At 36.4% G+C, this 70938-nt stretch overlaps 7 protein-coding genes and 1 long non-coding RNA gene across 11 annotated transcripts in view; 3 read left to right on the top strand and 5 right to left on the bottom strand.

Annotated features, from left to right (window-relative positions):
- The window catches only part of LOC103934731 (fasciclin-like arabinogalactan protein 11), a 980-nt gene extending 232 nt beyond the window's left edge, over positions 1–748 (bottom strand). The window contains exon 1 of the mRNA XM_009344482.3: positions 1–748. This exon is cut by the window's left edge and continues 232 nt beyond it. Coding sequence (XP_009342757.1) covers positions 1–633 — 633 coding nt within the window. The 5' untranslated portion in view covers positions 634–748.
- A 3606-nt stretch (positions 749–4354) lies between these two features.
- Positions 4355–9315, top strand: LOC103934737 (WD repeat-containing protein 20). Of its 2 annotated transcripts, none has more exons than XR_007252069.1 (11): positions 4355–4721; positions 5107–5421; positions 5491–5599; positions 5695–5788; positions 6568–6655; positions 6759–6842; positions 7631–7727; positions 7845–7932; positions 8093–8198; positions 8288–8375; positions 8668–8810. XR_007252069.1 is itself a non-coding variant. In XM_009344490.3 (11 exons), exons 1-11 carry the CDS (start codon positions 4521–4523, stop codon positions 9061–9063), a joined length of 1671 nt encoding a protein of 556 aa, XP_009342765.1. In that variant the 5' UTR covers positions 4357–4520; the 3' UTR covers positions 9064–9315. The 2 variants fall into 2 exon arrangements, 1 of the variants encoding a protein (XP_009342765.1); XM_009344490.3 differs by having other exon boundaries at positions 4357–4721; positions 8283–8375; positions 8668–9315.
- Positions 9316–9385: 70 nt separating this feature from the next.
- On the bottom strand, positions 9386–13434 carry LOC103934748. 2 transcript variants are annotated; one of them, XM_009344498.3, is made up of 8 exons: positions 13123–13433; positions 11965–12453; positions 11079–11244; positions 10600–10897; positions 10379–10451; positions 10219–10309; positions 10014–10093; positions 9386–9820 (listed from the first exon to the last, which is right to left on the bottom strand). In XM_009344498.3, exons 1-8 carry the CDS (start codon positions 13198–13200, stop codon positions 9533–9535), a joined length of 1563 nt encoding a protein of 520 aa, XP_009342773.2. In that variant the 5' UTR covers positions 13201–13433; the 3' UTR covers positions 9386–9532. The 2 variants fall into 2 exon arrangements, with proteins under 2 accessions (XP_009342773.2, XP_048423654.1); XM_048567697.1 differs by having other exon boundaries at positions 9585–9774; positions 13123–13434.
- An 8976-nt stretch (positions 13435–22410) lies between these two features.
- Positions 22411–23853, top strand: LOC103934759. Its single transcript, XM_009344506.3, has one exon. The coding sequence runs from the start codon at positions 22411–22413 to the stop codon at positions 23851–23853; it is 1443 nt and encodes a 480-aa protein (XP_009342781.2).
- A 1590-nt stretch (positions 23854–25443) lies between these two features.
- On the bottom strand, positions 25444–28493 carry LOC103934768 (probable E3 ubiquitin-protein ligase LOG2). Its single transcript, XM_048567699.1, has 3 exons — positions 27927–28493; positions 26321–26816; positions 25444–25934 (listed from the first exon to the last, which is right to left on the bottom strand). The coding sequence occupies exons 1-3, from the start codon at positions 28427–28429 to the stop codon at positions 25818–25820; spliced, it is 1116 nt and encodes a 371-aa protein (XP_048423656.1). The 5' UTR covers positions 28430–28493; the 3' UTR covers positions 25444–25817.
- An 11250-nt stretch (positions 28494–39743) lies between these two features.
- Positions 39744–41274, bottom strand: LOC125469804. 2 transcript variants are annotated; one of them, XR_007252072.1, is made up of 2 exons: positions 40661–41274; positions 39744–40378 (listed from the first exon to the last, which is right to left on the bottom strand). It is a non-coding gene; the product is annotated as an uncharacterized LOC125469804 (long non-coding RNA). The 2 variants fall into 2 exon arrangements; XR_007252073.1 differs by having other exon boundaries at positions 39744–40374.
- Positions 41275–51399: 10125 nt separating this feature from the next.
- Positions 51400–53646, top strand: LOC103934787 (putative serine/threonine-protein kinase). Its single transcript, XM_009344541.3, has 6 exons — positions 51400–51725; positions 51813–51928; positions 52171–52387; positions 52502–52739; positions 52839–52989; positions 53186–53646. Exons 1-6 carry the CDS (start codon positions 51653–51655, stop codon positions 53525–53527), a joined length of 1137 nt encoding a protein of 378 aa, XP_009342816.1. The 5' UTR covers positions 51400–51652; the 3' UTR covers positions 53528–53646.
- LOC103934795 (serine/threonine-protein kinase-like protein CCR1) lies at positions 53608–57592 on the bottom strand. Its single transcript, XM_009344550.3, is given in 3 exon segments — positions 53608–54264; positions 54824–56759; positions 56761–57592. Coding segments are annotated over 2 exon segments (2328 nt in total). The 5' UTR covers positions 57220–57592; the 3' UTR covers positions 53608–54264; positions 54824–54890.
- Positions 57593–70938: the final 13346 nt, after the last annotated feature.

The raw sequence follows: 70938 nt of genomic DNA, 5'->3' as shown, positions 1-70938 counted from the left end.
ACCCGAGGATCCCGAAGGCGAATCAGCACCTTTAATTTTTGTTTCGGGCTTCGATGGAGCAGGAGCGGGTGCTGGAGTGCCAAAAATGCTCAAAGGAAGGAGCACCTGGTCGACCTGATACACCGCCAACTGACTGTCAGTAAAAATGGTATTAGCCACGCTTGCATTCACCACCCCTGTTGTTATGTTCACTTGGTTCCCAGATGTTGTCACATTTAACGGGAACTGCCCATCATCGGTGTTCCCGGCCTGCGTATGCAGAGGGTTGGACACGGTTTGGAATTGCGCAGCAGAATAGAAAGATGGTAGCACATGGAACTGCACAAGCTGCAGTTTTTGCTGCTCAGAAATGGAGTTTAGCGTGCCGGCTTTGAGGCTGGAGAAGGCGTTGTCAGTTGGTGCAAAGATGGTCATGCCTTGGTTTGAGGTGCTGAGCTGGGTGTTGATTTGGTCAGCCATCTTGGTGGATTTGAGGAGCTTGATCAAGGTGGTGAATTGGCCTGCCTTCTCGAGGACGGCAGTCACGTTGGTGGCTGATGGCGCGGGGGCTGCTGCCGGAGACTGAGCTGAAATAGTGGATGAGAACGAATGGAGAAACAAGACTAGCAAAATGAAGAAAGATTGGGGTGCCATCTTTTTTCCTCTTTTTTTTTTTTTCCTTGGTGATTTTTTTTTTATACGTTGTGACTTGGTTTTGGTGTATAAGTTAGGGAGAGATGAGGGTATATATTTTGAGGGTGTGATCAAATGAGAGTGGAGAATTAGGTGAAAGGAGGTGGTTTTAAGGTGGCTAGACAATGCCATCTGAACAGAATGTGCATCTTTTTCTTGGCAAATAAGAGGAATAGTGAAATATGGAGAGAGAGAGAGAGAGAGAGAGAGAGAGAGAGAGGAGATTTTGCTTGGCAGGAAAGGAAAAATAGCTGGAAATGTGAATGAAGGGAGTGGGGTATGAGGGAGAATGATGGGGTTTTTTTGCTTTTGTTTTGGTCCAACTTCAAAGAAGAAAGCTTGCAGTTAAAGTATTTTCATTACAAGCAGTTAGGATGGGACCAATTTCTGGCATTCTTTGATTCTTGGTCACCCTTGAAATTGATATGGCATTCAAAGAAGGAAGGGGAAGTGTCACTACCGCAAAACAAATCAATGCTAACACTAATAGTAACTTTCGGAAACTATTATTAACGCTTTAAAATAGTCAACGGTCATTTTCTTTTTTTACTTTTTTTTTTTATTAAAAAAAAATGTATATGATGATTATTTTAAAGTGTCAATAACAGCCCTTGAAATCTAGCATTTGATTATGAATTTTTCATGGGAGCATTACATGTGAAACTTTAATTAACAAACTAAAAAAGTGCAAATCTAGAATTTGGAACTACAACTATGCCTTTTTGAGATTAGTCTTAGCACATCATTATAATAACTACTTCTCATGTTTAACATGGCCCTTGGAAAATTTAGTGTTCTTCATTAAGCAAACAAATGAAAAACAGTTGAGCAGGCAATTTCAACCATTTAAAATGATTTACATCTTTTTAATTCCAAATTACAGATCCAATAACCACCAGTGGGTCTATTAACTTTATAAATAAAAAAACATAAAAAAAAACAGAGAGAAGACATTTCTCAAATCCAAATGCAATGTTGTGTCAACTGGGCTAGAAATCCAACCTTCTTCAAGTTTGAGAACAAATTGGGCCAACCCTATTAATCTTCCATGTGAGCTTGATATATCAAGGCAATGCCCAATATTTTCAATCCAAAAAGCCTATCAATCTTTTCTCTTTGTTGTTCTCTCTCTCTCTCTCTCTCTCTCTCTCTCTCGTTAAGTTTCTTGTTTCTTTTGGAAATTGGCCCAGATGGATCACAAGATCCATGTGAAGTATTTTGTTAAAAAGTAGACCAATTCTATTTGGAGGAAAAAATCTTGTGTGCAACATTCGGATCGCATAGGCTGTTTAACTTATCACAAAGTCACAAAGTGCCAAGTCCTTGTATTTATATACCACTTTAGTCTCATACAAGTACTCTTACTTTTGTGAGTGAATTAGACAATCCACTTGATCTGACAATTGTACACTAAAATCTCTCTGTTTGTAGATGGTAGCAGATCTGACGTCTCCGTATTTGTCTCTTTTCTAGTTATTGACATGTGTCTCTCAACTTAACTTTATATCTAACAGTGTTAAACATTATATAAAATTAGTAAAAAGAATTAAAGTTAAAGGAAAACAAGCATCAAACAGCCATCCAATAGTTGAATATCAGATAATTGAACATACGAAGAATAATAAACTAATAAATCATTAACTGAAAGAAGATTGTCATGACGGCTACATAACTTAAGAGACTACATTGTGAATGACTTGTTCTTCATACTAAACTATAAGCTATATTTATAGAGAGAAAAATCTAGAAACTCTAACTCGGATGGAAAGCAGTTGAGCTTTTGCATAACGGTATGAGTTTGAACCGCACCGATTACTAATCTAACAAAATCTATCGTTTAACCAAAAAAAAACCAAAAACTAAGAGACGCATGTCAAAAAATTACAAAAACATAAAGAAGACATGAAAATGACATCAGATCCACACATGTGAACCTCAACTTTGATCTTTATTTATTTCCAAAACCCAAGAGAAACATACCATCCAAGCATGATGCAGGTGCACTTGCATCCACTTCTACAGTGGTCCTAATACATCCATTTCTTCTGACAATAATTCTAGACTTAATATTTTCCAATTTTAATCATACAATAATACTAGAATTATCGGGAAAAAAAAAATCATCCATAGTTTCCAAAAAATAGAGGCAAGTGACGTAAACCTAAAAGAAATTTCAATGACAAATATTACACTCTCTTCAAATAATGTGACACTTGCATTTCATGTTTGATATCCTTACTTATTAAAAAGGAATTGTTTTTTTTTTACTTCTTTTCATTTTTTGTCAATAATTCCCTCTTCTCATTGAATTCTTTATTAAGAAGTCGGAAATCCGAAGTTGTGACTTCTTTCAAGATTGAGAAGAGAACTAGTTGGCTTTTTCATTGTATTGATTAAATTACAGATAAATTTAGAACTAATTACAAACTTTTAATAACGTATGACGCTCGAATACTAAGATGTCAATAAAAAACGTTAAGTTGCTGTTTATATACAACTTAATGTTGGTATAGTATTATAACCAAATTTAATCGGTGTATTTCTATACAAAAAAAAAAAAAAAAAAAAACGACATTTTTTTTTTGTATGAATGCCATAAAAAAATTTACAAACCTCACAATGTGAACGATAAATTTTTTTTTTTTTAATAAAATATGAAACTCGAATAATATGATGTCAATAAATATCTCAAAATTATAATTTTAGTATGTATGGTATGAGTTGAATTAATTGTTTTCATACAAGCGATATGAGAACGATGATTTGAACTTTGGGGTCCCATGTGAAAAAGGAAATTGCCCTTAGGTGACCCAGAAATCTGTTCGATAGATTGTTTGAAGTCCCAATTTTGTTTTTTTGTTTTTTTTTTTGTTTTCACCAAGGAAAGCCCCAAAGTGAACAAAGCCAACCTCTTTCCCCAGTTGAATCATCAAATCCAATCTCCTGTTATTTCCTGCTTTTTCATCAAACTCTCACTGTCTAACCACTTAGTACTACAGTCTTAGTGGTATTTCTCTTCATTTATAAGTGAAAGGTCTAGATTTGAATCTCGCCACAGGAGAATTTGAATCATATTATTGCTAGTCCATTGTGAGATTAAATCCACCCCCTCCCTCCCCGTTTAGACAATCTCCAACCGAAATGGTTAATTTACAATCTCGTCCAAAATTATAACAGTACAAAAAAATATTTTTAAATGAACAGTGTTAGACCATACTCATATACCATCTCCAACCGAAAGGCTAAACATAGCGCCTTCAATAATTTATTATTTTTAGGTTTGTACTTTAAACTAATGTGGATATTTTCAAATCTAGTTATTGAATTTGAATCAATTACTTAAATTGAGGGGGCTACACTTGGCTAGCGTGATGCCCTTTTGGCCAGATAATGGCTTGGTTGGCTCAATAAAATTATAGTCAAGCCATCAATTAAAAATGAGTTTTAGAACAAATCAGGCTATTTTTTTTTATTTTTGAACATTTAACCCTTCTCATTGGAGAGGCCGAGTAGATAATACGGGTAAAAATAAAAATAAAAAATAAAAAAAACACTCTCACTATCAAAAGTTACATGCCCTCCAAAATAAAGGTACCAGGATCCTAGCCGTTCACTGCATTGACTGGTAGCACAAATCAAATCTTCACCCTCAAAAATTTACCAACAAACAATTCTCCCATAAGCCACAAACCAGACAGTCCAAGCCATTTGATCCGGAAGCCATAGAAGCCCCCGCGAGAGCACGATAACGCAAAAACAGAGCAAAACCCACGTTTCTCCTATCAATTTCGAACCAAGAACAACCAAAAAGTTAAAGCATTTCAAACCCTAGGAGGGGTCATGATCGTATGCTCCCAGGGCTAATCGCGGACGACGACACCATGATCAACACGGCCAACGGTATGATGCAAACGACTTCGTCTAGCAATGCTCAGTCGCCGGGCCTCAAGACCTATTTCAAAACCCCTGAGGGGAAGTACAAGCTTCACTACGAGAAGACGTATCCTTCGGGGCTCCTTCACTTCGCCAATGGCAAAACCGTCACTCAGGTGCACTTGATTTTCCGCCATTAATTTCCTTCGTTCCCCTTTTTGGGAATCTTGCTTTTTTGGGTAGCCATTTTTTGGGGTTTTCTTGGAAAGCTGTGAGCTTTTCTGCTTTTGGTAATGGAGATTGTTTAGGGTTTTTGCCAGTGGTTAAAGAAGCACGTGGCAGAACATTGAAGATTGGAATTTAATTTTCTGGGTTTTGTTTGTAGTGTGTAATTTTTGAAGTTAATTGTTTAAAGAAATGTTGAATGCTGGATATGTGAGGTGATTCAAGAGCCAGTATTCGAAATCATTTATCCTACTTCAACATTTAATCTTCAAATGTTTTCGTCATTTCCATATTACGGTATATAAATTAAAAGCCTTCTGGGTTGTTGATTGTCAGGCAATACTAGCACAACTTAAGGACAAGCCTGCTCCATCAACCCCGACTGCACCATCTTCGAGCTTCAGCACTGGCAGTGGCGTACGTTCGGCTGCGGCACGGTTTTTGGGTGGTGCTAATGGGAGCCGGGCGCTTAGTTTTGTTGGAGGGAATGGAGGGAGTAAGAGTGTCAGTGCAAATAGTAGAGTTGGGTCTTTGGTGGCTTCCAGTTCGAATACTTCAACATCTACTTCGAATTTTGATGGGAAAGGGACTTACTTAATCTTCAATGTGGGGGAAGCGATCTTCATCAGTGATTTAAATTCTCAAGACAAGGTATTTTAGGAGTGATTTTGTAGGTTTAGGCGCTGGGATTGGTTTATGATAGGTTTCTTGTGCATGTAGGATCCAATAAAGTCTATACATTTCAGTAATTCAAACCCTGTCTGCCACGCATTTGATCAAGACGCAAAGGATGGTCATGATTTGATTATTGGGTTGAGTTCTGGTGATGGTACAAATGTTTGCTTGCACTTGAAATCACAATCTTTTTATTTTATTTGGTATGAAGTTCAAATATTTTGAATGGTTGTATGTTTATCTTTGTAGTCTACTCAGTGTCACTGAGACAGCAATTGCAGGATGTTGGAAAGAAGCTTGTAGGTGCTCAGCATTATAATAAAGATGGCTCTGTCAGTAACAGGTAAGATTAACTCTCTCATATTTTAATGATTTGATGAATATTAATACAACTGGAAAAGTTTTACTCATTTTTAGCTTATCTACCGTAAAAGGATTATATATTTCAAAAAACTGCATGAAACTAGAAGTAGATTAAATACATTCTTTATAGAAGGTTTGAACGTAATGGTTGTTTCTGTGATGTCGAATTGTTTAGAATAAGCTGCAGAGCTACCTACAATTTGTTCATTGATACAGTGTGGGTTGATATATTTGAATTTTTAAATTGGCTTCTGTAGAGATTAGAAAGTTGCTTAACTGTCCTAAAAGGAAAATAGAGCATATAAGTGGCTGTGGATCTTAGTCTATTTCTGGTTTGGTAGACTTCACATTGACCAGTATAATTTTCTCTCTACATGCAAGTTGGTGGTACTCTCTTGTTTCATCACTCTTGCAAGGACTGATTTCTTACTCTCACTTCGGCCAATTTAAGAAGTCCAATGTGGATTCTGGATCTTTTGGTTTCAAGAATGTTCTAGTAGATGCTTGGCTGAGGCCCTTTTGATGCCTTATTGTACATTTTCGATCTTTTGTTTATAAAACAGTAGCTTACATCCCTGTGTCCTATGATCTGGGGTCTAACTGAACTGATGAGTCCATGTAACTTAGAGTATTGTGCATTTGTACTGATTTCTAGCTTGTGTGTCATTTCCTCAATGGGCATCATTTGAGAGCATTGTGACTCTTTGACTTTCGTGGGTACTTTCGTGGAGTAGCTTGATTAATACCTGTTTTCAACAGCCGTTGTACTAGTATTGCATGGGTTCCTGGTGGTGACGGTGCTTTTGTTGTCGCTCATGCCGATGGGAATCTTTATGTATATGAAAAGGCAAGCCTCTATTATTGGAACATACTTTTCCCTAACTTTGCTTTTATGTTCCATGTGTTTAGGTAATTTGAGTGTATTTTTATTTATCTTTATTTCTTTCTAGAGCAAAGATGGGGCTGGTGATTCTTCATTCCCTATTATCAAAGATCCAGCTCAATTTTCAGTTTCCCATGCACGTTACAATAAGGTATTGAGTTATGTTCCCCATGTTATTTCTTCTGAACATGGCTCTGCAAGTTTTTCTGTAATTTAAATAAGGCATGACATGCAGCTGTTCTGTCACCATGGTGATTTAAGACTTCTGACAGTTAATAGACTCTGTTTATCTTTCGATATCACAGCTTGTATCATATTCTAGGTGTAAATGTTTTTGGGTGCTTGTGAAACTCAGTCTTCAATCTGCTAGGCTGTTTTAACCTACAATGTTCTCAAATGTAAAGTTGTTCGTGCGCAACCTATCAGATTATTTAAGTTCTGTTTGGCGTCTATACAATTGTATGTGTATTTACGTAACAACTCTAGTATGTTCAGATGGGGTATTTGTACCATATAGTAGCAGTAGCTACTGAAGTTCATACATCAGGTGGGTTGACAGGAGTTTGCCTGCACATGCAAGTTCTATTCATGCATCGGGTCATTGGCTGAAAATATGCTTATGTTCTCATCATGTCTGTTGAAGAGACCTATTTCCCTTGTGCAACACCAAGCAGGATAAAATTGGTGGTCCATCGTGTATTATTTATTTCTTCAAAGCATATTTGGGGGTCTAGCCTCTAGTAAATCTCCATATGTTCGCCGGTTGAGATCTTACAGGCTTATGTGCAGTATACTGGAATATCACTATGGTTACTGAATACTGCATTTGCATCAACATATGTCAGATAGTTACAAGGAAGAAATGTATATCTGAATTTCTTTTTCTGTTTCCGTCTTCAACTACCATTTTTTCATTAACTTCCTGTTATGCGTATGCAGAGTAACCCATTTGTCAGATGGCATATCGGCCAAGGTTCAGTTAATAGTATTGCTTTCTCGACTGATGGGGCCTATTTAGCAACTGTTGGAAGAGATGGTATAATGTCAATACAATATTGTTTGCGTTGTGCAATTGGTCTTTGCTTTCCTGGTTCTTCAAGGATCCTTCTATTCCTTAGGTTAGATACAAGCTAAATTTAATTACTGAATGCAGGTTATCTACGTGTTTTTGACTACTCAAAGGAGCAACTTATATGCGGTGGAAAAAGTTACTATGGTGCTCTCTTATGTTGCGCTTGGAGGTGTGCACCATTACTGGTTTTCTATTGAAGCTCTTGCTGGTTTTTTAATCTGATCTTGTAAATTACCTATAAATTTTAAACTTCTTTGTATTTGGCTCTTTCTGCATCAATATATTATTATACTTTTAAGATGATAGTATGACTGACTACAATGCAACAGCATGGATGGAAAATACATCCTCACAGGAGGCGAAGATGATTTAGTTCAAGTTTGGAGCATGGAAGATCGGAAAGTTGTAGCTTGGGGAGAGGGTCACAACTCTTGGGTTAGTTTCTTAAATAGCATTGTGCGTGTTATAATTACCTGATTGTGGCTGGTTTACTTAGTTCTTACCAGATGACGTTGGCAGGTCAGTGGAGTGGCTTTTGATTCATATTGTTCATCACCAAATTCAGATGGCATGGGGGGAACTGTCATGTACCGGTTTGGTTCCGTCGGTCAGGTATCAGAAACTATTATGTCAGATGGTATAGTGGTATCCAAGCATGCGAGATGTTCCAAAAAATTCTCAAATTTAAGGATTAAAAGGATTAAAAAAAAAAAAATCTCAAATTTAAGGATCAAAATCAGAAACTATTATGTCAAAAATTATGTATTTACATTCATAATCAGATAATCTCATGTATAAGAATGCCGTAATGCAATTGGTTGTAAATGAATATGTAAGATTGACGATGATCTTTTCTCTATAATTCTTGTTAGTGTTTCTGTTTATACTTTCCGTTTGACTGCAGGACACACAGTTGCTTCTGTGGGACCTGGAGATGGATGAGATTGTGGTGCCATTGCGACGATGCCCTCCTGGTGGCTCCCCCACATATAGTGCTGGAAGCCAGTCGTCTCACTGGGACAATGCACTTCCAGTGGGTAACCTGCAGCCTGCTCCAAGCATGCGAGATGTTCCAAAAATCTCACCGCTGGTTGCTCACCGGGTACACACTGAACCCCTCTCTGGCGTAATGTTTACCCAAGAATCCATTCTCACTGTCTGCAGAGAGGGGCATATAAAAGTTTGGGTGAGACCGGGCGTTTCAGAAACCCAATCAAACAACTCAGCTGAATTAAGTACCAGCTCAAAGGAGAAGCCTTTGTCCTTTGTTAAGGTTGGCAGTTCGAGTTACAAGCAATGACCAGACTGTCATCAGACGAAGCTAAACGATCATCTCTTTTTTATCTTTCGATTTTTTCTCCATCGGGTTACAGTTCTAGCTATTTGCCTGTGTGGCATTTTTCTCTTGTTGTCCAGTTGGTTTTTCCAGAAAAAAGCACTTTTGTGAGCGTAATCTGATTGGCATTGCCATGCAACCAACTGATTCTATTGTATAGACAAAAATGTCATTGAAGGCAGTAAGAGGTTGGGAGGGAGATGCCCCCATTTGTAATTACGAAACGGCTTTTTGCTAGAATATATTTACTGACCTACAGCAATAATATGATGTTTGATACGAAGAACAGAGGAAGACGTTGTGGTATTTTTTCACGAAAATTTTGATCACGAAACCATAAACGAAGGACGAGCCAAACTATGTATACAAAACAGTTCATGTACAACGCTTAACATGTGCTATATTTTGGGGCAGTTTACAGCCAGACTTTCCTTTAGCATGCAGCGGTGGTATTCATGCATACAGAAGTAGAGCCATGAGTAAGTTCTGCACCTTCAGGTTCATTTTCCCGCTGTTGGGGATTCGTTTGTGTTTGTTGTGTATTCTGTGGTGATTGATTCGGTCGTGTCACCTCCTGAGAACCATGCTGTTGATTTGACTGCCGAGATTGCCATCTTCCCCTCCATCTCAAAGCCTCAACAATGATAGAGCTTCCACACATTGTAATTCCGAACCCTGAAAAGGTGGCGAGGAGAAGAGCCAGAACTGCCTGCATGTGAATCTGTGGACCGGACAAGAACATACAAACACCAATATTCAACAAGTGCATTCACACGACCATCGGTGTTTTGATCAGTGGTTCTAAGCATTTGTAACCAAAATTTCGAAAACTTTCTCAAATTAAGTAGGGTCATCACATTATCAGGTTTACTTGCCAAATCCTACCACTGCTTGATTACTAGAGCAACTCTTACCAATGAATAAAGTAGATGTGCTGCAATAACGACCAGTGCAAACTGTGTAGTTGCATAAATCCAGACATATCTTCTTCTCACTGTGCACGAATTTCTACGTCAGTATAACAGAAAGATCGTTCTCTTGGTTCTACTGAACGGAAAATCGCTGAATTCATGCTACGCAAAATATTTGCATGAACAAAGAATTTCAAAGTTATCTTACCCATTGTGGTCGATGTCATGGATGCCAGAAGACCCAAAATGCAGGAAAAAGGAAGAGAGAGAGTGATTGCGTGTGATCCCATTTTCCCCACCTGTCCATGTGATTTGATTAGAATTTGAAAGGCTAAGAAAGAAAAGCATAACGAAGTTGCATGACGTACCAGAAGCTGCTCCAGAAGACAGAAGTAAGCAAGCATGCTGACTATGGCAAGGATGGGAACATCCTGCCAAGCCCTGACAAAATTTGTGTAAACTATTAGTTATGCCATACTATGAGGTGGTACCGAACACAATAAGAAAATAAACCCGCACAATAAAGACACAGCAAGTGCAGAAATTTCCGCTTCCTAAGCATTATATCAGTTGAAAATTTTCAACTTGCCTATATTGAGTAACCTCAGCCTGCTGTGCTCTACTTGCTCGAAAATTAACAGCCTGAGAATTTTGAATTCGTAGAAGTGTGACCGGTAGGTTCTGAACATCTTCTCCGCACACATCGCATGTTTTATTACCCTTAATGCTGAACCATTTTACAGCACATTTTTGGTGGGCAAGAGCAAGGTCGCCTTTACAGCTGCATTCCATCTTGAGGGTGTTGGCATCTTCACCCAGCTCAACGAAGCAAATTCGACAAACAGCTTCTTCTTCAGCAATATCTTCACCACCATCATCACTTCCATCTGAACCACGAAACTAAGATAAGGCATAGGTTGGTTATCACAAGTTACAAAACTAGGGTCAAAGGTAGCTAGAATCTGAAAATACAGACAATTAGCATAACATGGTACTTAGGTGCATTCGCAAACGAATAGAAGAGGGTTTTTGTTGATATGGACAAAGACAATTAGAAGCAGAACTTACTAGTGACATTTATTGGGGATGTGCTTGATGTAGTTGTGACAGTCCTCTCAGCCACTCGTGGCGTGGTTGGAATTACACGAATGACACTGCCTGCATATATACTTCCATCTTTCTTAATTGCAGGAACTGAACGTGAGCGACGAATAGGTTGTTGGGCCTCTGCTTTCTACAAAGTCAAGAATCAGGTGGAACAGCAGACAAAGATATCTGTGAGGGTTACTTGAGACAAAAATAAAAAACTATGCTAGAAACTCATTCCTGACAAAATACGTTCAACAAGTAGACGCACTCCACTGCCATCTCTGGATGCAGAGCTCAAGGCTTAAAGTGATAGTTCTAAGAGAAGTACCTCATGGAAGTAATTTTAAAAGCAACAAACGTCTCAAACATCATAAAATGAAAGGGCAGTAGACCCACTGTAGGATTCAAACAGATAGAGGAGAGAATAGGAGGAAATGTTTAGCCTCCGCTTAAAATTGTGTTGCACCGAAGGACAACTTACGCTGCTAATCAGTCTATAAAACTAAATATTATATCGTATCAACTGTTATTAACACCCGCTTCATTTATTCTCTAGGTCATCAAGAACCAAGGCGAAAAGGTTGTCTTTCTGGTCTAATTGATATTTTCAGTAGAAGCAGTACAAGAAGTTAAGGGGGAAGTCAGGGAACCCATCATAAGGACGGTGCACTGCCACCAGACCATGCAACATTGAGGAAACCAAATGACTGTAAACATATACAACAAACTTACACACATTAAAAGCACAAGACTTCAAATTGTATCTAAAAAATTTTGTTATTATAAGATTTCTGTAAACTATGCTCAACTTGAATTCTTCTCAACAAAACAGTTATTGTGAAACTAACAAGTGATAGATACTCACCAGATCAATTGTGTTCCTGCCATGCATAGACTCTAGATTTGAGTGAGCAATTGGAGTTGCAGGCAAGGATGATCCGGTTTTCGTCCTGGGAGTTAAAAGCATTGCAAAGGACCAGGCCCTTGGAGTTGAAGGCTTCTCACGTGTCCCCGCAGGCAAGCCTCCTAGTGCTCGAGCGGCAGCCTTCTCAATATCCAAAGTAGTGTTCCAATTTTTGAAACTTAGTCTTGGAAGGAGGCTTCTTTTTGTGGTTGATTTAGTTTTTGATGACGAGGGACCTGGGGACTCATTGATTTTAGCTAAACTAGGGCTGGGTAATGGGGAGAAATTTACTCTTTTGGGAGTGGGGCTCGGCGTTGGGGGCATGTTTATTCTCACAAAATTCTCTTTGGCATCCTCAAGAGTTCTTGAAGGTATCTGTAAGACGAGGTTCTGTCGTCTCCACAGATGGCCAGGAGGTGCTTCTTCAATTATCTCAGTGGAAACTCCATCCTGTGGAAAAAGAAAGATCATCCAGGATCAGCAAAACACAAGAAAGCATTCTACAAACATGATCAACTACTACTTATACACCAATATCAGACAAGCACATGGATCATGCACAACAACATAAGATGTGAAAATTGAAGAACTAGAACGAGTCGGTTTCATTTCACTTGCATAAATATGCGACATTGAGGACAAAACCGGCATAAGGAACCAAACGAGACATAATATCGAACCAAATTTACAAAAGAGCAAATGATATGAATTGTCCCATGTTAAGAACATCACGAAAACACAGAATTTCGAAAACAACCTGAAAGGTAAGTTCTTTTTTACCAAAAAATTAAGGAAAAAAGATGGAAATATAACACGAAAACAATAACAGCATAAACCCTGACTAGTTCTAAACTTGAGTTTCATAGTTATACAGATACCAACTTAGTATTGAAAATATGATTAATGGCAGTTTAAGCATGCATTAACCCAATTTATGTAAAAAAGAACAAGAAATTAAAGGAAAAAAAACCTAATACGAAGTCAAAATTTCATAATTCACAAACAAACATCTGACAAAATCATCAAATGAAGTGAATCAACAAGTAAGGAAAATGGAAAGCAGGAAAACGAATATATAAGAACAACGCATGAACGAATTTTCAAAAAAAAATGGGACACCATGTAGGTTGAAGGCTCAGCTTCGTTGGTGAAAATGCCGCCACCGATTTTAGCAAAGGTTCCATCGTCAGTCGCCATAGCTCAAAGGCCACTGCTACAGGTTCTGCAAAACCACTAAAACCCAGTAGAGAGAAAAGGTAGAGGAGCTGGAAAAACAGAGAGGTGTGTTTACGTTAACTCTTGAAGTGGCAGCTGAGACAGAGAAAGAGAAGGCAGCTGAGAGTCTCTCTCCTCAGACTGAGTCTCGAGCAATTCAAGGGCCCCCAGTTACTGCAATGGAGCAGGGGAGGGAAGAAATTGTTTAGCATGCCGGTAACATGCCTAGGTAAAGTATTCAATTTTTTAGAATAAAAATATCCGAGGTAAAGTAGGAGTGACTGCAATTGAAGAAAAGATGAGAGAAAGTCGGTTAAGATAGTTTGGACACATGAACTGAAGACTGACAGATTCTTAGGTTAGCAGATGCAACTATGAGACGAAAGTTCAGAGCAAAAGGGGTAGAGTAAAACTTAGGAAGACTTGAAAAGAGGCTTTAAAGAGATATGTAGTACCTGGAGCTAACGGAAGATAGTCGCAAAAACCGAACACAGTAGTCTTCTAGGATTCATACAGCCGATCCCACTCAGTGGGATAAGGCTTGATTGTTGTCATTATATCCAACCACTTGTTGCCGAAACAAAGATCTCTTAGAGAAGGGAGGGAAGGGAATAGGAAAGATGGTTCGACATCGGCAACAAAGAGTAATGCTAGGTAGATTAACTTTTTTAAACCAAATTTATAAATCATATGATTTGTTACAAATAAAAAATAAAAACGTTAATCAACATAACTTACTATCTGTATCCATTTACGATTAATTAAACAATCAATATCTCTTTAAACCAAAATTTACTACCTAAACTTTGATGTTTTTGTCTTTGTTAGCTATCTGAACGAATAAAATTTACAGCCTTCAAGTTCGTTAAGGCCTTGTGAACTGAAAATATTTTATTCAAATGTCAAGCAAAAAGAGGGTACACAAATATAAGAAACTCCACAATCATCGAATTCTTGTTCCTAAATCCTAAAAAATTGAAATCAAACGGAAAACCTTACATGAATCGATTCATACCTTAGTTAGAGGATTCAAAACTTCAAAATCACAATCCATCGGTCAAAGAGAGTTTGTTTTTCTTTTTGGAAGCTTCTTAAAGTTTTAGTCAGAATGAATGTAGGACAAATATTGCGTGATAGTAGAGTTTGATTATTGGTGTAGGTTTATTGATAAATTTTAATTTTACTATTAATTTTATCTTGTACTTGATAGTAATTGTTCAATAAAATAAAAAAAGATAATTCACATTTAAAATTGAAATTAAGTGTAGAACGAGGTTATATAAGTTCAAAATTTCACGAAAATGCTGTCACATATTGTTCCACTTAATTATATGGTAGTGCATGCACAATCAAGAAGCTGGCCCTTCATCTTTATGCCGGTATATTTTAACCCCCTTACATCGTACAAATTGGGATTTAACTACTATTAAGTATCAAACCCGCACGCACATATATTTGAAAACTCAGCTGCAATTTGCCATAGGATTAGATACTCTTTTTATTTTATGTCTTTGCTAAAGTCAAAGTACAAAATGATTCTTTCAAGTACTGGTTCAGGTTTATCCTCCAATTTTTTAATGTGGCACTTTGGCCAGTATCAACCTCGTTGTATACATACATTATAATATATATAAGGGGATAGAGGATTATGACTAGTTTTTCACATATTTTTTAATACATTTTTTGTGATTTTAATTTTTGAAGAATCTGAATCCTCTACAATTATATGGTTTCGAATTTCGGTAATTTTTTGTAGAGATAAACTTTGGAAAAACTGTAATATTGTTGGAATACATTATCGAGTTAAGCACTAACAAATTGTGTGTTAAAAATGTGGCCCCCATCCTTACGCATATATCCTGCCAGAATATAATGAAAGCTTAGTCTCCACCTCTCTTTTAGTCAAAGAAAATATTAGAGCTTGTTGCTTCTGGTAGAAGTGTTCGATCTGGCTTGAAAAGAACTTGGAAATCTTAATGCATGTGACCACACACCACCCAATTAGGTTACTCAGTCATCGGAATCCAGTGGTCGCTGTATAGCACTTTGTCAAATGCAATATATGGAGAACCTTGTCAAAATGTTATGATAATAATTGACAAGTTTGTTTTTGTGCGTGCTAGCTGAGTGCAACTTGCTCTTGGTTTGATTTGGGTTGGTTTGGTCCCGTATTTTATTTAGTGGCAGTGACCCGCTTACCTGCCACTTTGTGAGTGCTACATCAACTAGGTAGGTATGTGTAAAAAGTTTGGATAACTCTAGGATGGTCGTCCACGATTGGGTGAGCGATTATCCGCTGCTAATACATTATATTGTGAAATCCACGTACATTGATGGTACTCACAAACATGGACGTGGAAATTTTTTTCCTACTTCCTAACACTCCCTATCCGAGTTTAACCTCACTACCTTGAAGGCTAGGCTTTTCAATTTAGGTTGTTAAGTTCTCACAAAAATTATGGTGAAAATCCGAATACGCTCTTAATTTCTAGCAATCAAGTATGCTTTTGTGGTTAATGTTATTGTGAACAATACTTGGTACACAAAAAAAAAATTCCCAAATTTAAGGATTAAAAGGAAGGATATATAGGTTTTTTTTTTTTTTTTTTTGAACAAACGTATTACTATACTAAGGAGAAGGTGGTTGACTTAACCTCATAATGGCTTAGTAATAATGTGGTTCAAATTCGCCTTTGGTAAGAATTAAAGCTAAAATCTCTCACTTACAAGTAAAGAAGAATACCACTAGTACTATGTGACAGATATATAGGTTTTCAGAATGCAGGATCAACTTCCTAATCTATATCGTACTAATATTATTCCCAATTAATATTAATGGGTTTTGTGATTGGGGCAAGGAAACATGTTTCTAAAAACTGTTCTTGAGCCCAAGACTGCTAAGCTTATGAAATCTATCTAGTTTTAGGCCCAATGACTCATCTTATGGTACCAACTTGAGTCCATTTCTGGTTATAAAAGGGGAAAATGGTATTTCCACCAATAGGCAATGGTATATAAAGATCATACAACTTTCATTTATCACTTGGTACTACAGTCTAGGTATTCCTCTTCACTTGTATGTGAGAGGTTTTAGGTTCGATTCTAGCTAAAGACAAATTTGAACCACATTATTGCGAACCTATTGTAAGGTTAAGGCCATCCTTGTCCTCCCCACCCTACCTCGCCCCCATAGGGGTATACTATCATTTGTTCAACAAAACAAAAATGGCATGGTACTAATTTGTAATCGGGTGAGGCTGATTGAAGTGGAGGTGACTTGAAATGGGGAGGAATTTGATTGGAAGATTCGTAATTCATATTTTAATTGAAGTTATTTACTAAAATATCTGGAATTAAACATGAATCTTCATAATCTTATACAAGTTGTTCAGTAATTCACCTAACATAAACTAAAAATAAATTTGACCTAAAATGTCATTGCTCTAAATAAGTTAATATGTATAATAGTTAATGGACAAGCTTGGAAAACAGAAATAGAGAGCGTATAATGGGTAGAAAATGGATTCATGTGAGTTGGTTCTCTAGGAATTAAAATACTACCTCTCACCCAAAAAACAAATTTCTCCAAAAGATAATACTAGAGATACCAAATTTTAAATCAATTTTACAAACCAAGTGATGTGTCACCTATTGGAAATAAGCACGTTAATCAACACTTAAGTAATAATGCAATCACCAACTTTCACATCATTTGGTTTACAAATTTGATCTTCCTAGCGTTACCCCCAAAGAAAATATAAAGTTGAATTATTGCGACCCTACTTGTGGTCTCATTCTCATATAATTGATCAACACCATGAGTGCTCCGTGATCATAATCCAACCGTTTACTTAGATTAACGGATCTAAGCATAGGAAGCTCTATTTATAGGCTTACATGATAGTGTCGGAAAATATTAATATTTTAGGTTTATTTTATTGTTTGAGGTTTTTTTGGTATTTTATGTATTAGGGTTTTCTTGTAGGTTAAGTATTTGGATTCTTTGTCTATTAGGGATTATGGTTAATTCAGAAGATGGTCTGTAATTTAGTTGAATAAGTTAATTATAATGTAGTTTTTTGGGTTATGAAGTTGTCTTAGAGAATTTATAGTGTTCTCTTTCTTTTCAATTAATTAAGTATTATTCATGATTGTGAATTCTATTCTTTCGTCTGTTCATTCGTTTGTTCATTATGCGTACTTTGATTTTCAACTTGGCATCAGAGCCGATTTGATCATTCAGGGTTTTTTGTTTTCAACTCCCATTGATCATTCACGGTTAAATTTGCTCTCGTTTGGTATTCCTCTATTAGTCACTTCTCATTCTTTTTCGCTTCTCGTTTTTCTAGTTTAAATTCGTAGGAATTTGCATTCTTTATTTGAATTTAGGCGTTTATTTGAAAATGAACTTTTAACACAAATAGTCCCTTATGCTTTGACAAGTCATCAGTTTGGTTCTTTATGTTTCAAACTCATAAATTTCGTCATTTATATATTAAGTTGCTCATCACCTTGTTCTTATCGTCCAACTCCATTAAAAATTCCATTAGTTTGCTGATGCAGCAACATGTGGAACCGACAAAGTCAAATATTTAGAGCCACATGGATTTAATGTTACTGAAAATAAATTTGAAATGAAAAATAAGAAAAACCAGTGGCCCCGTGTTTCAGCTACACCCTCACCATCACCCAGCCCTACGACCCCAATACCCTTCATCTGCACATGCCACCCCAATACCCTTCATAGTACTCGTGTCGTTTATGGATACCTTTACTAAGATATATAAAATCAAGTTCAAAAACAAGCAAAGACAGCACAAATGTACAAAACTCATCCACTGTTCTTCAAATTATTGTAGTAAAAGTGTAGATAATGGTGGTTGTGGTGGGTTGGGAGATGCAAGAGTTGGGGTTAAGTTTTTATATTTTATATTTTATGATTTCATGGTTTTAGGAAAATAAAAAATGTATTCAATTCAAGTGGTGCCAAATAATTGGCTTCGTATGTCTTACATGTTGCCACATCAACAAATTATCGATCGGATTTTACAATGGAGTTGGACGACAAGGGCGAGCAACTCAAAGTGATGACTTGGAACAACGTAGGAGATTATTTGTGATAAAAACTGTTTGAACCAAAAATAAAACAAAATTCTGTAAAAGAAAATTTGAAATGCATTTGAAGACCAGATCGTCTCGAACCCGTCTGCATCTACACCTATGTTAACTAAATCATTTCTTGTTTGACTTATTAGTGTTATTAGAGAAATACAAGGAGGATTTGTGGAAAATTAATCTTTTGACCTGTAGCATTTGCCAACTCATTCAACGTCTTCAAAATATTCCTTGCGGTCATTCAAGTGGCCTTAGCAAAAATGAGGCAATCATCTGCAAACACTAAATTTCAGTGGCGGAGGCACCATAAGCCTAGGATAGGCCTGGCCTACCCACCCTCACTTTTTCATCCTTTCTAAATAATTTGTATTATAATTTTAATTTTTTGGTAAATGTAGTAATTTTTTTTTTTTTAAGTTTATACAAAATTCTTAAATTCTATTCACCAATAATTAAAATAAGAGGTCTCTTTTTCTTTTCAATTCCAATTGCACTCATCTTAAAACTATATTTAACATCTCATTTTATAAACAAATCAACTCTTAAAATTAAAATGTAAAATCTGATTTAGTTTTATCAAAAAACATTCTTTCACATTGTCCAACCGAAGAATAATAAACTTTGAGTTTTCCTCCTCTTCTTCGTGAAATTTCATATATTTGTCCTCCAAATTCCAACCCACAACAATATTAAGGTTTATAAATCTCTCTGTTCTCTCTAAATTTTTACTAAATTTATAAAATTTCATATATTTTGTTCTCTAAATTCTCCCTAATTTTTTTTATTAATTACTCTCTACATTGACTTGTTAATTTCAATATGAAAAAAGATTTAGCGTCTCAAAAAGTTGAATTAGTTGACAATTCAAGCATGTATTCTACTCTCCTATCAATACTATCCATTTGTTTTATATTTTTGACATTTATGTAAGGTCCCTCCTCACGTAAAATCCTGGCTTCGCCATTACTAAATTTGAGATTTTAAATCCTCTAGGAGAAGTAGACCCACATTTGTCTTGATTAGTGGTTCCACACAAGGAATGAAAATATAAGGAGACAAAGGATCTCCTTATCTGATTCCTCTAGTAGGGTAAATTTATGACAATAGAAAAAGAAGTGGAAGAAACGCATTCCAAAACTAACCTTATCCAGTGACTATGAAATCTAAATTTCTGCAACACAAGTTTAATATCATCCCAACTAATAAGACCATAAGCTTTTTCGAGGTCTAATTTAACCGCCATTACCCCATTTCTACCTTTTTTTTTGTTTTAAAAGAGGAAAATATTTCATGGGAAATAAGAATATTATCATTGAGTGATCTTCCAGGAGCAAAAGCACCTTGGTTCCTAGAAATAAAACTTTCAAGTAGAGGTTTTAGCATATTAGCAATGATTTTAGCTATAATTTTGTAAGTTACATTGCAAGGCTAATAGCTCTAAAGTTAACCACAACTTTAGGGAAATTTACTTTGGGGATTAAAGCAATATTAGTATGATTAATCATCCTTAAGCTTGAACAATTTCCGAAGAAATCTCTTACTAAATCTCTAATGGAAGGACCTACAGTATCCCATCAGTTTTTATAGAAGGAAGCATGATACCATGAGGACCCGGGGCCTTTAGGTACCGTTTGGTATGTGGGACGGGACGGAATAGAGTGAGACAAGGCGTTCTGTCCCACATTTGGTGCGCCTAAAACGGGTGGAACGAGCTGTTCCACGGGACGAGTTTTGGGTGAATTTTTGTTCCACCTCACCCTCCTGGAACGACTCGTTCCACATCCGTGGAACACAAAATTATAACCTCTCCGTCTCCTTCTTCCTCCTTGTTTCCATCCGAGGGCATCTTTGCTCCCGTTCCGTTCCGCTCTCTCCTGTCCCATTCTGTCCTGTCCCGTCCCGTCTGCATACCAAACAATACCTTAGGGCACCGATGCTGCAGACAACTTTCCAAATTTTCTCATCCCCAATAGAACTAATAAGATTATCATTTTGTATATCACAGATGCAAGGTTCAATAATATCAACAAACTTGGACATGTTAGTGGAGTTAGGGCAAGATTGAGCAGTAAAATGCAGCTTAAAATCCTGCACAAAAATATGCTCATGCCCCTCACCAAAATCCCACTAGTTACCAAAATTAGCCTTCAAGGGGTCTTTAATTTTTGTAATTCAATGTACTGATTTATATATGGAAGCTAGTAGCTACTCATTGAACTTATAAATGCCATGGAGTTGAAAAAAGCAATGGAGTTGAATAGCAACCGAGCTGAAGCAGCGCAAGCACCAGCGAGGGTTTGAGGAGAAGAGGCAGAAGCAACAACAAGGGTTTGACGTTCGAGGTAAAATCGGAAGCTCAATAAATTATTTTGTCTAGGCCAATTTTATTAGGTTGCTTTGATATTGGGTTTTGTCCTAACAATTAAATAAAATTATTACTTAATTTTTTTGTTAAAACTCAAAATATTAAAGTTTTTTCATTAGTTTTTTTTTTTTTTTAATTAAATTGTCCAGCTCTACCTCACTCGATTCTGATTCGTACTGAAGTCAATTATTTTTAAATTTGATTCCACGCGATACGATTACAAATTAATAAAAGTAGACTCGTGCATAAGTTACTTTGCCAAAAGATGGTAAAGCCTCAACCTTTATTTAATGGAAAAGCAGAAGCCTGTAGCATCCACGTCAAAATCACAAAATCATCATAGGGCTTCCTACCTAAGAACCCCTCCCGGACCCACTCGGGCAGAATCCCATCATCTTCATCTAAAATCCCAATTGGTACAACTGCGTGATAGCAACCGTTCGATCCCATCTAACGGCTGTGAAAACATCCCGACAACCACATCTTCTTAGTTCCAAGATCATTAATGCATTTGTATGAAACAGCCGACAAATTTTTTATTATAATCCGAACACAGGTGTTACATTATGTGTTTTTATATAAATGATAAGAGATTTTATTTTTTAAGATATTAACTTTTTAAAACACATATTTCACCATTTGTATAAGGATACATGATATACCATTTTGTGTTTAAAATCTCTCGAAACCAACAAATAACCTGTGGGGACCACACGCTTTGCTTTGTCAGATCCATGGTAACGCCAACTCATCATCCTTCCCTACTTATTAGATTCCCAATCGATGGAAATCGAGCCGTCGATCCACCTGGGGGTCCCACACAAACCAACGGATAAATATCGTCCATCTCTCCCCTTGTGTCACTAGCCGTCCCCACAATTACCGATCATTGGCGCTTTATACATAAGAGATTTTTCAATGTGATTGACATATGAGATGATACATTACATGTCATTATATAAATGATAAAATATGTATATTAAAATTTAATAATTTAAAAATAAAATTTCTCATCATTTACATAAAAACACGTATAGTACTATTCGTATTCCCGTCATAATGGAAATTATCTTCTTTGTCCAATTGGGCTCGCGGTAAAACTGATTTCAAACCGAGACGTTTCTGGTGTCGACACGTGTTTCCTACAACGTCGGTGGCCTTATCAAATCATAGCCCACAGATACTGGCAGTGGGAGCCTAGGAGTGTTTTATATTATTACTAAAACCAGATCTGCAGTACACACCCACCGTCTTGTGCATCACTTCGCTCAGAAAAAGCTCTGAAAATCGCTAATCCCCAATTTCCAAATTAGGGTTTGTGTTCAGCGGATCCACCCGGAACGAATCAAGATTGGTGATGCTCCCGTGCGCCATGTAATGTAGATTCGCAATCGGAGGGTAAATATGGGTCGGGTCGTCTGGTTCGAAGCGAAGCCGGCAAGAATTTGGAAGAGGGTGTTGCTAGTAATCAAAAAATCGATAGTACTCCTCGTGGGTGGGAATCACACCTCCTCCAGGTTTTGCAGTCGCTAATCTACTCTCTCTTTCTCGCTTTGGCTTTTTCCCTCTCTCGAAATCTGTAATTGATTTTACAAAGTTCGCAACTTTTTTTTTTATTTTTTTTATTAAACAACTCGTATTTGATCGGAAACGAGAAAACCCAATTGCTTGAACGCGATATGATTCGGGCCCGAGTCATCACGAAGAGAATCATGGATTTGAAGGGCGTGAGAATGCAGATCCTTCATGGGCCTTTGGTCCGGCGTGTGTTTTTCCGGGCATTCTTTATCGCCACGGCTATGTCGATCATACCGTTGATCCACATTTTGTCCGGGACCTACATGACAATGTTCACTTTTGTGAACCCCGGCGACTGCGCCGCCGAATTGGGCCACGTCGCCCCTATCGAAGTGACCGCGGGGAAGTTTAATTTCCAGAGTCCGTTCTTCGTGCCCTTCTGGAAATCTAATGGTTCGGAGCAGTGCAAGCGGGATGTGAATTTGACCGTCAGTGTGGTCAGAGAGCTCATGGGTCAGAAGCTATTGAAATACGGTACAAGAGCTCTCTGTGTCGGAGAAGGGTCTGCCTCGGCTGGGCTGGCATTGCAAGATTTGGGATTTCCCGATGCTCGTGGTGTTTACAAACACCGGTTCTTCTCGCTCAAGCACAAACAGTTTGTGTATGAAATTGACTATGAGGACAAGTCCTTTGATTTTGTGCTTTCCAGGGATCTCGATAAGGTTTCTGTCCCTGCGCTTCTTGTGCTTGAGATCGAGCGTGTTCTTAGCCCCGGTGGAATTGGGGCTATGCTTGTGGGTAGCAGTGTTTCCTCCCCGAATAGCTTGATTAGGTCTGCTACCCCAATTTCTTCACTGCTGAAAAGTTCCAGTGTTGTGCACGTTAATTACGTCAATAACTTCACACTGGTTGTGTTCAAGAAAAATTATGACAATGCCGGGCTCTTTAAGCAGTATCACCTTCCGGCTGACTGCCCATCCCTCACAAACAATCGACCTTTCATTGGGATAATGGAGCCTCTGGTGAAGGAAAAACCAGTGGAGTATGGAAAGAGGTTTGCATACTTACCTAATTTTGTTGATGTTTCCTCAAAGAGGCGGTTGGTCTATATTGATATTGGGGCAGCAGCGCATCTGAACGCAAATGTTACAAATTGGTTCCTGCCTTCTTATCCCATCGAACGCAAAGATTTCAATGTTTATTTTGTTGACCATAACACTTCTGTTCTGTTATCCTACGTCAAAAAGCCCGGAATCACCTTTGTTTATCATCCAGGGCTGGCCGGAATCAATCCGCAAGTCAATGTTCCAAATGATGGGATCACAGATCCATATGTCGGAGATGAAGGGTTTGATTTCCTCGTTTGGTTCAAAGAAACTGTGGGGTTTGCAGATTTCGTGGTGCTCAAGATGAATGCAGGCAATGTAGAACTGAAGTTCCTCACGGAACTGTTTGAAAGTGGAGCCATATGCTTTGTGGACGAGCTGTTTCTTCACTGCTCAGGCCAAGTAGATGCTGGAGGTGAAATGCCGGTGGACTGCATGGACATCTTTGGAAGCCTCCGTAGCAGTGGTGTGTTTGTCCATCAGTGGTGGGGGGACGGCAACCCCGGTGATGTTCTCCTATCTGTCGGTTGATCACGATATGATATCTTGATCATCTGGTTTCTATGATGTTGCTTTTATGGTTGGGCACTTAGGCTAAATAAAACAACCATAATTATCTTGTGTGGTGTGTTTATGTTATGTCGGAAGATGATAAACATCTAAGTTGTTGCTTTATGGCTGGTTGGACACCTGAGCTTTCCAGCTTAGTAACTTATTAATGTTATGTTTGATTTGTGTTTATCTGTTTGCTTTCAGTTCCTTTTCGTCGACTCTCGTTAATTAAGCTTATTAGAGTGGTCCATAGGACCTTAATCTTTATTAAATTTGATTGCGGAAGATTGATGACCCTGCTTTACACATCCATTTCTTGTGCAGCATCCTTTTAACCCCACGAATGAATAAAGAGTTCATTGTTCCCTCACATTAGAGGTTTGGTGGAGGTACCCTGGGTGGGTACGAGTCCCGTTTGGCATGAGAAGTTTTTGTCTATTACACCGCCAGGTGATGTTATTATTCCGTTCAAGTTTTCATGAATGACGAGTTTATATTTTAAACTATAGTATGTTAAATATCCGTGTTATATCTATTCAGGATGGGCTTCCTTCTCTTTTGCATGAGAAAGGTATGGAACATCTATATCATCGGAAAGGAAATGATTTCTCATTCTCTAAGTTCATTTTCCCGCGAACCAAACGGCACCTATATGTTTATTTTCATCTCACACTTACTGGATGAGAAATATTTTAAAGTGCCCAGTATTCAAGTATTCAAGCGAGTACTCTGCGTGTCATAAAAAAGGTGGGATACAGACAACCGGATGATTCAGGCTTGAAAGCTTTTGGAAGCCAATCAGAGACAAGTTGAGATGCACACTTTGAGGCTACCTTGAGAAAAGGTCGACGCCCTTGGTTTAAAGAAAGAGAAGTACCATGTTTTGTGATTGAATAAAATAATGAAAGTGATGGGGGATCTACCGCACTACATTGTTTTATTACTTGCAATTATTTAGCCTCTGCTCCACAAAGGTGGTCAACTGCTAAACTTTATTGAAGCTTCACTAATTGAATAAACATCCAACCATCCAAGGTATTTCAACTATTTTTTCACTTGTCACAAACAAGTCAATTTAAGTACGAGGTCTTAAATTCGATTCGTGTCAAAGACGAATTTGAACCACATTACTACTAGTCTATTGTAAGATTAAACTCATCATCTCTCTCCCTTAATATAGAAAATATCGTTTGTCACGCCATCCATAGCTCAAGAAGAGAAAATAGGCATTGGTCTCTCTAGAGTTTAGTCTATGAACTAAATATTTGTGAATATTGGTCCACGAACGCATCACAATCCACTAACCGTTTTGTGTCACAATATTACACAAATGGGTTTTGCCCCACATAGTGACAAGTATACGGTCCAATGTGCATGAATTTTAGTTCAGAAAACATTGCTCCAATATTCTTCTACAAGGAACGCACAAGAGACCAAGTCCCTCAATCCCATCCTTTTAATCCCTTCTGTGAAAAACTAAAAATCTGAGCATACAAAAAAAAAAAAAAAAAAAAAAAACAGAGGAACTAGTATGTACATACTTTAATCTCTCTGCCCAAATACCTAAAATTCATCGGAACTGGAACGTTCATGGAAAAATACCTGATTATCTCTACATTATTCTTTCTTGAAACAAATAATTACAACAGGTAGAAGCAAATTGTAGATTGACCTACAACGGTACAACCAATTCAAATGCCGAACATGTATGGTTAAGAATTGCCACTGAACACTCAGCATGCGTGTAAAGAGCATCGTTACATACCACTGGTGCAACACAGCATGTTGCACATCGTACAGCATATAATTTGCCTCTTCAATTCATTGAACACCGAAGTGAGGGACAAAAAAGCAAGTGCAGAAGGAAAGTGGAGAAAGAGGGCCGGGCGGGGTGGGGTGGGGTGCCATTAACTTACAGAATGCTAGTGGCAGAACACATCCTCTCATTCCTCAGGGCCATTGTTGACCTTTATCTCCAAAAGCCTCTCAACTGGTTGCCGGCAAATTGGGCATCGGTTTGTTTGGAATCTCAAGACCTTGGCACACCCACTGCACATGCACTGCAGGAAGAAAAGAAATCCAACCAAAAGTCAGTCACAACGAAAATCCAACATAAATTACACTCTGCTTGATTCAAGCACATTAGTATGCAAATATGATAACTAGATGGACACAAGTTAATGTAATCCTATAGAATCTACAAACGAGTCAAAAGGAATTTTGAACCCAAATAAAGGACTTCTCTTTAAAAAACTTGGCTTTTCCTTTTGTCAATTACGAAATTTAAGTCCAGTGATGTGAATGCTAAATCGGCTTTCAGTTACAATCTTTCTTTTGGCAACAAACTAGCTCTCACCAATCACAAACTTCTCTAAAGATTAAGATCAGCTTTCTCCACTAGCAACTACGACAAACTTTGAAAAGAAAATGTGCAATGTATAATTACCATGTGTCTGCATGGAAGAACAGTTGTGTCCCGTGGTTCAGACAGGCAAATTACACATTCTTTTCCGGGGTCATTCCCGTCCACTTCACCTTCAACTGAATTACCAATGCCATATATCTCCTGTAGTTCATACCTCATCCCATTCACCCAAAGAATCTGTTTGACAACCCTAACTTGGAATTCACCTTTCTCCCTCTCAAATATAGCCTGAGTTATCTGGGAGTTTGTTGTTACAGACGCGGGGCTTCCCTCTGATCCATCATGGGCAGGAGGGGATGCCTCGGCCTTCACAGCTATAGGATAGATATCCAAGTCAGCTACTTTCAGTAACTCAGCATCCTCAAACATTGAGAAGTTAATTCCAGTTCCAGAAGGCTGCCTGAACTTCTGGCCCAGACCTTGTTCAAAATGTACCGTCACAGGTGGATGAAGGTTAAACTTCATTGGTGTCAGGTTACAATCCTCGCCTTCTTTTGCAAAGAAGATAATGGTGATGCTGTTTCACAAAGCCATAAATTAAAATTTAAAAATAATCTGATGATCATATACAGCCATGCCATCCAACAGTTATTCATGTAAATTATATGAATTGCTTATACCTTGGCCAAGAAAAAGATACAACCACTACAATTCTACATGAAAAATGCCATCACAGCATGGTGTTTGCGTATGATATATAATGCAAAAAAGATCAATCCGATTGCATCGCAGCCGAGGGAAAGACTTTATACCGCAGAATTGAACTACCAAAAGGCTATACCAATCTGAATGAACAAATAAATATACTGATTGCAAAGAGAGCCTACGGTCCTCAGATCATCTTATATTTCCTAAATTATCATTTTTGGGATACACCTCTTCGTTGATCAATGTTCACTAGTTAGAAAAAAAGTTGAGTAAATCCTTGCAGCTAAACAATAGTTTACTGTGAAAAAAATCAAACAGATTGCTTTCACCATCTATGCTCTTATCGTCTAGAAACTTCTGCCCTTTCACTTTTGTGAGGTTCCCCGGGCAGCTTCTACTTTCATCCATTAGAATCCTCTCTAGCAGTAAGAAAATCCTTGTACCACATGAATGATTTTGTATCAAACGGTACATACCACAAACAATGTCAACGAAATCATATTTTAGAACAAACAGTTGGTAACATCCTAATGGATCAAGTTTCTCGGATTTAACAATTATCCATGAAAAAAAAAAAAACAAAGTTATCAATCATAAACCATAGTTCATCAATCGATCATGTTAACCTATTGCAGTCCCACAATTCCATCCTTCGACGCCATTACCCGTCATTATTATAACCGGATCAACTATAACGGCAATCACTTCAGAATGGCAAGTACCTCAAAATACTTTTCAATAAAACTTCGACTCCCGTAAATTGTTTCTCAATCTTTCGGTATCTACCACTCCACTATCTAATTGATTACCAATTTAGCTCAAAACGCTTTCTTTTTCAAACACTCCAATTCCATTTAAGCTAATCCCACATAAAAGCAAATAATGATCACAATTAGGAACTTAATACAGTAACAAATCAGAAGTTAGTAAAAAAGTTAAACTTCAAGTTCAACACCAAAGCTTTAAGCTTGAATTTTACCTCCCTGCAACCGTGGCGTCGAAAATAAAAGACACGAGGAAGCTTCCAGGGTTTTCCTCATCGGGCTCGACCTTCAGAGTCTCCTTCTTCAGATTCACATCGTTCCTTATAGTAACCGCCTTCTGGTGCTCCACGTATGGCGTCGGAGCCTGCATTACCCGGTACCGCCCGCCGGCCCAATTCGGATGCACCGTGTCCACGTGAGGATGGGGTACGCGATGGTGGTGATCGTACGGAGCGGGCAGAGGCACCGGCATGGGCGGCGGCGGGTAGTAACCCGGGTACTGGTAGTACTGGGACGGGTTGGGGTTGGGGTTGGGGTTGGGGTACTGGGGCTGGTTGGGGTTGGGGTACTGAGACGGGTACGGAGTCGCCGCTGCGAATACGTAGCGGTTTTGAGAGATTTCGGGCTGAGGTGGGGCCGGAGGAGGCGGAGCAGGGTGGTTTTGGCGGGAGCCGTGTCTCCGGCGGCCGCCGTTGTTTCTGCTCCCGCTGTTTCCCATGTTGGGTTAAATTTTCTTGAGAATTTTCTTGGGAAACAAACAGATTGGGGCTGGAAAATCAAGAGCTGTCGTCAGACAAGTTGAGAAGATGTGAAAGATTGGAACTTTGATATTGTATTCTCCTGGTTTTGGGTTCTTCAGTGCGTTGTGAAGTGAAAGGGAACTTTGGATGGTAACATTGAAGTTATAAAATAATAAAATACTTATTTTAATTAATTAATAAAAAATAATATAGGAAAAGACCGTAACAAGAAATAATAATAATAGAAAATAAATAAAAAAAATACAAAGAGGAGAAAAATAGTTTCGAGAATGCAAGTCATGTGATATAAAATAGATGTACAAAAATATTGATAAGCAATCTTCTTAGATAAAATAACATATTTGAGTGAAGTAGCAATAACATGTTAAAAGTGAGATTTTTAATGGATTTTTTGTCGCCTCAAACTTTTACAAAGTGTTTTATTACATTGAAATATGAATTGACGTTAAACTGTAAAATGATAAAAAAATTCATAAACTTTTTAATTTTAGAGAATTTCTTTAGCATTTTTTATTTATTAAATTCATATATTATAATTTAAATGAAATAATATCGGATCTCTTGAACTGCATCGAAAATTTGATGAGAGAGAGAGAGAGAGAGAGAGAGAGAGAGAGGAATCTTGATTCGCTTTGTTGTTGGTATTTGGAATGGTTGGGTTGGGATGAGTGGGTGGGTAATGGGATTGCGTAAAGAACCACCCAAACCAAAGGCACCATCCATATTCCGTATACCCCATGACATGATGAAAATTGAGACTAGAAAGAAGTGCTTATGCTCAACAGCTAAAGCTAACACCTTTTTGCCTTTTTTTTATTTGTTTTTGTTTCTAATGATCAACATTATTGGATTGTATTATTCGCACGAATTAGACCAAGAAAAAAGATATGATCATGGATTCATGCCCATCAAATGGATGTCCTTTCAGCCTCCTAACAATTCACTATGCTACTGCTTATGCTAATGTCGTCATCATTTGATCTAATGTCATTCAATCTTAATTTGATTGAGATGTCATACATTTGGCTTAATCATTAAATTGTCGATGTCTGAGTTCAAATCTTAACGAAGAAATCTCAATGGATAATAAAGTTGGCTTGGGGCTGGATCGTATGCCTTATTTTGGTTGCCAAGTTGCTGTTTATAGGAAGCAGTGAATGATGATGTCATTCTGTTAGTATTGGAGATAAGCCTTACTAAGACCAACTTCACCTCAAGCAAATTGCTCAGGCTATTAAGCGAAGGTGATTACTGTTTTAGTGAATATTAATTGTTCAAATGAATCTGTACTTCTAAACTGAATTGTTCAGCCTATTGGTACTAAAATATTTTTTTTTAATAATAACAGTTACTTTTATATTTAATTTCAAATAGAATTTTTAACCAATTATGTCACGCCATTCAGATACAATTTTTGTGAATAGATTTTCGAGTAGATTTTTAACCAATTCCATAACGTCATGTGTTTTGATTTTATAAGAATTTTGGGGATAGATTTCCCATAAGATTTTTATCCAATCCTATCGCGTCACATGTCACTATCTGTTTAGAATCATTGTGGATAAATTTCAATAAAACATTTAACCAATTACGGCGTGCCACGTGACAATATCTACAACCTCATCCCTTTTTTTTTTTTCTCCATATAAACCCTACATCCATCTTAAAGTCACTTACCAAAATCAAAATGTCTAATAATCATTCTTCATAGTTTATAAATCTTGAGTTCTTACAATGTCTTCTTCAAGGATATTGTTAGAAATCGGTGAGCAAGAGAAATAATTGTTCGATCTCAAGGAGGAAGAAAATGAGTTGTTCGAAATGGAAGAGCAAGAGGATGAAGAATATGATGAAGTAAGAAGCGAGAGAGCCTCACACATTGTCGTGTCATGCAAACTGTGGGGGTAATCTCCAGACCCAATCGTTCCGCAAACCTCAATAAAAAGAGAGAACAATGAGGTAAGGATCTCTTGGACAATGAGGCTAGGGCAAGTAGCCAAAGGAAAATGAAACAGAAATTAAAAAGGGAAACTGAAGTGGTAATATTGTAAAAATTCTACTATGTTACTATCATTCTTATACATTGGAGTTTTTTACCGTTAAATCTTTACCAACATATCTTTGACTAAGAATATTTAGCATCAAATAAAAATTTCATAGCATATTAAAAATTTTCGATTATCGTGTTTGTTTTTTTATCGTTGAAATTGTTTAAAACCCATGTAATAATAATTTATTGCTAAAGCAAACGAGGAATAATTGTTTACGTCTATGTGGATGACTCCAATCTATATTTCAAACGTGTGTTTGTTTGCTATCCACTCATAGTCCTTATTAACCCGAATAATTTAAAGCGTGCTTAAAATGACCTCATAATACCACGTGGTCGTGAACTATATTAAAACTCAGAGATTACTAAAGATAGCAAATGAAAAATTACAGATATTTCATTATCATCATGCTTTCTTTGTGTAAGAGAAGAAAAGAAAACCTCCACACATGAAGCATATTGTAGTAAATTAGTAGAATTTGAGGTCTTTTTTGGGCAAATGAAGTGTAATTCCCACTTTACAAGCAACTAGGCAGTCCTAGTGTGTTCCCAATATTAGTGTGACTCATACATACATGATCCAGTTGTATATGCATACATAATCTTTGTGTGATATTCTTTTGCTGTCATCCGTTCAAGTTTAATAATTGATTAACATATTTCAACACTAATTAAATAAAGTTCATTCCAAATGGATATCATTGTCAGCCTACCAAGTTGAAGTTTTAATCTCACAGAGATCATATTAAAATCGATCTTTGCAAGTTACAATTAATCAAGAATATATGTAGTGGTAGACACAGAGAGAGAGAGAGAGAGAGAGAGAGAGAGAGAGAGAGAGAGAAGCTGAAGTTTTTAGCAGAACATCATTGTCCAGAAGAATGTCCATCCATTAAGCTCCTCCTTCACCCTCTTTTTACCATCTTTTAAGTAACCCTACCGTCTGCAGACTCAGAGTCAAACAAATCTCCATCGCCATCTTTAAAGTCATAAACTTAGAGTCAAGAAGAAGCATTTAACCATTAAATTGGGTACTATGCACCAATTCTTTATCCAAAAAACCCAAAAAAAAAAAAAAGAAGAAAAAACCAGCAAAATTGCAGTTGTTTGAAGTGGCATTACAAAAAAAAAATTATCGTGTCATTTACTTCAATAACCATTGGTCTTGCATATCAATTGGTGTTTAAGAGCATATCTCTAAATTTTAAAAATAAATTTGACAACCTATATAACATTTTCATAGTTTTAAAAGATTTGATCTCTACCCGATTTGTCAAATTAAAAGCATCTAATAATCAATCGAAAACAATTTGAAGTTAATGTCAACTTTGGTAGTAAAGGTGATGGCTATCAATCGATGTCATACCACATTAAAATTGGTGTTTCGGTTGGAAAACGTTGTTGCTGTCAATTTTGCCCCTTAATGCTGATTTATACCTTTTGGTGTCTCTTTCGAGATGCTTTAAGAGGCGTACTTTATTTGGATTCTAAGGCCATCTCCAACCGAAGGAGGGTCAGAGAGCTCGTTTTAGCCTTCTGGCCATCTAAGAAATTAATATTTTAATGAACAATGCAGGGCTATATTTCTTACCATCTCCAACCGAGGGCCAAAGGACTATAGGACCAAACATAATTTATTATTTAAATTTAAAAACTACAACAATTTAAATTTAAAAACTACAACTAAAATTTAAAAACCTTATTAAGGACTTAAGTTTGGATCGTTGGGTAAAGTTATGTCATTAAGAGTTTGACATTAATATCTCTACTCTGATAATGAGATTAGAAGTACTGTATTAGAGAAAAATCATACCAATTTGAATTGAATAGGTTCTTCATACCAATTCTATGTTGGCTTAGGGGCTACGACATGCGGCTAGACGTCACTTGTAGTCTTTGAGACACCATAAATAGGTCTGGCAAACAAATCATGTCTGTCGTGTTCATGTCATTTTCATGTAACACTGATTATCTTAACGGGTCGTGTTGTGTCACACCCGTTATCTTAACGGGTCCTTCATAGGTCGGGTCACTTTACCCAATTGTTATGACCCATTAAGAAAATATAATTTTTTTTCTTAAATTTGTACATACCACACATTGCCACATAATTATTACTTCAAAATATTAAAATACATTTATCGTTTAAGTACTACATTTACACTCGAAAATAAGAGCCTAATAAACAAACATCTATACTCTACTAGTCTATTACAAAATATTAAATGTGCAAGGATATGCAAAATGAAAGAGTTTTTGTTTTCAAGGTTGTCAAGCCTTTCTCAAAAGTTTAAACCTTGCCAATGGAACTCAAAGCTTGCATGTTATTCCTTTTACAAAATCCTCAATTTTCATCGATCATCATGACATAAGATTTTGTGGTATCCACTAGTGTGAATATTTTAAATTGAAGATCGAATTCATTCATTGTATTCATATAGGGTCAAGCAGTGTAGCTGTAAAAAAATCATCAAAATCGGAGTTAAAATAACCGTTAAATCATGATTTTTCGATTATAACCGTCGAAAAGTTTTGTCCCGTTACTTGATCTCTGAATCTTTTTTTTTTTTTTTTGTGATTTTTGGTTTATATGATCTTGAAGCATATATAAACAAGTCTAACAGTTGGATTATTGAAATTAGTTTCATAAAATGCATATCCCATCAAAACGATAGATTCACTAACACTTAGAGTTTATTTATACGTTCAGTAAGTATAACATAACATTTTGTGGTATCCACTAATTGAAGATCGAATCCATTCATTGTATTCATATAGAGTCAAGGAGTGTAGCTGTAAAAAATCATCAAAATCGAAGTTAAAATAGCCGTTAAATCATGATTTTTCGTTAATAACCGTCGAAAAGTTTTGTCCCGTTACTTGATCTCTAAATGTTTGTTTTTTACAATTTTTGGCATATGTAATCTTGAAGTATATACAAACATGTTTGATGGTTGGATCATTGAAACTAGTTTTGTAGAATACGTATCCCATCAAAACAATAGATTCACTAACATTTAAGAGTTCATTCATACTTTTATTAAATATAACATAAGATTTTGTGGTATCCACTAGTGTAAATATTTTAAATTGAAGATCGAGTTCATTCATTGCATTCATATAGGGTCAAGGAGTGTAGCTGTAAAAAGTCATCAAAATCGGAATCAAAATAAACGTAAATCGTGATTTTTCGTTGATAACCGTCGAAAAGTTTTGTCCTGTTACTTGATCTTTGAATGTTTTTTTTTTTTTTTATAATTTTTTATGTATGCAATTTTGAAGTATATACAAACATGTTTGACAGTTAGATCGTTGAAACTAGTTTCGTAGAATGCGAATCCCATCAAAACAATAGATTCACTAACACTTAAGAATTTATTTATACTTTTATTAAGTATAACATAAGATTTTGTGGTATCCACTAGTGTAAATATTTTAAATTGAAGATTGAGTTCATTCATTGTATTCGTATAGGGTCAAGAAGTGTAGCTGTAAAAAATCATCAAAATTGGAGTTAACATAATCGTTAAATCGTGATTTTTCGTTGATAACCGTCGAAAAGTTTTGTCCTGTTACTTGGTCTCTGAACGTTTGTTTTTTGGCAATTTTTGGCATATGCGATCTTGAAGTATATACAAACATGTTTGACAGTTGGATTGTTGAAACTAGTTTCGTTGAATGTGTATCCAATAAAAATAATAGATTTACTAACACTTGCGAGTTTATTCATACTTTTATTAAGTATAACATAAGATTTTGTGGTATCCACTAGTGTAAAAATTTTAAATTGAAGATCGAGTTCATTCATAGTATTCATATAGGGTCAAGGACTGTAGCTATAAAAAATCATCAAAATCGGAGTTAAAATAACCGTTAAATCGTGATTTTTCGTTGATAACCGTCGAAAAGTTTTGTCCCGTTACTTGATATCTAAATGTTTGTCTTTTGCAATTTTTGGCGTATGTGATCTCGAAGTATATACAAACATGTTTGACGGTTGATCATTGAAACTAGTTTTGTAGAATGCGTATCCCATCAAAACAATTAATTCACTAACACTTACGAGTTTATTCATACTTTTATTAAGTATAACATAAGATTTTGTGGTATCTACTAGTGTAAATATTTTAAATTGAAGATCGAGTTCATTTATTGTATTCATATATGATCAACGAGTGTAGCTGTGAAAAATCATCAGAATCGGAGTTAAAATAACCGTTAAATTGTGATTTTTCGTTGATAATCGTCAAAAAATTTTGTTTTGTTACTTGATTTCTGAATGTTTGGTTTTTGCAATTTTTGGTGTATGTGATCTCGAAGTATATACAAACATGTTTGATGGTTGGATTGTTGAAACTAGTTTCGTAGAATGGGTATCTTATCAAAACAATAGATTTACTAACACTAAAGAGTATATTCATACTTTCATTAAGTATAACATAAGATTTTTTGGTATCCATTAGTGTAAATATTTTAAATTGAAGATTGATTTCATTCATTGTATTCGTATAGGGTCAAGGAGTGTAGCTGTAAAAAATCATCAAAATCGGAGTTAAAATAACCGTTAAATCTTGATTTTTGGTTGATAACCGTCGAAAAGTTTTGTTCCGTTACTTGATCTCTGAATGTTTGTTTTTTGCAATTTTTGGCGTATGGGATCTCGAAGTATATACAAACATGTTTGATGGTTGGATCGTTGAAACTAGTTTTGTAGAATGTGTATCCCATCAAAACAATAGATTCACTAACACTTAAGAGGTTATTCATACTTTCATTAAGTATAACATAAGATTTTGTGGTATCCACTAGAGTTAATATTTTAAATTGAAGATCGAGTTCATTCATTGTATTCATATAGGTCAAGAGTGTTGCTGTAAGAAATCATCAAAATCGGCGTTAAAATAACCGTTAAATCGTGATTTTTCTTTGATAACCGTAAAAAAGTTTTGTCACGTTACTTTATATCTGAGCGTTTATTTTTTGCAATTTCTGGCGAATGCGATCTCGAAGTATATACAAACATGTTTGATGGTTGGATCGTTGAAATTAGTTTCGTTGAATGTGTATCCCATCAAAACAATAGATTCACTAACACTTAAGAGTTTATTCATACTTTCATTAAGTATAACATAAGATTTTGTGGTATCCACTAGTGTAAATATTTTAAATTGAAGATTGAGTTCATTCATTGTATTCATATAGGGTTAAGGAGTGTAAATCATCAAAATCGGAGTTAAAATAATCGTTAAATTATGATTTTTTGTTGATAACCGTTGAAAAGTTTTGTCCCGTTACTTGATTTCTGAATGATTTGTTTTTTGCAATTTTTGGCGTATGTGATCTCAAAGTATATACAAACATGTTTGACGGTTGGATCATTGAAACTAGTTTTGTAGAATGCGTATCCTATCAAAACAATAGATTCACTAACACTTACGAGTTTATTCATACTTTTATTAAGTATAACATAAGATTTTGTGGTATCCACTAGTATAAATATTGTAAATTGAAGATCGAGTTCATTCATTGTATTCATATAGGATCAAAGAGTGTAGCTGTGAAAAATCATCAAAATTGGAGTTAAAATAACAGTTAAATCGTGATTTTTCGTTGATAACTGTTGAAAAGTTTTGTCTTGTTACTTAATCTCTGAATGTTTGTTTTTTACAATTTTTGGTATATGCAATCTCAAAGTATATACAAACATGTTTGGCGGTTAGATCATTGAAACTAGCTTTGTAGAATGCGAATCTCATCAAAATAATAGATTCACTAACACTTAAGAGTTTATTCATACTTTCATTAAGTATAACATAAGATTTTGTAGAATCCACTAGTGTAAATATTTTAAATTGAAGATTTAATCGTTAAATCGTGATTTTTCGTTGATAACCGCCGAAAAGTTTTGTCCAGTTACTTGATCTCTGAATGTTTGTTTTTTGCGATTTTTGGTGTATGCAATCTCGAAGCATATACAAAGAAGTTTGACAGGTTGAATCGTTGAAATTAGTTTCGTAGAGTGCGTATCCCATCAAAATGATAGATTCACCAACACTTAGAGTTTGTTTATACTTTCATTAAGTATAACATAAGATTTTGTGGTATCCACTAGTGTAAATATTTTAAATTGAAGATCAAAATCATTCATTGTATTCATATAGGGTCAAGGAGTGTAGCTGTAAAAAATCATCAAAATCGAAGTTAAAATAACCGTTAAATCGTGATTTTTCGTTTATAATCGTTGAAAAGTTTTGTTTTCTTACTTGATCTCTGAATGTTTGGTTTTTGTAATTTTTGGTGTATGTGAGCTCGAAGTATATACAAACATGTTTGACGGTTGGATTGTTGAAACTAGTTTCGTAGAATGGGTATCCCATCAAAACAATATATTCACTAACACTTAAGAGTTTATTCATACTTTCGTTAAGTATAACATAAGATTTTGTGGTATCCACTAGTGTAAATATTTTAAATTGAAGATCGAGTTCATTCATTGTATTCGTATAGGGTCAAGGAGTGTAACTGTAAAAAATATCAAAATTGGAGTTAAAATAACCGTTAAATCATGATTTTTCGTTGAAAACCGTCGAAAAGTTTTGTCTCGTTACTTGATCTTTGAATGTTTTTTTTTTTTTTTTTGCAAGTTTTAGCATATGAGATCTCGAAGCATATACAAACAAGTTTGACGGTTGGATCGTTGAAAGTAGTTTCGTAGAATTTGTATCCCATCATGTTCAATGGTATGTGTGTGTATATATATATTATGTAGATTTAAAGTTATTTATTTTGTACGTATAACACTTAATAAATCGAATGGTATGTATATTTAAGCCGATCCACTGGTCACCAATTTTTAATATTTAATTTAATATATATATATATATATATATATATAATAATTATAGTTTTTAGGGGTATAAAATTGTTAAATTAATATGTATAATTATTATAGTATTTTTTTAGGGTTATAAAATTATAAAATTAATATTTTGCTTATTGTGTATCATATTACCCACAGTGTATAGCCGAATCAACTCGTTATCTTAATAGGTGCTTATCGGGTTACCCGATAATGACCTGATTCATTATCGTGTCGACTCAAACACATGTTAATTTCGTGTCGTGTCGGATTATCGGGTCGTGTCAGAATTGTCAGGCCTAACCATAAGTGATAATGTACTAATTATCATTGAAGTTTAATTAAATGAGTTTAATTAATCTCATCATCTTGTCAAATAAAACCTAATGGATGGCACACTCAATCATGTGAGTTTGAGACAACATGTTCTGTTGAAATATATTAATAGAATTGTTGATTAATAATATTTTGAATAAAATAACAAAAATATTATTCTTACCATCTATTTGTATCATTTTTCTAATAGAGATGAGATTAACATGTGTCGGTGGACACTACGCTTACTAGAGATGGTACAAAATGAATGAATAGTAAGTTTAACACTTCTCAATAAAATAATTAAAAGAGTTGTGTATTCAAAAAGGACGATAATTGGAAGACGGGACTTGAAAATGTTTTGGGAATGTTTTGGTTTTGGACAGGGTCCACATTGGACTTTATCACTTAACACAAGGGTCAAATACGTGACAAGGCCCAAAAAATGAGCCCAATGGCTCCATGGCCGATTCTCTTTCAAGTGGGCAGAGGCTTGGATTGTTTTAATATACAGACTTCGTCTACTTAAGCACAGGTAATATTAGAGAGACTAAATTTTAAATTAAATTTTGTAAATTAAATAATTTGGTTGTTAATTGAATTATTACTTAAATGTTGATTAACTTGCTTATTTCCTATTGATGACACATTATTTGATTTAAAATTTTGATCTCTCTAGCATTATCCTTTAAGCACACTCCATCTCTCGCTCACAAAGGGTTGGTTTTCATTTGGGTTTTCACACAATTTTTGAGAACCTAGAAACCAAGAACACTCAGTGTCCTAGAGCGAGAGAGAGAGAGAAAAAGAAGGAGAGAGAAGCAAATGATTTTCAGGAGTTGAAAATAATCATTTGCTAGTTGCGATTGTGAATACTAAAATCACCATCTCTTCCTCCTCTTCCTTGTCTTCCCTCCCTTAGAGAGAGAAAGTGTGTATGTTTGTGCTAGCCTCTCAAACTCTCTCACACCACCACAACCTCAAGCTCTTGGAGATGTTGAAACTTATACGATGTCTACTTTGAGATCTCACAAAGTACCACAAGTTGGAGGAGCAGTTAGCAAGGTTCAAAGAAAATCGAACCTACAAGAAGTTTCTCTCCTTGGATTCAAAATAAGATCCAAAGGTTACATCTAAACCTTAATCTTGTTATTTCAATGTTACATATAAAGGTGTTTATATGCATGTGGTCCACTATTCTAGTGGACATGGTATTGAGTTTTTACCCATACTCTGATCACCACCATGTTGCCACCACCATCTTACCATGATCATTACCACTTACTCCAATCGCCACCGCTACCCCATCGCCACCATCAAAATTTCCATGACCATCACCAGCACTCCATTGTTACCATTGCCACCACACCACCTCAACTACTATAACTTGCCATGACCTCACCAGGACCCATCACCACCTCTTCTACCACCACCGTACCACAATGTCATACGATCACCTTTATGTTGTCGCTGTCACCACCACCATAACTGACACCACCCCCATCTTGCAATATTGCCCACTACTACGATCGCCGTCACCACCATCAACGCTACCTCTACTACAACCAACTTATCACGATTATCACTATCACCTCTACAACCTTGTATGACCACCTCATCGCCGCCACCCCCATCGTGGCGACCACTGATACCACCATCACCACAACTGCCACTTCTACCACCGTCTTACCTTTCCCATTACCACCACCCCCGCCCCTACTCCTCCACTTCTCCACCATAGCACCACCACGCCACCATTGTTTCCCCTACCACTGTCACAACCCCAGAAGACCATGTTGGGACAATATCTTGCTAGAGAGTGAGCTATAACACATCAAAGTAGGTATGCACAATGGTATATGTTTGCATAAGTGCTCTGTCAAACTCGAGAAGGGGTATATGACTCTTGGGAAATTGTATGAACCAGGGTAAACTGTAATAGAACTCTATCAACTACACAATCCAAACACTTGAGAGCAACTAGCTAGGTATAAAATGTCACTTTTGGTAAAGGATATCATGATGCATTCTCTAATTAAGATATGGATCCTAGACAACCTTGTATGTCATTCATCAAACGAATACATGACGTTTGTCATATTAGAACATCAACATGCCTAGTAGCTTGGCTCCCCATTTCACGGGTTTGATGCCACAAAATGAGTATTGTTCTTTTGCTAAGATTGATTCGTGAGTCGCAAAGTCTTTTGCTCAAGTGAGAACCCTGCATCCTTTTCGCGTGGTCAAGCGATGCACACATGTTTGACCCTTACATTTATATGGAGAGTAATAACATTATGAAAATGCTCGTTGATCCATGCTGTCAGTAAGGCAAAATATCCACCAATTTGCCTACATCTCACTGGAGAAGCAAGTCCAAACTGCGGACACAAGAACGCTAACCCTGCTGCGCGCCATGCATACCCCGCAAACAATATTCAAGTCTCGTAAAAAATTCAAGTACATGCCAGTAAGCTTTAGCCACAAATGAAGGCAAAAAAGCACCCTTACAAGAAGAACACACTTTCACAAGTTATCAAATCGGAATAACCTAACCATGTGCAACTTTTCATTAATCTTCAAGCGAACTTATTCCTCTTATCTTCTTGAAGTGGTAACAATCTTCATGATGCTCATAAGGCACAAATTTCACATGCAAGTGATGACCTCCTTCCTTCCTGGCTAATTCACAAATACAGAATGTATGAGATGATCAAGGTTTTAACAGATCAAAAAAGGTACATTTGTCAAGAGCAACTCAATCTCTTACGAATCTAGATGAACTAAGTCAACATGTGTGTATACAGTATATGCAAAACTAAAGAACTTGTAAAATGAATCAACAAAGAAAGATGAAGAGATCTCACTTTCGCTATTCCAAACGACTAAATCGATTAAGATAGCATGGGCATATAGAACCAAACCAACAAATAAGACATGATCAATCTCATATTTGACTCCTACCATGAACCAGATGAACTAAGCTAGCATTTGTGTGGGAAAGAACTCCAAGTTTAGCATCTTGACCAATTAGCAAAGTTGAGATGGAACAATCCCTATACAGGCAAGGCAGCAAGGCAGTGTGTGATGGAGATGGGAGAGAGGCTAGAGGATGAAAGGAGGTCACTCTACAAGGATAGATATTTTGAGAGCTTATTTACGTGCTCATAAAGGCACAACAAAAAAATCTATGAAAAGATGTTGGTCTAACTAGACAAAACACGATCCAGTCATCCAAAAGGTACTAACCCCTTGGCATCACGGTAGAAATAATACTGGTGTTTTTTTTTTATATTTTTTTTTATCTCTTCTCTTTTGTCCAAATCGACAGTCGTCCAAAGGGTACGACTGGGCACACGTATGATGAAGTGCAATTGAAACATCAAAAAGGATCATGTTTTAACTGTGATGAAAATTTACGGGTCCTAAAAACCAACTACTATGTGTACGATGAATTAAGTAATTTTGATTCTGAAAATCAAGAACTACAACAAGTTGAGGTATGGTACTTCCGCTCCTTCGTCTATTAAGACCGTGAAGGTACTTCAAATGATTAAACCTGTTGTTTTATCGTGTTATTTAATTCGGCAAGCTCTCACAACTTTATTGATTATTCATTAATTAGTATCTCATTCGTCTATTAAGACCATGAAGGTTCTTCGAATGATTAAACATATCGTTTTATCGTGTTCTTTAATTCGGCAAGCTGTCACAACTTTATTGATTATTCGTTAGTTAGTACCTCCTTCGTCTATTAAGACCATGAAGGTTCTTTGAATGATTAAACATGTCGTTTTATTGTGTTGTTTAATTCGGCAAGCTCTCACTAACTTTATTGATTATTCATTAGTTAGTACCTCCTTCGTCTATTAAGATCGTGCATGAAGGTTCTTCGAATGATTCAACATGTTGTTTTATCGTGTTGTTTAATTTGTCAAGCTCTCACAACCTTATTGATTATTCATTAGTAGCCAAGGTCAAGGATACGGACAATGTAACGGAAAAAATGGCAAGTACAAAGCCAGACAAACTAATAATCCAAATGCTGATTTGTGTCTTCTAGATATAATCCTATGACCATGATTGAAGATTTTTTTTTTTTTTTTTTTTTTGAGAGTTTTAACGAAAAACCTACGGTACTGTTCACTTTAACGAAAAACCATATTTTTACACTAAAAAGTCAATCCTGGTACTATTCACTTTACCTTTATTTTGTCCTTATCATTAAAACTCAAAGCTTTCAAGCCCTTTTCATTAGTTTTTTTTTTTTTTTTTTGGGATCAAAATAAGGAATTGCTCTATTCATACACAATCTATATCGTGCATAATAATTCGTTTTCTTTTAAAATGATTGAAAATGCTTTTAAAAAATATGTTTACCAAAAAACAAGACTAAGCCAAATATATGAACAAGACATGATCAGGATCACCATTTCACCAAACTACCCATACTTTTTAGTGTTAGTTTAACTTGTATAATACTCAAATGCCAAAAAAGAAAAAGAATCATATAATTAAGAATTCAGTCCAACTAAAAGCCAACATGTTACATAACGCACCTAATTCACCTAGCACACACATACTGTAATATATATCCACGTCCAATATCCTTTTATGTATCGACATATAATTTCTTAAAAAACTTTCCTTCGTATTTTTATATGGGAATAGTTGGAGTCTTGACACGGTAAGATTGCTTATTTAAGACATATTTAGCTTGCAACTGACTCCAAACCTAATTTTATTAAATTGCTTGCTCGACTTTTGCCCTACTAAATTTAACAAGTTTGGGAGTAAGATACTTTGTTAATTGCTTTGACCTGCCACAACAAGCCATACACATTCTTCTACGGTTGACGTCTTCGTCAAGTGGATCAGTAAATTAAAGGAGTTTAAATATAGATCAAGTATCTAATTAGTTTTAAGAGTAAACCTCGAAGGATTCGTGTTAGTTGACACGTTTGCAAATCAAATTTTTACTGCATGTTTATCTTCTACCTCAGCTGAGGACTGTAATTTGTTGTTAGTGTGTTTTTGGTTTATTGCCCTCTACGTAATAAAAAAATAAAAAAATAAAAAAACAAAAGCTGCCTAATGTTAGGAAATCCTTGTTAGGAGCATGACCAACAATAGTAACTGACTATTTTAATATTATTGGTGCTATCCACATATCATTTTTTTTTTTTACTATTTACACACTTCTTGTTAATCTTTGTCATTTAATTATTTTCAATTCATTTAATTTGACGGCCGAAAATTAAAAAAGGCGTGTGAAAAGTAAAAAAATGTATGTAGATAACACCAATCTTTTAGTAGCAACATCATTGAAGTTCTGATTATCTTGAAACTAATAAAATACTTAAAAGTTGTTAACCAAATAAATACTTATAAACAAGATGATTTTTTATTTATTTTTTTACTCTAATTAGGGTTACCTTTTGTGTATACTACAATATATTTACGTTAAGGAGTGGAAGATAAACAAGTATCAAACTCGTTATCCATAATATTTGAACATAAAATTTCTCACTTACTGAGTTTAGTCAAATTGATTAGAGTAACATGTTTCACCCTCTACACCTACGTTTGAAACTTCCTGATAGTTTAGATAAATTTAGTGTAACTACCACTAGGGTTGGGCCAGAAAGGTCTCTTAACGCCTTCTTTTTTTCTTCTCATCGGAGTTATTTCACAAAGACTTGCCATGGTAAGGAAGAAGGGAGAAACAAGCACACTTGGAGAGCGCAGTACATTGGATCTCTGTCTCAGTTAAGAGGAGTCATGGAAAGAACAGGTTCAAAATCACGATCAATTCCTTTTTCAAATCCTGCTGCAGCTGCACGAGCCCTTCCCGCGTGCCATAAATGACCTACGAATAGGAAGAATCCTAGAACAAAATGAGAAGTAGCTAACCAACTTCTAGGAGAAACATAATTGACTGCGTTGATCTCGGTAGCTACGCCACCCACGGAATTTAAAGAACCTAAAGGAGCATGGGTCATATATTCCGCAGAACGTCGTTCTTGCCAAGGCTGTATGTGACTACTACGAAACCATTTATTAATATCGCTATGATAACCGACAAGAAACGTATATTACTGTTGGATATTAAGCAAAATCCGACAGAAAATGGATGCAGTGGTGGATATAATAAGCGATAGAATTGCCAACGTCAGGAAATGAATTTTCCGATAGAAAATATTCTAAAACCGATAGAAATTATGTCGGATATAACCAACAGAGAATATATTAATAATGAATAAATAAGAGTATTCTCTGTCGGATAAAACCAACAGAAAATACTCTAAAATCGACAGAACTTATGTCGGATATAACTGACAAAGAATTTATAAATAGGAGCATTCTCTGTCGGATAAAACCGATAGAAAATATATTAATAATAATAAAAATATAAACCAATTTTTGAATCATTTCTTTCCCTTTCAAGTTGGCCTCCCCTGCATTCATTGCATTTTCCAGCTTTGAGATGTGTAATGTTCCTCTAAGGTACACCATATTCTTCAATTTTTCAAGTTTGTTTCCTAGGGAAACAAATTAATAAAAAGAAACGAAGAAAAGTGTGAGAACAAATGAAATTTTAACCTATTAGACAAACAAAAGCACTTTAGAAGAACTGGAGAAAAAAAGCAAAAAGACCTGGAGATGGCTTTTGACATGAGAAATAGTGAGCCCTTTGACATCCATCAACTGAAGAACAAGTTTTGGAGTAGCCTCTGCAAGAAAATAAAGAAAAAAAAATTAAATAAAAACAATAAAATTTTCTATAAAAGAAACAAAAATAGAAGGTAGGTTTTCGTAATTGCTCACTTTTATGGCCTCTGAGCCTTTCGATGGCCTAAAGAAAGCAGTGATGAAGCTCAGGAGTCCATCTTAAACGAGGCACATTGGACCTCACATATTGCCTAACGGCGACATTCCTTGCACTGCAACTACTTGAAGTCATTATTCTTCCTCAAATTTGCTTCTTTTGCTTTCAAAAGCCCAAACTTTCCCAGCCACTTGGGTCTTCCTCAAATTTGGTTCTTGTTAATAACAAAAAAACATTAGTGATGCATATTTACAAACTCGAGTCAAGATTCAAAATACAAACTCGATTAAATAACATAATCAAAATTTAAAACACAAACTGAACGTAATACAAATAATTTAAAATGTACTGGTTTCGGAATGTTGCTTCTCGAATTGTTCATCCATGGTGATTGAAGCGCGAAGAAGAAAGGGAGAAGAGAAGGAGAAGGAAATGAGGAGAGGAGAAAAGGGGGAAGGAAGGGGGAAGGGAGAAGGCACCGGTGCAAGGAAAAGATGGAGGGGTTTTATTTTGGAAATTTTTTATTACTTTCGGTTATAATCGACAGAAAAAAATGGCGGCAAAAATCCCCCCAAAATTTTAAATTCCCCCCCAAAATTTTGTTACGATTTTAAAAAATAAAATAATAATTGTTTGGTTTAATAAATAAATAAATAAATAATATATATTTAAATAGAATACGTTTTTAAAAATTAAATAAATAATTGTTTGATTTAATAGATAATAACCCATGTAAAATATGTGATAAAGAAACAAAAAGATAATTGTACAATGAAAATGTCATCACACAAACTAAATATTGTCAAATCAATACTTGAAAAGCATAAATAAAAATTTAGCACAAATTAATTTTCCTACTTCAAATTTAGGCAAATTTAACGAAGATATGCACTTTACGAAACTAGTTTCCATGATCTAACCGTCAAACTTGTTTGTAAATACTACAAGATCGCATACGTAAAAAATTGCACAAAAAAAAAAAAATTCAGAGATTGAGTAACGGAACAAAAGTTTTCGACGGTTATAAACGAAAAATCATAATTTAACAGGTTATTTTAGCTCTAGATTTTGATGATTTTTTTACAGCTATGCTCATTGACCCTATAAGAATGCAATGAACGAATTTGATCTTCAATTTAAAATATTTACACTAGTAGATACCACAAAATCTTATTTTATACTTAATAGAAGTATAATATTAACTCTAAGTGTTTGTTTAATCTACCGTTTTGACTGCAAGTATTATTCTACGAAACTTTTTTCAATGATCCAACCGTCAGACTTATTTGTACACACTCTGAGATTGCATATGTAAAAAATCGGAAAAAACAAACATTCAAAGATTACATAACAGAACAAAAGTTTTCGACGGTTATAAACGAAAAATCATAATTTAACGGTTATTTTAACTCCAATTTTAATGATTTTTTACAGTTACACTCATCGACCCTATAAGAATGTAATGAATAAATTTGATCTTCAATTTAAAATATTTACACTATTGGATACCACAAAATCTTATTTTATACTTAATGGAATTATAACATTAACTCTTAAGTGTTTATTTAATCTACCATTTTGATGCGATACACATTCTACGAAACTTTTTTCAATGATCTAACCATCAAACTTGTTTGTACACACTCCGAGATCACATACATAAAAAATAAAAAAAAACAAACATTTAGAGATTAGGTAATAGAACAAAAGTTTTCGACGGTTACAAATAAAAAATCACAATTTAACGGTTATTTTAACTCCGATTTTGATGATTTTTTATAGCTACACTCCTCGACCCTATAAACATGCATTGAATGAAGTCGATCTTCAATTTAAAATATTTACACTAGTGGATACCACAAAATCTTATTTTATACTTGATGGGGAAGTATAACATTAACTTTAAGTGTTTGTTTAATCTACCGTTTTGATGCGATACATATTCTACGAAACATTTTTCAACGATCCAACCGTCAAACTCGTTTGTACACACTCCAAGATCGCATACGTAAAATATTGTACTAAACAAACATTCAGAGATTGGTAACAAAACAAAAGTTTTCGATGGTTATAAACGAAAAATCATAATTTAACGGTTATTTTAGCTCCGATTTTGATGATTTTTTTATAGGTACACTCCTTGACCCTATAAGAATGCAATAAATGAATTTGATCTTCAATTTAAAATATTTACAAGAGTGGATAAATGACACACCCTAATCGGAGTCAAGGCATGCTGGTCGTCACGTGAGGGTGACGTAGCCAAGGGTGCAACATAAGTGATAGTAATAAGAACACGTGAATAAATAAAAACCAAAACTAAATTTATTTAACTAGACGTGATCAAGTATATGATACACACATATCAGAGCATAGGTAACACGAAAGTGCAGTCGAACTAACTAAACACTAATTATACAAAACCAAGAGAGGATCTTTACAATATTTAATGGAACGTCAGAACTGCCGAGTATTCCTCATGAGCCACCAAAGATAAATAGCTACTTAGAACCTAGAGGGGCGCAAAATAGAAATGTGAGTGGACAAAAACAAAGCGTTTAAAAACGTATTTATCTTTATGAACATAATAACCCCTCTCCATAAAACCCGTATAGTTTCCAAAAAATACTACTACGTAGATATGAAAACCAATGCACAAGACCAGCGAAAACTGAGATATGCCATGTCATAATATTTCAGCACTAAAAGATGTGAGTCAGATATGCAACTAATATAAAATAGTATGCCAGTTGGACTCACCTTGCATGACCTGTACAACTGGATCTATAGCTCATCAATCTAGGTTAGCACATGAGTCAGAGTCACCTAGGGTGACCTGTACGACAAACTGGGTATAAATATGTACGCTCAAGTGCTATGATCACGTGAAAGCTGTGCGATAAATCGTGGGTCACCTGCAAGTCGGAACCACCTATTGTGGTCTGTACAACAGGCTAGCACCAGACTTGGATCCAAGGTAAGTGTGCGGTGCGGAAGGTGAATAATCACGTGAAGGTTGGCCCTGGCCTCGGGCGGGAGCACTAATACGGGGGTGCAGCCATGATGAGCTCTAAATAAATGTATGCATACCAATGCAATACAACCCATTCATTCACATAATACTCACCAGAAGCTTACCTGAGTCTCCTCAGCATTACACAATACAATTCACAAGTGTAACAATGCAATATTTAAAATGTAACTTATTTACGACATGGCAAGCAAAACATAATTCCATATAAAAACGTTTCTAGAAACTGTATATGTATGTGTGTGTCTCGGGGTACGTCTCACCTACATGCGATACAACTATTATTAATTAGCACATATACGAAATCCAGAAATAACGCCTCATAGTTTGCTCAAATGTAAGGTTTGAATATACGAATGTGATTTACTCGATGATACAAACCCACACAAATTTTTAGAAAAAATTTTGGACACCGGACGCGCCCTCACACGCCGGCCAAGGCACGACCACACACGCCGGCCACGCACAGGCACGTGCACGGCACATTGATGGAAACCCTAACGGCGTTAGGAATATTCCGTCAAAATAGGTGGAACATTCCGTTAAATAGTAATGGCATTACCTAATGCCGTTAGAATATTCCGTTAAAGTTAACGGAATATACCTTATTCTTCTTCGGTCACCTGTCGGTCTCCGCCGTTCGCCGTCTACACACGCCAGTTTCTGGAAAATTTCAAAGCTTTATATCTACTTCATTTCTTAACCAAAATCCATGAAATTTATATAGATTTGAAGGTCTCGAAGAGTAGAACACATTCGTACCTATTGGAAGTCCAAAATCCAACGAAAAATGATTGGAAAATTCCTTGGAAAATCCGGCCAACTCTGCAACTCTTCGAACTCACCTATTCCGACGTCCACTCTGCTCCAAATCTACTCTAAAGTGCTAGTGAAGTTGCATAGAGACCATCCCAAGCTTCAAAACCTTGTAAATCGTACGTGATCATGTTGGAGCAACCTAGCTCCTCGTCGAAGCTTCTGGTTTCTGAGCTAAAACTCATCAAAATGGAAAACTAAGGGTATGGTGGTAATCGTGAAGTTGAGAGGAGAATGGTGATGGTTTCCAAAAGTTTGATTCGTGTGAGTTTGATGATGGTTATGTGTGGGATGTCATAGTGTAAGGAAGGAGAAGAGTCGAGAAGGAGAGAGAGAGAAGGAAGAGTGAGTGTGTGTGCGTGTTCTAATTGGCTGAGAGAGAGAGAAAGCTAATTTTAATTGGCCCAAAAGAAGAAAAACAACTTATTTGATTGGGCTAAAAGAAATACGAGCCCATATAATTGGTTCACAATTTGCCCATTTACGCACCTAAATAATCGCAACTTTTTCGTTACGGCTCCACTTCGGTTTTAACTCGCTTCAACGCACTTATGACGCCGAGTACGATTTAATTACGATAGCGAGAAGGATAATTTAAATCTGCACACATACATCCACATCACTTAGCCAACGAGGGCATATTCGTCATTTTCACACACTTGGGGAGAAAATTACATAATAAATTGGGACGGGTTGCCACAATAAATCTTATTTTATACTTAATGGAAGTATAACATTAACTCTTAAGTGTTTGTTAAATCTATCAGTTTGATAGGATATGCATTCTACGAAATTAGGTTCAACGATCCAACCGTCAAATATGTTTGTATATACTCCAAGATAACATGTGTAAAAAATCTAAAAAAAACATTCAGAGATTAGGTAACGGGACCATGAGTGAAAAAAAAACATTAAGAGATTATTTTGGCGGCCGCCCAAAATTTTGCTTTGTTCATGTCGGTTATATCCAACAGGGCCATGAGTGAAAACAATATATTTAAACCATGCGTTTATTTATTTATTTATAATCAAAATAACATTTTAAAATAATAAAATAGTCAATTTCTGTCGGTTATAACCTTCATAATACTAAAATAATAACCGCCAGAAACTAAAATAATAAAATAATCAATTTTTGTTCGTTATAACTGCCAGAATACTAAAATAATAACATGCTAGAAACTAAAATAATAAAATAGTCAATTTCTGTCGGTTATAACAACAACCATTAACTTAAAAACCGTCGGAATATGTAAAAAATATTTTTTTTTAAAAATTCAAAAATAATGGCGGTTATAATATCCGTTAAGAATGTATGTCAGATATAACTGACAGGATTTCATTCTTATTCAACACTAACTGAATGATGTGTCGGATATTTTTTATCCAACATAATGGCTTATTAAATCGTCACCATCATCCGACACCTAAAGTTAATATTGTAATAAGTGTGTCTTTTTTCAACCTACTCAAGTCCAAACCATTATAAAAAAAAAAGGTAATAATTAGGATTCCCTTATATTCTTTAAACATATACGAAAAAGAATCTTGGGCCAAGTTAATACAGCTGTTTTTAACCGGATCTTTGAGCTCTCAACCGTCAATACCTAATGGAGTTGAATTGATTGGAAATGTTGACTAGTTAATTTTATATTCCTCTGTCCCCACGATAGACTTGTTCAATTCAAAAATGAAAGAACACTAACACTAACAGTTGAACTAATATTAAAACAGAATTCCATGAGAATAAAATCCAATTAATCCACCGTGTATTATATACAGGAATTAGGGTTTTGTCTACACCAGGACACCATACACGTACGTTAGAATATATATAGGATGTGGTAAACACCATAGACTAGACTACAAGACTGGTCACAAGTCCCAGACATAAATCTTCTGGATATAGAAGGAAGGAACCATCTGTTAAACTGCTTATGAGTGCTTGCTGACCATGCGCATCCTCCAAACTCCAATCCTCGCGTTCAAACTTTGATCCATTCAAATGTCTGAACAAACCAACAAGCGTGTTTTTGTCACATTGGATTGATAGAATCACCACATGGCACCATGACCTTCTGTTGACGTGGCAATAAGCCAATTCTACGCATGATTGCAACCTATTTTTTAATTTTCTTAATTAATCACAAACTCACATGAAGTGAAAGTTGATCGGTTAATTAACGGTTGATTATTTGTTGTGAGTATTGATCGCTAGACGGCCCAGACCGTATGATCATCTAACATATCATGTTCATGTGTGAGCATAGCTTATCTCCTTAATTGTGACGAACATTTTTCTTTATTTGCAATGTAAGTTTCAGTTGACACATAAACATATATAATTTGTTAAAACATATCTAAAGACAAAAAACTTGCGCATACGCGTTAACAAGACGGAGGAATGACATGAGGAGTTGGAATATTTTTCTTACTACATTCTAAAGGTCGTCGATGGGATGTCATATTCTGTGGAAAGAATGGTTAATTGCTAGTAAGCAGAAAGGGTCAAAGGCTATGGCCAATTCAAGCCTTTTTTAGTTAGTCTCCTCCAAAGACCTTCCAAAGAAAACTCAATAATATTCAACTGGTCTCCAAGCAGTCATAGGGGGGTGATCGTGTCTCATTCTTTGCACGTTTGAGTCTTTGATGATTGCCTTTTTGCTTCTTTTAGGCGTGTTGAATCGTTAATTGCTAGTTAGGCACTTTTGCTAACTTGTTTAGTGTGTATACTTTTGCACCTACGTAACCACATACATTTGAAACGGCATCCATATGATACTATTTTAAATTGAATGAAAAGGAAAATTTTTGTTTGATCAAACTAATTATGCCTTTTAATTTCTAAGCCACGATAAATACTAGACTCGACAAAAGTATACAAAATAATATGATACATTTGATATTATTAAGTAATTATTTTCGTAATTTGTTGACGTGTGAAAAAAACAATTTGACACCTAATATTCAGACACTATGGTTAACAAGTCGAGTTTTAATATAGAATAATGTTTTTTTTGGTCGATGATTTACAATATTCAAATGGAAAAAATTTAAGTTGAAACTCAAACCATGGAATTTTTTGGCCAAATTGAGGTCAAAACCCGCGGGCAATATTATATTGCTGCGTCTCCAGTTCTGTTCTTTCCATTCCTCTTTCCTGGGTTGCTCTCCTTAATCCAATTTTAATTGGTCCCAAACTTCAAGATTTTACTTTTCAAGCACACCCAAGATTCAGCAGCAAAAACCCAACAAAAAAAGTGCATCCAGCTACTGGAACATGAAGTTCCTGCTTCCTTGCACAGATTGCTTCTCCTCCTCACCTCCAAAGGCCATTGAAAGAAGTATGCAAGGTATTATTAGGGTTTGGTTGTTCTTGGTTTTTGCTGCAGTTTACTGTGGTCTTAATTGCTTTCTGGTACCTTTTTTATACAACGCAGGTGGTCAAAATCCAGAAAACTTCAGAATTTTCTCTTGCAAGGAGTTGAAGTCTGCCACCAATGGCTTCCATTCCTCTAACAAGCTTGGAGAAGGCGGATTTGGCTCTGTTTATAAGGTTTTTCTCTCACCTGCAACATCAAATTCTGCATTTATTGAAACCAGTTACATTTATGATTTATGTGTGTGTTTATATATATATATATATATATATATATAAGTAAACTGCTGTGTGACCGCCAAACTATTATCCTAGTTGAAATTGGTCCTGAACTATTTTTTTTTTCTTGTAAATTAATCCTTGAATTATTTGAAATTAGCGAATTAATCCCTTAGTGAAATTTCTTTTGAGTTATAAAGGGTCAGCTTAGAGATGGGAGCCTTGTGGCTGTGAAAGTTCTTTCCGTTGAACTCGAATCGATGAGAGGAGAGAGGGAGTTCATAGCAGAATTGGCTGCTCTGTCTGTAATCAGACATGAGAATCTTGTTAGGCTTCATGGTTGTTGTGTTGATGGAGCTGCAAGATATCTGGTCTATGATTACATGGAAAACAATAGCCTCACACACACATTACTTGGTAAATAATCATTTATTTGCTTCTAAATTCTCAATTTCTACCTGAATAATCCACATTTTAACTGGTTTTATTAGGCAAATTGTGAAGAATTTACGATGTGATATTGATCAATAGGTGGAGAGAAAAACCGGATGAGGTTTAGTTGGGAGGCAAGACGGGGTATTTCGATAGGAGTAGCTCGAGGACTTGCCTATCTACACGACGAGGTTGATCCTCACATTCTGCATAGGGACATTAAATCCAGCAACATTCTTCTTGATAAGAATTTCATACCGAAAGTAGGCGATTTTGGGTTATCGAAGTTATTAAGGGACAACCATTCTCACGTTAGCACTCGTGTAGCGGGGACAATGTAAGTTGTTTGAATCAGTAAATCTTCTTGCGTTGTGATTGGATTACTCTTTGAAATGCTACTGCGTTGCTAATGGGTTGTCTCACAATAATCCAAAAGGGGTTATCTTGCTCCAGAATATGCAATTAGCGGGCGTTTGACGCGAAAATCAGATGTCTATAGCTTCGGAGTGCTGTTGTTGGAAATTGTCAGCGGCCAAGCAGTTGTGGATTTTGACATGCAACTTGGGGAGCAGTACCTGGTTCAGAAGGTAAACAAATTAAATTAGAGCATCTAATTACTACTTGCATAGTGCCTTTGGATATATTTTTGGTATAAACATAAAGAGGATTTGGCAAGATTAGCTCCTCAAATAACGGTCAATATTAGACTGAAGCAAAGTGGCCTTGAACACGCTTTCGATTGTGACTTCAGGAACTGAAGCAATGTTGTTTGTGAACTTGCAGGTATGGGAAGCACACATGGCCGGAACCCTTGTACAACTAGTTGATCCTACGCTTCAGATGAACTTTCCTTCGGACGAAGCCATCAGATTCTTGAAGGTAGGCCTACTTTGTGTGCAAGAAAGGGCCAACCACCGGCCGCGAATGTCAAAGGTGGTTGAGATGTTGTCCGGCGAGGAAGACATCAAGGACTCTCATATTTTGCAACCCGGGCTTGTTTCGGATTTCATGGATATCAAAACGAGGCAAGAGAACTCATATGATCGTAGCACTTTCTCCAAGGCCTCTACATCTAGCAGCACACAAAATCAGTATAAATCTGAGGATTATGTGTTGTCCTTGTAACCATTCTGCAAAGCTTATTTTTTCTCAACTTGTTGATAGCACTTTTGCAAAGTACGTGTACAAAGTTACCTCCCAGTAAATTAATGCGAAAACCAGCATGTATGTTGAGCTTTTCTCGACCTGTTCCTGTTATTTACAGTGCCAAAAGTTCATAAACAAGAAGTAAAAGGCAAAAATTACATTACCGACCGAATGGTTATGACATCCAAACCAGCTCTAACAAGAACCAGACATGCATTATACGTATGCTACATGGAAATTCTCTTATCCGAACGTTAATGTACGAGATTTAATATAAATCTAAACGAAAAACAGAAAGTAGCAAATGTTATAATGCTGGTCGACCAAAAACGGAGCGGGCGACAGGTGTCGCGGTCCAAACCGGCTCTAACTTCCAACCCTCACTTGACGACCACCCAATTTCCAAGCCAAGACAGTGCCTCAAGTCACTAGGACATGTACCTTTTGAGTGCGAGAAATGTGAAGAACTACTTGACTAGTAGTGGAGGGGCCTTTTGGTGAAAGGGGCTATATGCCACATATATGTCCCTCAACTTTTTGCCCGCTATTTCCTCGTATCACCTCGGAAACCAATCAATTGACAAGCTTTTGAGTTGTCAAATTGCACAAAACAAGGTCATCTAATCAACAAAGCACTGAAAGGCCACTTACCCTTTCTAGTTTTTGTCTTCAGCTTGGTTATGGTTTGCACGGCCACTGTGGGGCTATGAGACAAGCTGCAATGCAAAAGTCACAGAGATAAGGTTATTTTCCTCTTCCGAAACCGACTCATCGTAAGAGTGCTTGGATGAGTTGGATTTCCATTTCTCCGTTGCTCCAGTTCACAGGATGCTGTAGTTTTCACACTTCCGAGTTCTATAATGTGTTTTTGTAAAAACTGCTAGCAGATATCGAATGACTGAAAAAATCGCGGTTCAAAAAGATTATATCCACAGAAACCGTGGTAGTTTGTAAAGAATTTGTTAAATTGATAACGAATCATATGCTCGAAACCATTGTATAAAATGAAATGTTCAGGGCATAATCATGCATTAAATCTAAAATAATTGCTCCCAAATTCAAGTAGGGATGGCTCTCCAATGCTTTGCATGAGAAGGCAAATTATTGGATGAGTATCATGTGGAAAACTAGTGTGGAATGGTACAAAAATCATGTTCCCTTCCCTTTGTGAGGATTAAGGGAAATTATCCGAGACGAAGAAAGAAGATTAATCACTTAATTTACAAGCAGCTCATAAATAGATGTACAGTTGAGGAAGATTAGAGCAGTACTTACTGAAACAGTTGTAACAAATATTTGTTCAACTAATCTTTGATGAATAGCCGGCGACCTGGTTCAGAAACTACAAGGTTAAACCATCTTTCACAATGAGCTCCAACCAAGATGCAATATCTGACATTGTAGGACGCTCGGTTGGATTTTCCTTTACCGCCAGTCCTGCTATATCAGCAAGCTTGAGCAAAGGCTCAACATTTCTCGGGAGAGCTATATAACGGTCGATTATGGCAGCTGCCTTGTTCTGTTTGATTAAAGGCAGTGCCCATTCGACTATACTTGGCAGAGTGTAATCTCTGTCATAAGCTTTCCTTCCACTGAGAATCTCTAGCAGTACTACTCCAAAGTTGTAAACATCACTTGCTAAATCTCCATTGAGATCCCTGTCATTAGATGTAAGGAGTCCGAAATCTGCAATCCGTGCACTCCATTCAGCGTCTAAAAGAATGTTCGAGGTCTTGACATTGCGATGAACAATGGGAGGCACGAATTCCTTGTGAAGGTACTCAAGCCCCTTAGCAGCCTGCATTGCAATTTTCAACCGGAGGCTCCAATTCAGGGCTGAAAGCCCGCCATGGAGATGATCATAAAGCGTCCCGTGGGCCATGTACTCATATACAAGCAGCCTTTCCCCCATCTCTGAGCAGTAACCCAATAAGTTTACATTGTTACAGTGGCGGATTTTGCTAAGGACCTCTAATTCCATTTCAAAGTCTCGACTGTTTGTGTGAATTATAGTGGCAGCATTTGCTCTCTTGACTGCAACCTGCTGTCCATCTGCTAGCACAGCTTTGTAAACAAAGCCAAAACTTCCCCTGCCAAGCTCGTTAAACTCTTTGAATCCGTTGGTGGCGTCTTTTAGCTCTGAGAGACGGAACACTTGAGCAATCCCAGGACAGGGAATCACGGATGGAGGAGGGTTTGGATCCTCATTATTGTCAGCTTCCAACTCTGCTTTCCCAATGCAAGATTTAAACTGCTTTTTGCTCCCTTCCTTTTTTCGAGAAGTTAAACGGGGAAGAAGGCACCAACAAATTAATATCAACAAAAAACCCAAAGCAGAAGACCCGAATATGATCACCAACCTACGCACATGATTCCAGAGCTTCTTCCTCATTTCTGGAGGTGTTTGAAGCCCACAAATATCCCAACAAGAGCTGTTTTGGCAAAGAGAGCAAGCTGTGCACACTCTATCAGCATGTTGAGTACATGAACTAGACAAGAAGAAGCCTTCGGAACAATTTGACCCACACGAGGAACAAATCGTAAGATCTTTTCGAACACACAAGCTTGTCAAATCAACCTCATTGAGTGTGCTAGCATTGAAAGCAAACTCACCTTGCCCACAAGAACCAGGAGTGCAAAGACCTGGACTGCACAATTCCAATGGAGGATCATAATCGGTTGGGGAGGAAGTTACATTGGCAGCCCAACAATCAATCACCAAATCATCTTCCCTGATCCCACAAGTGGTATAATCCGACGAGGCAATCGCCATAAATCCGGAAGCCTTTGGAATCAAAGAGGAGTTAAACATCCCCCAACACTCCACTCTGTGATTATCTTGTCGAATCCCGCAAAAATGATGATCACCAGCAGCCAAAGACACATACTGAGTTCCATTTGGATGACCATCCAACAAATCAGTATCACCCCAACAATGCAACTCACCAAAATCTGAAATTCCACAGACTGAGGCCCTCCCTGAAGCTAAAGCTGTGAAATTCTGTAGTACGGGACCCGAAACACCTAAATTCGAAGAATTTGGCCCCCAACAAATCAGTCCTCCATTTCTAACAGCCCCACAGCTAAACCCTTCACCAGAAACAACCCCTTTGAAGACAAGGTTAGCAATTGCCTGGTCAGAAAACAGAGTGCTCTGTTTCGAACTCAAGCTTCTATTCGAAGTTTCAAAAATTTCCCAGCAATCTACAGGTTCCATATTCGTGATCAGAGTAATACGACCCTTTAATAGCACACACATGGCTCTTCCCAGCAGCAATATGAGAGTAAGCAGCGGACTTGAATGGTAGAGGAACAAGATCTATACCTGGGGAAACGGAGCTCCAACAGTACGCCTGCGAGGTGTTCGCTAAAATACCACAAAGAAAATTTTCACCACCGGAGAGAGCAGCCATCGCCGGAATGTTGCTGAAAGAGGCAGAGGACGAGGATGACGCCGAAGGCGACGTCGATGGAGAGCTGTTGAACCCCCAACAAACCACGCCCTGCTTGCCGCTAGCGTCTATGGCGCAAAAGAAGCCATCTTTGCCGAAAGAGGCCGAGATGGGTCCCATTGATGCGAACCCAGATGCGGAGGTGGAGCATAAGAGCAGGAGGAGAAGCAGAGGAGGTACGGACCGAGAGAACCCAGAAAGGGCTTGCTGGGTTTGCATGGTTTTGCTGGGTTTAGAGTTAAATCAGTGATGCAGGCATGGAGTGGTTCGATGGTGAGCTTGCATGTCTGTGATGTTGTTGTTGGGTTGCTGAAATCAGAGCTGTGAGTGTGAGGATGGTGACGATGAAAGAACGTGGGTGTGGCAGCCATTTTTACAGTGTTTTGGTGGACTGTTAGAACGTCAAAGTACTCGAACTAGTTACTGAGTTTAACTATATTTTAATGCTAATAATTGGTTGGATTTCTTTTCGTTTACTGCATCGTATGTAGTTACTGTGTGGACCGTCAGACATGGATTACAGACCGCCACTATGTCGGCCAGGGTACATGCTTAAACAAGAGGGGATTTGACTACCGCATCACTTGAGTCCTTTACTATATAATTTTAGTGTTCAATTAATTTGTGATCGTTTGAGTTCTTTATATAAATTGTTTAGCTGTTTACGTGGTGATCTATGATGGATTAATACTTCTAGATTTGTTTGGTTTGTGTCAAATGAGTCATTATCACATTTTCAGAGTTGTTATGTTCGTAATTTGATACGTGTTATGAGTACATTTTTTAGAATTCTCAAGTTTGTATGAGATATAATTTCATCTAGGTGTATGATATTGATTCTTCATAGTTTCATAGCAGGTTCATATTTGTGTGAAATATGTATCGCCAACACTTCTTTAAAACTGTTATGGTTGAGTCAAATACATGTCGTTAACACTTTACGAAAGTATCATGTTCAAGTCAAATACGTGTCACAAGCACTTCTTTCTAATTGTCCTCTTCATACTCCATACAGTAACATTTTACAAAAGCGTCATGTTTGTGTCAAACACCTATCGTCGACACTTAATCAAACTTGTCATGTTCATATTGAAAAATACTTCGAAGAAATTTCATGTTCGTTTCAAATACATGTTATATTCTTAAAATAAAAAAAAAAAAAAAATTCCTAACCATGAGGAGAAATTACAATTTTCACTTACTCATTTTTCAACCAATTCACCTTCCTCCCACATATTTCACTTTCTTAGCCAACAACCATGGTTCTAATATATTCTATAAACATAACATATCACTCTCTGATAAAATAGTCAGCTACCAGCATTCAACTCAGATCCAGTTCGTCATAGTGAGCCATTTAATATTATATACACAAGTTGACTAATTACTCAGACTATCAATAGCTAAACCGAAAGTTAAATCCTATTTCATTTCATGTGTTAAATATATTTCACTCATTTCTTATAAAAATATATCATTAGCATTGTCCACTCGTCTAAGATAGCATTATTTATGAAGACTTCTTGTTACGCAAGATCACACCTGCGACAGAAGATATTGGTGTAAAAAAATGGACCGATGCAGAAACTATTTGGTAGATCCAAATGAAAATGGAGGATCTAATGCGCATGAGCAAATCGTGTTGGTTTGCACTTGATATATGGTAAATGAGACCATATTGAAAAGTTGCTACATATTAAACATCATAACTAGTACCAACTGAAAGAAAAGAAAAAAACCCCACCAAGTAGAATTCTTTATAACTAGGAAATCTTGAGCAAGTCGTTCGGCATGTAACACTGATATATGGTGTTATTGATTAACATATAGTGGCGGGTCGAGGATTCAAATTTTGGAGGTTCTCAGGGTTAAAGTACAAGTTTTTTTAGATAGAAATACAGTATGACGCGCGCAAAAAACTTCAAGTTATTCACTAAAGTATTTGATCCAACACTAAGTGGGCTTGTTGTCATCAGTCAAACGATGTTGTGCACATGCGTAAACAATCTGATGAGTGATATTAAGAGAATTGGTCCCAATGTACATCCGCTCTTGTTTACATATTGTTATGGAAAGAGTTGGTGCTAAGTGAATTTGAAGTACTGATCCATCGCCATTTAAACAACCGTTTCTTTAACTAGTAACTAATTTTTTGCTGACAACAATAACATTCTCCCCCAATTCAAGCTACAAAGTCTCATCACGTTGTGCTCTCTCGATAGCTCAAAATCTTAACGAGAAAAAGTGTTGAGTTGGAATCGATCCCATTCTACTTGAGGATTATTTTGGTTCTGTTAAAAAAAGTATCGAAAAGCCATGAACAAAGAACTTTCACCGCGTTTTCTTTCGACTTTTTGAGCTTAAGAATATTGGTATATATTAAGGTAGGACGAATAATATGCGTTGTTAACATGAGTGAATATATGATAAACATTACACATGAGTGAATATATTAAGGCAAAGGGCTAAAATCTTAACAGACATGATGGGAAAACTTGAAATGGACATTATTTGTGAGGGTGTCCCACTTGACAAGCAAGCAAACAAACAAGATAACCACAATTGATTTAATTATTTCTACTAGCAATGAATTCAATATTTTAATCAAACTTAGATTTTATTTAGATCAAAATCTCAATATATATTAAAGCATTTGCTGCCAAAGATCAAGCCCTAGAAATTTTCAACTGTGATATTATGATATCACGTGGTTGCTAGGCCACATTTGTCTGGCCTCTATTTGGAATGGCTCTGGTAAAAACCATTTGCCTTTTCTGTCAAACAAACCCTATGGGGCTGTCTCATATCCTACAAAATCACATACTGTTGGTATATAGACTGAGTAGTAAGATTGTGACTTTGGAACGATCTTTTGGTCAATCCAAAAATTCAGTCCAATCCAATGTATGTTATGATTTCAAAATAAAGTTTTCGGTGTTTGATTTTAAAAAAAATTATCGCATAGTATTATCATTTCATTCATGTTTAATTAGAAGTATATTTTTAATTGGAGAATCATTTTTGTACTTCTTGTTATACCTCAACACTTTCTTGTTTTTCATAGCTATTTAATTAAGTGATTGATCAGGATAATCAATGAACAAAACTAAATAGGAGAGTGTGGTCAAAGTAGTGTACAGAAATTATATTTCTAATTAGTAATGTGGGAACTTAAGTAGGATCATCTTCGACATTTTAGGGACCATGTGAGAAAATAAAAAATTAAACCCTCATTAACATAATATTTCATGAAAATGTTTAGAATTTATTTATTTTTAGAACGAAACATTGATGTGATGACCCGTCCCGAATTAAAATATATTTTATCCTTGAGTGCGTGGAAATGAACTATTTTGCCCTTGTGGACCTTGTGACGCGGATGTATGTATATAGTCTTCAATTATTTTTTGCATTGACGTGATTAAGTTGTATTCGACGTTACAAGAGCGTGGATGCAAGTTAGGGCCGAGTCGGGTATGTAGAGAAAATGTTATGTTGAAATAAGGGAGATTGGGTTGGTTCTTTTAGTTTGATCCAATTGCATGGATCTTGGTTTTGGTAGCCCAATCAGGCCTTGGGGTTGTTTTAGGTGACCAACCCCGTAAACCACACACACATACACACACACACACATGCAACCTTGTTTTTTTTTCTCTCTCTCTCTCTCTCTCTCTTGAAAATTCCTTCCGTCCGTACGATCCGATTCCTCCAACCCTCAAACACCATCAATCACCCACGAATTGAGTGATTGGAGGTCACCATCATATTCCTTGTGACTTCACGAGTCTAGTGACACTTTTGGGACGAAGAATAGTTCACGGGGGCCCGAGAACTTAGAAGCTCCAGCGGAATACTCTGTTTCCCCGATGTAGTTGTTGAGGTTTTACTTGTTTTTGAGACTTAGAAAGGTATTAATACAACTCCTTTAGTAGTTTTAGACTAATTTTGGTAGAAGTTTGAACGTCGAAATAAGCTTAACTATGGGTTTCCAGGTTTAGCCGGAATTTGGAGGAATTTTTCGACAACTTCTCATCAGTTTTAGGACCTCTAAATGGTAAGAACATGTTTTACTCAGTTCAGGGCTTCAAATTGATATAAAGTTTGTGAAATTTGATTGAAAAATGAGGAAGATATTAAGTTTAAAGATTTTTCTAGTTTCCAGCAACGCAGCAGGCGATCGACACCGAAATCCGGCGAACCACAGGAGAAGGAAGGGGAATATTCCGTCAACTTTGACGAAATATATTAACGACAATAGGTAAAGTTAACGGTATATGCTACTATTTAACAGAATATTCCCTAACGGCAGTTAAAGATTTCGTCAGTGTGCCAAGCATGTGCTGCGCGTGAGGGCGCGTGGGATATCCGAAAATTATTCTAAAAATATGGGGATGCTCGTGGTGTTGAGTAGGCCACGATGGTATATTCAAACACCCCAATTGAGCAATATATGAGAAGTTACTACACGATTTTGGTTATGTACTTAAAATTAACGTTAAAATAGTGGTTTCACATATAGGTGAGATGTTTTCGGAGGACGAGCGTAGTCAGGCGAGACTTGGGGGTTATGATCCAGCTACATACCAGTGAGTGGGCTTTCGATTTTCTATATATACGTATATATGCTTTGTGTTTTCCCTAGAAATTTGTTATAAATGGAGTCACAATTTTAAATGCCATGTCAATTGCATTATGCTTTAGAGTATGCATTAGTATAGATATGCATATTGTTGCTTGATGCTGCGGACGCCCAGGTAAGCTTCAGGTGAGTATATATTGATGATAGTGGATGCATTGTTTGTGGTTATACGAAGATGCATTTAGAGCTCATTATCCTGCTACCTCGGTGCTAGTGCTCCCGCCTGGTGGCCAGGGCACAGTCCTTCACATGATGTTCACCTCCCGCACCGCACGCTCACCTTGGATCCAAGTTTTGTTCACAACCTTGTCGTACAGACCACATTAGATGGTTCTGACTTGTAGGTGACCTGCGATTATTCGCACAGCCTTCATGTGATCGTAGCACTTGAGCGTACTTATTTGCACCCAGCCCTATCATACATACCACAATAGGTGGTTTCGACTTGTGAGCAGGCATATCTAATGAGCTATAGGTTCAGACGTAGATGACTCTCGCTGGCATATCATTTTACATTGATTTATTTCACCTAACTTACTTATTTCATTGATGAGATGCTTGACATGGCATATATTTGATTTTCACTACTCTCAAGCGTGATTTTTATATACGTATGTATTTTTATTTTTTGGGAAACTATATGGGTTTTACAGTGAGGGGTTATTACTTTTGGAAAGAGAAATGGTTTTGAAAAGCTTTGTTTTTGCCCACTCACGTTTTCTGTTTTGCGCCCTTCTAGGTTCTAGATAGAAGTGCGTGTTGGTGGCTCACGAGGACTCTACGGCGGTTCTAACAGACATCCATCAATGTAGGGTTTTCTTTCATGCCATGTATAATTAGTATTTAGCCTGCTGAACTACACCTTGGCACCTCCGCTCTAATTATGTGTATTTACACTCTAACACTTCTTCCCGCACTTATTTACTTGTCTTGTGTGCATTAGTTAATTGGTTTTTGATTTCTCACATCTTCATATCAATGTCAATTCCGCATTGCGCACATGGTTACGTCACCATCACGTGACAGCCAACATGCCTCGATTTAGGTCAAGGTGTGTCATTGATGTTAGAAAGCAATCGCACAATTGATATCACTCCCTAAAGTACAAACATATCTTATAACATGTTAATTAATAACACAAAATCAGGACAGTGATACAATCACATGATAAAAAAAAAAAAAAAAAAAAAGATGGCAACATATTTTCACTTAGCTTCTCAAACACATCTTTATTTTTGTATATCAAAATACACAAATCAAATGAAAATAATAAATATAATTAAACATAAATATGTAAAACGTAAAATTAATGTATTTATCATTTCTCAAATATTTTTCCACATGGGCTTTAGGGTCCTACATTGCTGTTCAACACAAAGCCTGTGATGCAATCATGCAAACCATGCATTGTCTGTATCCCCTAATTTTTAGGCCATCCAAGAGTCAAGAGTCGGCGGCTCGGCAACACCCATTTTTGTTACAGTCTTTGGTTGAGGCAGCAAGATCCATCGAATAAAATACAAGAAATCGAAGTGGGATGGAGCTCAGCTTACTTGGTGAACATGAATGGGACCACTTGCTTCTTTGGCACCCATCCTTTCCACGTGGTCTGCCGTGGGAAGATGCTGCGCACCAAGTCAACAACCTCATCTTAGATTTTCTTGAGGGAGGATATTCTTCGAATCAACTTTACGAGGATTTCAAATATTCTTTAATTATATTTATTTATTGTATATTGTGCATCTAGTTTTTATCGGATACTATTTATATTTAATTTTAAATAAAAAAATTTACAATGATTTTTGACTGTACGATGTATGATGAACGAATGTGATTCAAGGATCTCACAAAGAGGATCCGGCAAGGATCCTCACTCGATTTTCTTTGCTTGCATTTGACAGTGTTGTTAAGATTGTATTTCTCTTGAGCCCTGTTTGATAGGGGCTTGTTGAGAATCACACATCTAGATTTTTTTTAGTAAAACAATAACGTTATTGAGTTAAATTGTTAGTTGTTAGTGAGAGAAAAATTGGTAAGGATTAAACCCTCATCAGAATGCATATGGATAATTACTTTCCACCACTGATGGTAAAGCATTATCTGCATACATTGAGAGCTTGATAGAAATAATTTACAACTTATAATTATATAGTTCTATTTATAATTTTATCGATGTCAGTTAGGATAGTACTTCGTGGGCATATGACTTACTTAGGAACAACTCCGGCATTATAACATTTTATCTGTCTTTCTAAAACTTTGTTATATCTTCTTTTTCAACTCACTAGTTCATAGAATTAAATTCTTCCTTTTTCTTTAGCGAGTTCAAATTTTCTGTATTAACTTTTTTGTGTACATGTATCAATAAACTTAACAGTTATTAACTATGTTGTCATAAACTTAACCAATGTCAATCAATGATATAGGCCACGAAGAAAGCCACACACAAAATAAATGTAAAATTGAACTTCTTTTTAACATAATTTATAATAATAATATCGCTTATATAAAAATAACAATACTGTATTTCTGTATGTGATCTCCATGCCTTATTCTTTATTGAAAATTTTGTTTGGTCGCGGTCTTTATTAAGATTTAAGTTTGTATTTTAACTTAATGCCAAGATTTCAATTTAGAAATTAAATTAAATTGACAATAAAACGTTACTTGCTTCTTAATGTAGCATAATAACTTAATAAGAGAGAGAAATAGGTAACTGTATTCCCAGCACCTGGCCACGGCCTCTTTCTCTCTGAAGAAACCACATAAATCCAGTCAGACCATTGATTGTCTCGATAAAGAGTCATCCTCTTTCTAAAAGGGAAGAGACAATTGGGAGGACAATTGCAATTGATTCGGTCTTAAAATCAAACAAATCAGCTTAACTAGCCCAATTGTTTTTTTAATAAACAATATTATCTACGTGAAGGGTGAATAAGTAAATTAAGCCTCATAGTAGCTAGTAATAATGTAGTTCAAATTTCTTTGGTGAAAATCAAATTTAAGACCTCTCATTTACCATTAAAAATTAATACTACTAGGCCATAATTCAAGAAAAAATAAAAAAATAGCTCAATTGTATTAGCTTATTGTGAGGATGTGGAATGTTTTTGTAAGAAATTTGGTTACTCCTTTATTACTAATTGGTTTTAAAATAGACTTTTAACTTATATCATGATATGTGGAAAAACCTAACAACCACACATGATTTAGGATATGAAATGTTGCTCATGTGATAGTCTGACGGCCTAATGTGTGTTTTGATGTGCAATGTTCTTGAGGTTCCATAGAATATTAGAATTACGAAGTATTACTTATATTTTTCATTCACAAAGCCAAAGGTAAACCATATTCTACGAGGGGCCGAGATTACTCCTCGATTTTCAACTGAGTATAAGTTTCTATAGAATAAGTATTACATTTTGTTTATCTTTAACAAGATGGTGAGCCAGATATGGATGGAAAGTCACGGATGTCTAGCTTTGCAAGAATATTACGGTTTAAGATTCTAAATTTTGAAGAATAAATTATGGGAATTGTTATTAGCACTCTAAAAATTTTATTTGACACTCTAAATTTTCTATAATTAAAAATAAAATTACACTTATAAGAAGTGTAGAATATAATTTTTGAAATGCTAATAATAATTCTCTAAATTATTGGATTTTTAATGACTACTGCTCAGGCTGAGAATTTATACGCGACGTGGCTGATTTGTAAGATTGCTGTACTTTCGAGTTGCGGGTCGATGTTTCGAGATATATTACATATATGCAGACCATGTGGGCTTGGGAGAGATTATTAATTTATTGGGGTTTTCTAGTGCAGTGAGGACTTGGGAGTCCAAAGTGAAATAAAAGTCTGATGGTGAACTGAGGGGACTAGTGCGATTCCATAAATCTTGCAAAAGGCTTTATTTCATTCAACTTTATCAAGACATTAGTTCTTCATCAATTATCAACCCTATCTCCATCTTCATCAATTATCAACCCTATCTCCATCTACACCAACATCACTTTTTTTCGTGTCCTATATATCACCATCTCATGCCTATACTTGTATTACTTAGTGTTTTGCTTATGTTGTTGAACAAATTTCCTTTGCATTTTATTTCATGTCTAGCTAAATCTATCATTCTAAGGTTAGAATGAAACACTTGATTTAGTTTCTCAATTTCAATGAGAACTTAATGCAATTTTCATATTTGTGTTCTTGAATCTCTAAACGTAATTTTATCATTGATTATTTATAGTTTTATGCTTAGCTACCATTATTCCGTAGATACAATTGTATTTGTGTTGAGTGACCATCTTGCGTTACATAGAAGCACAATGATTTAAATATTGCATTTGCATATGCATATGAGTTAGACCTAGACTTACATGGTGTGTATATTTATCGTTTTCAAAGAGCTTAACGGATTGTTGTATGTTAAATTGGACCTTGGCAATAGGCTAGTTGCATATAAAAATACTTGACTCTCACCATCACCAATGGGAGAAATCATGTCTAAGGGAACAATTGCATATTGAGTTGGACCAAGACCTTTATGTAGGTAAATTTCAAGAACAAAATTTGGAGTTGTATGAAGGGTGCATTGATTTGCGAAGTGTATGATTGAGTATGGATTCCGAAATCTTAGGCTCATCATCCATAAATACAATCCTAATTCGTTACAATCATTCCTTCATTGTCGTGTTTTATTTCTTTCTTTTACTATTATTTTTAGTTGGCTTTTCTTATTTGCTTATCAATCAACCAAATAGTGATCTTTATTTTAAGATTATAGAAGGTAGACTTATACATAATTTCATAGTTATCAAAAGATTGGCAGTGTTGAACTGCTCATTGTTAAAAAGATAAGGATACTATGAAAGCTAGATTGATGTACATTAAGTCATAGTTATCAGAAGATTAGCAATTGTTAACTTCTCATTGTTCAAAAGATAGAGATGTTACGAAAGCAAGGTTATGTACAAAAGTTGCAGTGTTCAACTGGTCATGGTTCAAAAGATAGAGATACTACGAAAGCTAGATTTATATACACATGTCCATAATTATAAGAAACTTGGCACTGCTCTTATGCTCAATGTTCACAAAGCTTTTTCTTTGTCATCTTCGAACTTGCTTGTTTGTGAATGACCATCTTTTTGTTCGTCATCACGCTGCTGAAGTGGTTCCTCCTTTTTTTTTTTTTTTTTTTTTATTCTATCCAGGAGTTTCTTCTTACTTGCTGTAAGTTAGGAATTGGACTATAAGTACTCAATATAAAGAAATAAAGTTGTCAACGTATTACATATCAAACACAAACAACAAAAACCAATATGCATAATAGAAAGCCTTTTCATCTTTATGAAACCAATACACAAAATACAATATACTCCAACAACAACAACCAAATAGCTCCTCCAATACCCATTTCTTCAATCACCAAAAGGAACTCCATTCAAGCTCCAACCCCAAGAAAAACTCCCAGACAAAAATTTCCCCAAATCCTCAATAAAAACCCATATCGTAAATATACAATCGAAATCAATAGTGGCAAGAAAAGAAAAACGCCTTAATGGGTTCAGAGATATCGAGTTCAAGAACCAAAGCAATGTCACAATTCAGCAACACAATGCAAGAAAAGTAGAAAACTCACAAAAAAATTTTGACACAGGAAAGCTTAAAATCTCAACGTCTCACGGACAATTCGATCTCGACCCATATAAGATTCACATGAATGTACACTTTTCCTTCTTTAAGCAAACATATAATTTCTTATAATCTTTACCTTTTAAAATCATAACCCTATAAATTGGAATTTCAACTCATAAACTATAACGGAATAAAACTCCCTAATCTAAGCTCAGTACTCACTACCACGTTTAACATTTAGCGCAACGAATAGAAATTGGTCACGCAAAGCTTAGTAGCGTCACAAAAATGTATGTGCGTCAAAAACTTCGTCACACAGAATCCGTCGCGCAAAGATCGTGAAGAAAAACTTTGCGCAACGAACAAAAGCATTGGTCGTGGCAAATAAGGAGCGACTGTTCCTCATTTGTCGCACCAAATTTTTAGGAATGAATATGTTCGTTGCACAAAATGGTAAAAAGAAAAAAATTGTATTTTTTGTTATAAGTTTAATTTTGTAATAAAGTAATAAAAAATGTAATGAAGAGAAAAATTATTTATTTAAAATAAAAATAAAATGTATGTACAAGTAAACAGTTTTAAAAGTAAGGGACTAAACAACTAAGAAAAAAAGGTGGAGTAATCTACGGGGTTGTTGTTCGCATGCGGCTGGAAAGATTGAGGCAAGAAGGGCTTAAGGTTGAGGACAGGCTCAAAGGTCAAAGGGGCGGAGTTATGGGCTTGCTAGGGTTGAAGGGGCTCAGACGTCGACAATGGACGAATATCTGGGAGACGAATGTTGGACTAACTGAAGGCCTATACAATCAGTGACATCTGGCTCATATACGAGACAAGGTTAGTTCTAAGGTCGGCTACCTTTGCTATCAAAGCTGTCACCTCGTCCTTCGGCTGCGAGGATGAAGAGGCTCTAGGTTCCTATTGCCGTGCATTCCCTATCGCCTACAATACGTCCCTGGCCTCCGTCCGAGAGTCTGATCCAAGGTGTCTGTAAGGATTTGAAACCCCGCATCCTCGGGAGGATCCACAAACTCAAGTGGAGTCTTAGAAGGAAGTTGGGAGGCGGACTCTTGAAGAATCAACTGCCTCTTGTGACGACTCGTCCCAAATTATTATATATAATTTCTTCCCCGAGTATGTAAAATGATGATGTTGCCCTCGTTGGCTTAGTGACGTAGATGTACGTATACAGTTTTAAATCAATTTTCTTGATAATGTAATTAAATCGTACTCGATGTCACGAGTGCGTTGACGCGAGTTAGGTCCAAATCGGATTCGTAACGAAAAAGTTACGAATAAATGAATATGTAAATGGGTAGGATTATATTTTAGGGTTGACTATACTTTGTCCACTAATCACCTTAACTCCTACTTTATTGGGCCTAATCAGACTTTGGGTTTGTTTTATTTTTCCTTTGGGCCAACTGAAACTTAATTCTTTTTCTCTCTCTCTCTCTTTTTCACGGCAACCCAATCAGGGCTTATTATCATTTTCTTTTGGCCAATCCCGTACACACACACACACACGTACGCATACCCTTACCCTCTCACCTCTTCTAGATCTTTCTCATTCGTTCGTACACCCGAGAGCACACCCACACTCAAACTATACCAAAACTTCACGGATCAAACTCGAGATTTCCACCTTCACACTCCTCTTGAGCTCTAGAATCTCATGATACCATTCATTAGGTGAGTTGATGTGTTTTAACTCAAGGAATCATAACCTCCGGCGAGGTGTCTTTTTGGCTCCGACATGATCATGGTCTTTTTCCAAGGTTTTAAGGCTCAAGAAGGTTCCTAATCGACTCTATAGGGAACCTAGGCTAGTTTTGGAGTAGTTGGACGTTAGGAAACACGAGTTCAAAGGATTCCAGTTTTGGCTGGTTTTTTCAAGGGTTTTTCCGACCATTTTCCATTGGTTTTTGGACTTTTAGTAGGTACGATCGTGTTCTACTCTTCAAGACCTTCAAATCCATATAAATTTCATGGATTTTGGTTGAGAATTGAAGTAGATATTAAGTCGTAAAAATTTTCCAGAAACCAGCGAGTACGAACGGCGGCTTCAGCGAGGTCCACCGGAGAAGGAGGAGAATATTCTGTTAACTTTAACGGAATATTCTAACAACATCAGATAACACCGTTAGTTTTTAACAGAATATTCAACTATTTTAATGGAATATTGCCTGACGCTGTTACGGATTCCGTTCGTGTGCTAGGCACGTGCCTGTGCATGGCTGGCGCATGTGTGTGTGACGTTAATTTTTTTTTTCTAAAAATATAGGGGTGTTCATGTTGTCGAGTGGATCACGTTGGTATATTCAAACACCCCATTTGAGCAACGTATGAGAAGTTATTCTTAGGTTTTGTTTATGTGTTAGTTAATTAACGTAAAATTAGTTATTTCGCATATAGGCGAAACGTACACTGAGGACGAGCATGGACAAGCGAGATTGGGGGGCTACGATCCTGCTACTTATCAGTGAGTGGGCATTTGCTTTACATATCGTGGTTTCCTAAAATGATTTATGCTTTAAATGCCATGTCGAAAATGAGTTGCATTTTAAGTATTGCATTATTATAAATCATGAATTATATCGTTTAATGCTGCAAAGGCTTAGGTAAGTTTCAGGTGAGTATATTGTGATAGTATTGGTTGCATGGCACAATTTTTATGCATAAATGCATTTAGAGCTCATCATTGCTACACCCCGGTGTTAGTACTCCTGCCCGAGGCCAGGGTACAATCTTTCACGTGATGTTCACCTCCCGCACCACACGCTCACCTTGGATCCAAGTTTGGTGTCAGCCCTGTCTTACAAACCACAATAGGTGGTTCCGACTCGTAGGTGACCTGCGATTATTCACACAGCTTTCACGTGGTCGTACATATTTACACTCAGCACTGTCGTATATACCACAATATGTGTTTCCGACTCGTGTGCTAGCATATATTGATGAGCTATAGGTCCAGTCGTACATGTCACATTAGGTGACTCCAATGGCATATTGTTTTATATTGGTTTCATCTGGCTTACATCTCTTTGTGCGGAAACGTTATGGCATGGCATACTTCAATTTTACTGGCCTTGTGCATTGGTATTCGTATGTATATACGTAGTATTATTTTCTGGAACTATACGGGTTTTACAATGAGAGGTTATTATGTTCAGAAAAGATAAATGTGTTTTCAAATGTTTTGTTTTTGCCCACTCACCCTTCTATTTTGCGCTTCTTCAGGTCATAGGTAGCTGTACATCTTGGTGGCTCACAAGGACTTCTCAGTGGTTCTAACGATCTACTAAATAACTGTAGGGATCTTCTCCCTATTTGTACAATTAATACTTAGTTAGTTCTACTACACTTTCGTTTACCTATGCTTTGATATGTGTGTATCTTATACTTGATCACTTTCATGCACTTACATATTATCTCTAGTTGAAGTAAGTTTAGTTTTGGTTTTTACTTTGTCGCATTTTCTTATTATTATCATCACTTCTGTTGCACACTTGGCTACATCACCCTTACGTGACGGCCAACACGTCTCAACTTCGATCAGGGTGTGTCACTCACTCTTCTCCATCATTGTCACCTGTATAATATAACATGAAATATTAATAATAACATTCAAAATAACCATGATACTTGAATGCATAAGATAG

The sequence above is a fragment of a genome, unplaced genomic scaffold (assembly GCF_019419815.1).
Source record: "Pyrus x bretschneideri cultivar Hongxiangsu unplaced genomic scaffold, Pyrus_bretschneideri_v1 Contig45, whole genome shotgun sequence".
NCBI classification, from domain to species: Eukaryota; Viridiplantae; Streptophyta; class Magnoliopsida; order Rosales; family Rosaceae; genus Pyrus; species Pyrus x bretschneideri.
This window is presented reverse-complemented; position numbering and strand designations above follow the sequence as displayed.

What these genes read in the sequence shown, in the direction of transcription:
- LOC103934737 (XM_009344490.3), top strand. Translation starts at nt 4,521, where the DNA reads ATGCTCCCAGGGCTAATCGCGGACGACGACACCATGATCAACACGGCC. An exon ending in ATTTAAATTCTCAAGACAAG is followed by an intron (nt 5,422 to 5,490) that starts GTATTTTAGGAG and finishes TTGTGCATGTAG; the next exon opens with GATCCAATAAAGTCTATACA. An exon ending in AGCAACTGTTGGAAGAGATG is followed by an intron (nt 7,728 to 7,844) that starts GTATAATGTCAA and finishes TACTGAATGCAG; the next exon opens with GTTATCTACGTGTTTTTGAC.
- LOC103934748 (XM_009344498.3), bottom strand. Translation starts at nt 13,200, where the DNA reads ATGGCGACTGACGATGGAACCTTTGCTAAAATCGGTGGCGGCATTTTC. An exon ending in CTGAGCCTTCAACCTACATG is followed by an intron (nt 12,454 to 13,122) that starts GTGTCCCATTTT and finishes CTTTTTCCACAG; the next exon opens with GATGGAGTTTCCACTGAGAT. An exon ending in ATCCCCAATAAATGTCACTA is followed by an intron (nt 10,898 to 11,078) that starts GTAAGTTCTGCT and finishes TTCGTGGTTCAG; the next exon opens with ATGGAAGTGATGATGGTGGT.
- LOC103934759 (XM_009344506.3), top strand. Translation starts at nt 22,411, where the DNA reads ATGGATTTGAAGGGCGTGAGAATGCAGATCCTTCATGGGCCTTTGGTC.
- LOC103934768 (XM_048567699.1), bottom strand. Translation starts at nt 28,429, where the DNA reads ATGGGAAACAGCGGGAGCAGAAACAACGGCGGCCGCCGGAGACACGGC. An exon ending in GACGCCACGGTTGCAGGGAG is followed by an intron (nt 26,817 to 27,926) that starts GTAAAATTCAAG and finishes TTTGTGAAACAG; the next exon opens with CATCACCATTATCTTCTTTG. An exon ending in TTCTTCCATGCAGACACATG is followed by an intron (nt 25,935 to 26,320) that starts GTAATTATACAT and finishes TTCTTCCTGCAG; the next exon opens with TGCATGTGCAGTGGGTGTGC.
- LOC103934787 (XM_009344541.3), top strand. Translation starts at nt 51,653, where the DNA reads ATGAAGTTCCTGCTTCCTTGCACAGATTGCTTCTCCTCCTCACCTCCA. An exon ending in GATTTGGCTCTGTTTATAAG is followed by an intron (nt 51,929 to 52,170) that starts GTTTTTCTCTCA and finishes TGAGTTATAAAG; the next exon opens with GGTCAGCTTAGAGATGGGAG. An exon ending in ACTCGTGTAGCGGGGACAAT is followed by an intron (nt 52,740 to 52,838) that starts GTAAGTTGTTTG and finishes ATAATCCAAAAG; the next exon opens with GGGTTATCTTGCTCCAGAAT.